This window comes from Camellia sinensis, chromosome 8 (genome assembly GCF_055761805.1).
Source record: "Camellia sinensis isolate YWXY chromosome 8, ASM5576180v1, whole genome shotgun sequence".
Lineage (NCBI taxonomy): Eukaryota > Viridiplantae > Streptophyta > Magnoliopsida > Ericales > Theaceae > Camellia > Camellia sinensis.
The window spans coordinates 83,062,840-83,134,928 of NC_138968.1; the positions used below are offsets into that span (position 1 = coordinate 83,062,840).

General features: G+C 40.2%; 1 non-coding gene and 1 pseudogene across 1 annotated transcript; one reads left to right on the plus strand and one right to left on the minus strand.

Annotated features, from left to right (window-relative positions):
• Nucleotides 1-26,351: 26,351 nt before the first annotated feature.
• On the minus strand, nt 26,352-40,908 carry LOC114290058 (uncharacterized; annotated as a pseudogene).
• A 360-nt stretch (nt 40,909-41,268) lies between these two features.
• LOC114290069 (small nucleolar RNA R71) lies at nt 41,269-41,375 on the plus strand. Its single transcript, XR_003638869.2, has one exon. It is a non-coding gene; the product is annotated as a small nucleolar RNA R71 (small nucleolar RNA).
• Nucleotides 41,376-72,089: the final 30,714 nt, after the last annotated feature.

Genomic DNA, 72,089 nt, shown 5'->3' on the forward strand with positions numbered 1-72,089 from the left:
GCACTACTATTGCCATTTTACAAATATTTCATCCGCGGGAATCGGCAACCATGCATACGCGCATTTTTTGAGACTTTCAACCTGGACAAACAAACCAACTTAATTTGGTGATACACACATCTTTCCACATTCACCCCTTTTCTTAAAAACATATAATTTGCAATGTATTAAATGAGCAACAACGTTCAATGCAAGTGGATAAGAAATCAGTTTCAATTCACCTAATCCTCATGTAATTTCTACAACAAGCATAGGTATCCTCCACCAACAGCCTAAAATAGATATAAGTCTCCAACACAAATAAACTTTTCCAAATTTCAAGGTGAGTGATAATGCATATCCAACTCCACCATCCATATGAATATCCATCCAATTTCACATTTTTAATAGTAATTCCATTTATTTTTACAAAATAAATATTTGAGACATTTAGGGCAAAACCCCTTTTTTCTTCCAAAATCCAACCCAAGGGTCAAAATCAACCTCATTTCCATTTCCACAACCATTTTCCATACAACAATTTTAAAACCTCTCTTTTGATTTTAAACCAAAACCCTAGGTTTGTTCAAAATCCTCCAAAATCACAATATTTTTTATGGAAAAAAAAAAAGCTAATCATAAAAGAGTGTAAAGAATCCCTACCTCAAAGTTAGGAGACCAAGGAGAGAATGGAGAAACCTCAAGGAAGCCAAAATCCAACTTTGCTCGGATGAAAATGAAGCTCCAAGTGAGCTCTACCTTTTCCTTAAAGGGAGTAGGGTGAAAAAATTAATGGATCCAAGTGTTTTAGAAGAGAGAATGCGAGTTTTAGAGAGAGAGGGTCTCAACTTAGGGTTTTTAGATAGATGTTTGAGGGAGAAAAGAATTATAGCGATTCTAGTTTTTACCCGACTCTTGTTGTATCCCAAACTCAGGTTTAATGGTTTCATATTGTTGTTTACATCTTGCTTCCTCTGTATCTCCTTAAATTTGGTTATGGGATTGTTGTGGTTGTGCTTAGGATAGGTTGGTTGCTTAGGTTCCAAACCCTTGTTGCCCAGAATTTTGATCCTCCGCTTGAGCAACACTTCTTGCACTCGAACAGGCTTTGCAAACTCTCTCTACTTTTACAGGTCTACAATACTACTGGGAGAATGTATTCTACGCTTAAGCAGTCCTTTCTGCACTCAAGCGAGTTCAGCTCGAGCGGCCATTCTTACGCTCGAGTGATTGGTCTATTGTCTGCAAAACTACTGGGAGTGTGCATTCTATACTCGAGCGTCACTTCTTGCAGTCGAGCGGAACAACTTATTGTGTCTGACACTCAAGCATCACTTCTTGCTCTCAAGAAGACTGTGCGTATATCAGTTCGTAAGAAGGTCATTTTACATCAATTTTTCAAATCTATTTCTCTCCAACCCCTAAAGTTGAGACCCTCTCTCTCTAAAACCTACCCTCTCTTTATTTTTTCATCTAGATCTAGTGATTTCTTCACCCTTGTGCCTTTGTTAAAAACGTAGAGCACCTTAAGAGCTACGTTTTGATCCGAATTAATCTTGGTTTCAGTGTCTTTGGAGTTTCTCCACTTCTCCCTTGGTCTTCTAAACTTGAGGTAGGGACTTTCTATACTCTTCTATGAGTTTTAATTTAGTTATTTTTTATTGTGTAAGAAATATTGAAGCTTGGAATGATGTTGAGCAAACTTAGGGTTTGGGATATAAAATCAAATGAGGGGTTTTGTAATGTAAATGCAAAAATGATGATTATGGGAATTGAGATAGGGTGTGTTGTGAGAATTTAGTGGTTTTGGTACTTGGGAGCAATTTTGGATGAAAATTGAGTTTTGCCCCAAAGCTTCCTAATAATTATTTTGCATAAATAATGATATTGGTATTGGAAACATGAAATTAGATGAATGTTTATATAAATGGTGGAGTTGGATAGGTATTACCTCTCACCTATGGAAATTTGGATAATTTATCTATTTTAAAGATTGTATATATGTTTAGAAATATCTGTTTTGGGCTATCGATGGAGGATAGCTATGATTGTTGTAGAAATTGCATGAGGATTAGGTGAATTGAAACTAATCTCTTATTGATTGTCATTGAACTTGATTGTGTTTTACTACATTGTATATGTATGATGTTTGGGAGGAGAAAGGGGATGTACTCCATGTTTGGGAGGAGAAAGTAGATGGACTCAAGTAAATTAAGTTGGCTTGAGTGTCTAGGGTGAAAGTCTCGAAAACCATTTGTATACATGGGTGCCGATTCCCACAGACGAAATTTTCATAAACTGGCAAATGATTGAGCTTGTATGATGATTACATTGATTTGAGATCCAATGAGGTGTATCCTCAGTATTGGTTGATTGAAGGATATGAATAATGAAATGAGATATAAAAATTTGGCATAGTTTGATCTTGTAAATTATGATATATTTAACAACAGGCATTATAAATGCACATCATGCTTATATCTTTCTCAAGATTCATACATTGTGTTAGATTGTTTCTACTGGGCTTTAGCTCACCCTACTTGGGAAAAATCATTTTCTGGTGCTAGTGATATGCCTCCGTCAAGAACTTAGCTTGGGAGGACGGTGGGGCTGAAGGCTCATTTTGTTTATTTTGTGTTTAACTGTGGTACAAGCCTAGAGCTTCAATTGTATTGAGCTTCTGACTCATCTTGTTGTAACCAAGCACGGTCTTGGAAAGATGTAAGCCTTTAGGGTATTTGGATATTTGTTTAGCTTTCATTTCTTATTGCCATTTGTAACACATGTTGTAGATTCAGGATGAGTCGTTTATGAATGTATGATGCATGTGTCACATTTTGTATATCAACTCTGATTAATGAAAGTATCTTGTTTCAATTTTATTTCCTCTTATGAGACTAGTTTATTCTATTTATTTTTGAGGTGTTACAACTTGGTATCAGAGCGTATCGGGTTTGAATACTTTGGGTACGTGGGAGGTGGTTAGTACCACAATGGATTTATCTCATTTGACAAAGATGTTTATATGTTTGCAATGCTACGTGATAACATGTTTATGTAATTATATGGGTACGGAATCTAATTTTTAGGATGTTGATTAAGTCTATGGGTTTCTAGGAGTTTAATTAGAAAGGCACTTGATCACTGCTATTTCTAATTGGAGCTCTAGCAACACCCCGGGACGTTCATTATCCAGGAATGAAATTCGTATGTGTTTACGTGACTACGTGCTTATGTAGAGTGAATTACTGTTGTCCACCGCATTAGGACACGAGTGGGTTTGCTTTGGCACATTTGTAAATGTGCTAATCTCTTTTGTTACTTTCATTAAAATGTCAGGACGTGGTCGTGGTGGTAGGCGTGGTAGGCCTAGATGGCAGGAGATGTCGATACCAGATGATATTTCGACATAGGAGGAGGGAGTTGGTCAGGTCAATGTGGCCAAACTAGTGGGTCGACAGGCCATGGGTGCCTTAGCCTATGAAATGGCCGGAGCATAGCGGGAATCCATGGACATTCACAGAGCTGAGAATCAAGTCTAGGCCCAAGAAGTTGAAGTAGGGTCATTGTAGCTCGGCTTTTTCGCACCTCCTTTCAAAAGTTTGAAAGAAGCCCTACAGTTCGGACTCCCGCGGTTCTAAATCTAATCTCACAAGGGCAATGTGAAATTGATAAACACCAACGAGTCCAAATTTGGCAAATCTTTTGAAAAATCGATTTGGAATCAAAAATGGCAAAATTGGACTGGTTTGCCAGATATAGAGTCGCCACCTAAATATTTTATTTTTGAGAAAATTTAAGGAACCCATGACTCGTGCCAAAGGCCACGTGTCCCTCATCACCAAGCTTTTCTCAGTTTGAGAACTTAGGTACGAGAAGGGCAGGTCATGAATTGAGCACTCCCGTTCGCCCGATTAAAGAACGGCCTCTACTAATCATGATATGATTTATATCAACATTATATGCTCTTGTTCCGGTTTATTAGGCTAGCACTTACTATGTGATGCACGCACACAAGGTATAGACTAGTTTGCCCGAACTAGAACAATTCAATTTCATGTTTGTTTTTTGAAAAGGGTTTGAATTTGCCACTTAACAAAGTGGGCTTAAAGTTTGTGAATTTGCCACTTGACAAAATGGGCTTAAATGTACATTCATTGAATTATTCCAATTCAAGCAACAAGCTTTCATCCACAGGCATTCAAATAGTTTAACAAGTAAGCACTTAGCCTCAAGGCAAGCATGCTAGTCATGGCAATCACTCACACTCATGCAAGTGTGCTAAAGCACTAAAAACTCAACTAGTACTCCAAGCTAAGATAAAACCAAAAGAGTTAGAAAAATATGCATGATCCTAACTTTATGCAATATGACTAGTGCAATGCATGCGAAAATGCAACTAAAATAGGCTCAGCTACTTAACATGTTATTTGCAACAATTTCATAGCATGCGTTTTAACACGTATTCAACAAGGTATTGAAACGACAATGCAGTTAGAATGATGAACCGAGCCTTGGTGCATGCAAAACAAATGAATGGATGAAAACATGTGATATGCTAATTGAAACGTAATGCTCCTAATCTAGCCATTAAAAGCGGACAAATAAAAGGGACAAAGACGTGTAGTTTGAAGACAAACACATTATTACAATGTTGATGCCCTCGCATAGGAGAGTCCAAATAAACTAGCTAAGCTAAACTAATTAACTAATTATTACAACACGCGAATAAATAAGCTAGCTATCTAAGCTAATTAACTAAGTAGAATAATTAAATAATTTAACTAGGCTAAGCTAATTAAATATTTACAACACAAACTAATTGAATTAATCAAATCTAAACTAGTTAAATAAGTACAAAACAAACTAATTAACTACAACTACCATTAAATGATTACTTGCTAATTAAACTAATTAACTAGTCCCGAGAAGCGAAGGAGGCCCATTCATGCTCGGTTTCCACCCGAATAACAACCACTGTTTCCCCTGAAAGCCACTGTTGCACGACCCTTGCACAGATTTTCTGCTTCCAGGTCAAATATGCTCTGCTTCACAAACATTCTGCTCAAAATTCCCTAGTGGCCAGCAGGCCACCAGTAGGGGGTTGTCGTCCAACAATGATGGCCTGCCGGCCAGTAACAGTGGCCGACCGGCCGGCCACTGATGATGCACCATTCCTTGCTACAACAGAGAGCAAACAGGGCAAAGAGAGAGTATTCTCATAGATTGTTTGTACTGTGTATCCCTCCTTATCATCAAAACATCTCAAATGAGTGATACACTTTCTCCTCAACCTATCAATTCAAGCAATTTCATTGCATGATGGCTAAGGAACCAAGATGTACAAGTTTAATAAATGCACAAACAAGACCAAAAACCATCACCCTATCATGCATGATCAAGGGCAATGGAGACCTTAGAAAAATTGGCACATTTCATCACTTTGAGTATGAAATGCCTCAATTTTCCTTGTATTCAATTAACGTCCGGTTGAACACATCAAAAATAAACAATTCTTAACTTTGCACAATTTTAGTTTCCATTTTTGTTACTCATTTTAATTTACCCACCATTCTTTAACCAATCAAGTCCATTGGTGAGAGGTCCTCTAAAAGAAAATGAAGTGTCAAACAAGGGGTAGTTTAAGTCAAAAGAAAGGTGTCATGCCGTTGATAATGAACCCTTAAAAGAGGATTACACCATTAAGCATGGACCTCAATCTCAAGTTTAAACTATCCTAAGGTTGAAACAACCCTCAAAGAAAACTAAAAGCCAAGAAATGAGGGAGGTTGCAGAGATTAATGAGTGCTGACATTAAGCGAGAAAAGCACTAAAACATGTAAAAAACTCAAACAAGAGGTGTCTAAGGGCCTAATACACCAAGCTTGTGAGGACGCTTACACTAGAAGCATGCAAAACAAGACTGAAATGCAACAACTAGCCAAAAATAGAGGCAAAACAGTCTAAAATAGAGCCTAAAACATGCTGAAATTAAGCTATAAAATGCTAGAAAATTAAGCTAACACAAAGAGCTATCTGCGCTAGCAAACAATACACAAGGAGGGGAGGCTAAACCCTCCAGATTAGGACTTCAAAAGATGATTTTTACCACTGAAAATCAGTGTTCAAAAGCCCAAAAAAAGATGGTTTGAAAGTGGGAAACAAAGGTGGAAAGGCCTTACAGACGAGGAATAAAGAAGGGTGAGCTACCCCCTAACCTTAAATGGCCTAAAACCGCCAATTTTAGCCCACCAAAATAGAGTTTTTTATATCCCAAAAACAGCCCAAAATCAGTGTGAAAAGATAGAAAAACAAGTATACAAAGCAAGGAAAAAGGGCAAGTGTTATACCTCTTGAAGCAAAGATCAATTCTAGGAAACAATTCAAGCCAAAACCAACTTCAAGAGCTCCAGGAAGGCTTTAAGGAACCTCAGTCCAAAGGTGGTCAACTTTGATTAAGGAGGTGTAGGCAAAAGTGTAGTGTATATAGGCCAATGTGCACAAATTTGCAAGAGAGATAGAGAAATGTAGAGAGAGAGAGAGAGAGAGATAATTTTTGCTCCAAAAATTCTAACCCTCAAAAATGGGGGTGGAGACCCCCTATATATAGAAAAACATGCATTTGGCCGAGATAAATCCCTCCATACACGTGTAGGGAGATGAAGCCAATTGTGCCAACAGCTGGAATAACTATCAACAAAATATTTGAAAAAGGACATTGATGGCCAGCAGGCCACACCATTGGCCGGTAAAGCACAAGGGTGGCCGACAGGGCCCAATTGGTGGTCAGCAGCCCACCAAAGGAGGCCTGCAGGTCCTAGGGTCTTAAGGTTTGAAGCACTATGGTTTTGGTCCAAAACAAAGCATAGAATGGACAGGGTTTTAAGGCTTAAAGACAGGGCATTCCGCTGAGGACTTCGAGCACTAAAAGGAGCATATGCAATCATAATCATCGAGTGCATAAGCGATGACGTCCAAGTCTTGAGGACAGTGAAAAATGGGGTGTCTACAGTTGCCCCTCTTTGGCAGAACTCGGAAGTCATGAAATGACATGAGTGAATGTCAAAGCCCGAAGACGACCCATTTTAACAAGACCGAAAGACTTGGACAAACAAACAAGACAGAAAATAAATGGTTGCGCTCGCAGGCTGCCTACGTATCCCTTTGCAAGGAATCAAACCAGCGTAGTTCTGGGGCGATGCAAAATGATATGCATGCAAAGCAATTTGATGGTTGGACTTACACGCTTCGCGAAGCCGGCTGTTGAAAACTCATCATCATGCGAGATGATGCATTTAGCAATAACAAATGTGATAAGCAAGAATGTATACGATAAACAAGATAATAACATATGAATGAGAAGCTTCATGCTAAAATCAACACAAGTTCTATGCAAGAAGAACTAAAACACACTCCAACCACGCCAAAACAAGAGACAAGGAAAGAAAACACCGCTCAGGGTTGCGTTTCACGCATCCTGAGAAAATGAGAAAACCGCTTAGGGTCGTGTTTCACACATCCCGAGAAACTGAAAGCTGCCTAGGGTCGTGTTTCATGCGTCCTGAGAAACAAGGAATACCGCTCGAGTTCACGTTTCACGCATCCTGAGACATAACACAAAAATCGCTTGGGCTCGTGCTTCGCATGTGTCGAGCTAAAACCCGCCCAGGGCCACATTTTTGACCGACCTTGAGACTCAGACGTCACCAGTTGAGCACTCGGTGATATTGCATATTGTGCTTGCTCAGAAGTTTCAGAGTCTCGGTTGCGAGCCTTGCCTCCGGACTTCCGGGCTCTTTCATGCTTTGCCTCGGTTTGCGAACCAGGCTCTGTTTTCTCTGTTTTCTCTTCCCGAAGGGAGGGAGAGGTCTTGTAGATCATCTCTCAGTGGCCGTAGGCTATGTTTCGTGGTCATAGGCCATTTTGCCCGTTTGGAGCCCGGTTTCCGATTTTTCGGAGCCGTTGGCCGTGTGCCTCGTTTCAGGACCGCCTAACCACCTTCGTTTGCCCCGATTTTTCGCATACATCTTATTTGCTCCCTTTTGAGGGACACTGTGGTTCGAGAAACCAACTTCGTGGTCGAGCACCACTTCCGGTGCCTAACAGTCAGTTTTCGGGGCCCCAGATTGCGCGTTTCGGCCCCCGAACCTTCATTTTGCATCGGTTTTGGTTCATTTTTGGCAGGGACCTCTGTTTCATTGCTAGGAAGGTCGTAGAAGGGTGGGAGGCCAGCAATTTTTCTGTCAGCCAACTTTATCCCTTCATCGCCCTCCGTCGCCCGATTTTTCTCACTTGAAAGCCAATGTTGACCACCCTTGGGCCATTTTCTTGCACCCTAAACCCCATATCTGTGATGTGCATACCTGGGAGGCCAGCAATATCATATGGCCGGCCACTAATGTTGATTGACCCTTTTGAACCCCTCCAAAAAGTGGGCTTTTCTCTCTCTTGGTTTACTTTCTCCAGTTTTTGACCACATGGTTGTGTTGTGCACACATGGGAGGCCACCAATATCATATGGTCGGCCACTAATTCTCATTGACCTTTTTGACCCTTGGCCGGCCGGCCATAAGGGGTGGCCGGCCGGCCACCTGCAACTTAGATAAGCAGCTGGCCATGCTCCTTGCATCAGCTACAGTGCAGATATGCATCTGTTTTCCCTCCATTTTTTCCCCCCATTTTCCCCCTCTTTTTGCCTATATAACTAGCCTCCAGCTCTGGTTTTAAGGGTGGGAAAAATCACGTAAGAGCCTTGCATACATACACCTTCCTCTCTCTCCCTTCCAAGCTCTAAACCCTCATACCCTACACCATTTCTTCACCAACCCATAGCCCTACCCTTCCATCCTCCATTCCAGCAGCTGGAGGTTGTTCTTCAAGGCATAGGAGTGCTACAACTCAAGCCAAGAGTTGCCAAAAGAGTGGTCTTCAAGGGTAAGTTCTATTTCCCTCCTTTTGGTCCATATTTTGCATACTATTCTAGCTCCTTGTGCTTGCTGTTTTGGACTCCGACCCTAACTAGAGTTAGGCTTATTTTGAGCTCCTTTTCACTTTTGTTTAAGGGCCTCTCACTGTTTGATGCCTCCTTGATGCACTTGCTTCATTATCTCCCTTGTATGCCATTATCTAGTGTAGTATTTTTGGCCTATGTATAAATTGTTTTGAGGCATGTCATAAAATGTAAAAGGGATTATTTTGAGCCCTTATTCAACATTGTTGAAGGGTTCATTGCTGTTTGAGGCTTTCATTTATTAGTTGCCTTTATATCTCTCTTTTGGCCATATTTTTGCATGATTTGTTAGCCTCTTATGATTCTGTTTTTGGGGTCTGGTCCAAACTACAAATGACCTTATTTTGACTCACTATTCATGTTTCATTAAGGTTCTTTCACTTTTTGAGGCATCCTTTATATACTTTGTGTTATATCTCTCTTTTTGGCCTTATTTTGTGTGGTATTTTAGGCTTGCATGCATACTGTTTTGGGTCCGGCCATCAACAGTAAAGTGTCATATTTTGGGTCCCTCTTCAACATTGTTGAAGGACCCTCAGCTTTTTGGGGCCAGAAGCTGTGACTTGCTTCATTACCTCTCTTTTAGGGCTATTTTTGCATGCTAGTTTTGCCCTATTTGTGTTTGATGTTTGGCCTTGATTAAAACTGGAAACATGCTTTTTTGGGGGCTTCCTTGAAGCTGTCTTCACATGTCATGATCAAATAATGCATGCTTGATGTAGCTACAAGTCATTTCATGTGCTTAATCTTGCATTTCGGGACCATTTCATGCATCGGGTGCTATATTGTCATGATTCGGGGCTGTTTCGGGTCACACTTCAGTTCTAAAATTTGCATGTTTGCATATCATATTTCATGCCTTGCCATGTCTTGTTAGAGTGGCATTTGGTGCCCTAGGGTCGGTCCTCGGTTTGCGTGCATGCATGCACGCATCTCGAGTGTCTAATTTTCATCTAATGGCCTCTTATGCGAGTGTGGCTGACGTCCACTTGTGTTGGTGTAAGTCCATTTATGCATTGTGTATGCCATTTTATTTCATAGCATTGCGTATGCTAGATTGTATGTTAGCGCATTGTGTATGCCATGTTCCCTCGTGCATCGTGTATGCCATTTCATAGCATTGTGCATGTTAGGTTGTATCTTAGTTGCATTTCATGCATGTCATGCATATTGCATCGTGCTTGGGATAGGAGTTAGCCCGAGCATGGGAAACGAGGTACGTGTCGTACTCCGAGTGACGGAACGTATCTCAATTCCCCAGTCACCGACACTCTGGATTACCCATGATGGAGTTAGGTTTTGTTTTGTTTTCATGCGCATTCATTCTATATTGAGTTCCACAATTCGACTCCTTGGCCATCATGCATCGATATGTGTGATTGGTGGCACGAGGATCGAGGCATGCATACATTTGTGAAAATACATTGCTATGCCCCTTTCCTGCTCTCTGTTGCAGCAAATCAAGAATCAGCAGTCTTCCAGAGCTTGGCGCGCTTTCCAAGAATAATTGCAAAACAGAGGCTAATTGGGGCATCCCAGTGGATTTCCGCGCAAGGCAGCCCAAACATACATCATTCATCAGAGTCGAGGCAGTCCCTGGCTTGCATGCCAGTTTATAGTTTTCTTAGATTAATTTGTAAATTAATTAGGATTTTTGTATTTATTCGGGACTGTATTATTCATTCATTTGGGACTGTATATTATTTATTCGGACCCTCTGTGCGAGGGCACAACTGTAATAAGTGTGCATGTGTGTGATGCATGTCTTCCAACCCTACGTCTTTCTCCCTTTTATTTATCCGCTTATGATGGTTAGATTAGGGCATGTTTCAATTAGCATACAGTATGATAGCATGTTTGCATTCATTCATCTGTCTTGCATGCACCGGGTTCGGCGCATCATACTAACTGCATTGTATTTTCAATTCCAAATTGAATACATGTTAGCTCTAGCATTTCATATGCCATGTTTAGAATAGCCGAGCCTGCTATAGTTGCATTTTTGCATGTGTTGCATTAGGCATTTCTGTATAATTAGGATCATGCATGGATTTCTAATTAGTTTCTGTTTTGGCTTGGAGTACTCGGTGAGTTTTATGCTTTAGCATCCTTGCATGCGTGTGAGTGCAGCCATGAATAGCATGCTTACCATGAGGCCATTTGATCATGTGATATAACTGCCTGAATGCCTGTGGGTGAAGGTGGGGTTATTTGGATTGGAACAATTCATCAAATGTGTGTTTTAAGCCCACTAGATAGTGGCAAAACCATCTTTTCTAAGCCCACCTGAGGGTGGCAAATCCACGTCTTAGCCTACTTGCAAGTAGCACCATCAAACCATTTTCAAATAAACAAACATGAAATGTTTTGTTCCAATTCAGGCGACCCAGTCTATACTTGTATGCTGTGCACATCACATAGTAAATCTAGGCTAATAACCGGAATAAGAACACACAATGTTTTTCAAAAATAGATATCATGGTTAGTAGAGGCCGATCTTTGATCGGGCGAGCGGGGGTGCTCACGAAGTGACCTTCCCCAATCGTACCCAAGTTCCCGAGCCGAGGCAACTTTGGTGATGACGAACACGTGGCCTTAGGAAAACGAGTCAGGGTTTCCTAAATTTCCCCAAAATAAAATATTTAGGTGGCGACTCTGTATCTGGCAAAGCAGTCCATGTTTGGCACTTCTTTCAAAAAATCTGTTTTCTCAAAACGATTTGCCGGATTTGGACTCTTTGGTTCAGATTTAGAACCGTGACAATTTGAGAGTCCTGAGCTGTAGTGACCCCAAATGAACAGAACAGGACTCACCCTCCCGGGGCGTTCGGGGACGTCTACAGAAGGGCCTTGTCGGCCACTTTTCCCCCTTGTCGGCCACTTGAAGTGGTCGGTCGGCTAGGGGAGGTGGCCGACGGCCATTTTTCTTCTTTTTTAGATATTTTCTTTGCCAGTTGTGCCAGCTATTGATCACTGAATGCCAACTCCATACACGTGTATGGAGGGATGAATGCAAGCCTTTGGCTTGGATTTCTATATAATGGGGGGTCTCTCCCCCATTTGAACAGGTTGTATATTTTGTGAGCAAATTCCCTCTCTCTCTCTCTCTCTCCCTATTTTGTGCTTGAAAGTGAGAATTCTCTACACTTTTGCACTAGGACTCTTAACCAAACACCTTCATCTTAGAGCCAAGGTTCTTTGAGGCTTGGTTTGAGCTTCTAAGGTTGGTTTGAGCTGGAATTTGGACATGTTTAGTGTTGTGCTTCAAAGGTATAAGGCTTACCTCATTTAAGCTTTGTTTTAGTTGCTTGCTTGGCTATCTTTTTACACTGTTTTGACCTAGTTTTTCAACCATGAAGAACTCTGTTTTTAAGGTTTCAAAATGGGGGTTTGAGTCTTGTTGAGTTAGGGGGTTGTCTCCTCTTTTTGCTCTTTGGCTTGTGAAGCCTTTTGTGCCATTTCTTACCACCTTTAAATCAAGCTTTTTGGGCCTTTAAACCACTGAAATTCAAAGTTATTTCAGTGCTAAAGTTATGTTTTGAAGTCCAAAAATGGAGGGGTTAGCCTCCCCTCCTTGTGTCTCTCTTGCATACCTAGTTAGCATTACATATTAGCTTGATTTTGTAGCTTGTGTTAGCTTAGTTTAAGCATGTTTTAGGCTTTGTTTCTGCATGTTTCAGCTCTGTTTTGGGTTGGTTGGAGCATTTGTTGCTTGCTTTTTGTACTTGTAGTGCAATTGTGCTTACTAGTCTAGCATGTTTAATGGTTTAGCTTATTTTTGTAGCATGTGTTAGCTTAACTTCAAGTTGTTTTAGCTATTATTTTGGCCTACTTTAACTCTGTTTTGGGCTGGTTAAGTCCTTCGAGGCTTGTGTTGCATGGCTATAGTGTAATGGTCTTCACTAGCTCATTGTTTTGAGGCTTTAAGCATGAAGTGTTTGAGTGGCTTGCATGTTGTAGCATCATTTTGCATGTGATTTTAGTGCATATAGCTTTGTCACACACTCAGTTATTTCACTCTTTCATTGCTTTCGAGAGTTGTGTTTTGAGTCTTGTTTGCAAGCTAACATGTGAACATGTTTTTCAAGTCTTTTATGTTTCAATCTCAACATGTTTTAGCCACTATTTTGGCATGTTTTAGCTCTATTTTGAGCTGGTTTGGTCAGTTGAGCTTGGTATTGCATACCTCTAGTGTAGTGCTCTTCTCCAGTTTAGTGTTTTTAGCTTTTGAACATGTCTTGCATGTGTTGCTTGCATGATTTAGTGTTTTTCGCATGCCATATCAGCACTGAAATGTCTGCAACCTCTCTCTATTCTTCACTTTTTAATTTGTTTTGAAAGTGGCCTTGAGCCCCCTGTTGGCTTGAGTGTGAAATTAAGGCTCTCATGCCTAATGGTTTTAATCCTCCCCTGAGGGTTTCTACTAACCAACAGCATGAGGCCTCTTTCATGCTCAAGGCACTTGCGGGTTAGGATCTCTTTCCAATTAGAGGACTTTCACTTTGGACTTAATCGGTTAAAGGACTAATCGGTAATGTAAAATGTGTAAACAAAACATGACAAGTAAAACTTGAGCAAGTCAAGCATGTTGTGTTGCATTGCATGTGTTTGGATCATACGTTAATCCAAACACAAGAAATGTGGGACGTTTCATACTCAAAGTGCGGAAACGTGTCACGTTTCTTGGTCACCGTCACCCTTGATCATGCATGATAGGGTGGTGGTCCTTCAAGTCTTATTTGTGCATTCATTAAGCTTGTACAAGCTTGATTCTTTGGCCATCGTGCATTGAAAATGCTTTATTGGTGGCTTAAGAGCCAAGTGCTACACTCCTTTGAGCTTGAGAAATGATAAGGAGGGTGGTAATACACACATTTCTTGAAAAATGCATTATTTTGCCTCTGTTGCTCTCTATTGCAGCAAAAACCGAAGTCTGGAAAAAGGGGTGGCCGACCGGCCACCTGAAGTAGCCGTCCGGCCACTTAAACTAGCCGGCCGGCCAGTTCAGGTGGCTGATAACCACTTTTTGTGGCCGACCGGCCACTGGTCAATTTTTGTGCAAATGTGTTCCTGTGTTGGAGCAGAGGCATTTTGGAAGTTGGTACGATGTTCAGAGATCACAGTAAGTGCAAACAGAGGCAACCGATGGCAAGGCGATGGATTTTTTGGAAGAAGCCAACCGAGCATGCATGTCTCCCTCGCCTCCAAGGCCATTTACTTGCTTTATTTAAATTGCTCTAGTTAGTTAGCGTAGCGAATTATTTAATTGTGTTGTAATATTTTAGCTAGCTTAGAATAGTTAGTTAATTTATTTCAATTGTTGTAATTAATTAGCTAGAATAGTTAATTAGTTCGTTTTGTAATAATTAGCTTAGCTTAGTATAGCTTAGCTTATTCATTCGGACCATCCTTCATGAGGGCTTAATGTTATAATAAGTGTGCGTGCGTGTGTGCATGTCTTCCAACCCCCACGTTTTTTTCCCTTTTATTTATCCGCTTTCGATGGTTAGATTAGGGCGCGTTTTAATTAGCATACCGTATGTTTTGCATGTTTGTATCCATTCATTTGTCTTGCATGCACCAAGGCTCGGCGTATCATTCAAACTGCATCGTATCTCAATACTTATTGAATACGTGTTTCAAAGCATGTTAGCAAATTGTTGCATTCATATGCCATCTTCGATAGCCGAGCCTATTAATTGCATATTGCAAGTGTTGCATTAGGCATTCTGTATAGTTTGGATCATGCATTGTTTCTAACTGGCTTTTGTTTTGGCTTGGAGTACACTATAAGTTTTACGCTTTAGCATGCTTGCATGAGTGTGAGTGTTGCCATGCTTCACATGCTTGCCATGAGGCTATGTGCTTACATGCTTAACTGCATGAATGCCTTTGGATGAAGGCTTGATTACTTGAATTGGAACAATTCGATGATTGTAAATTCTAGGCCCACTTTGCGAAGTGGAAAAATCATGTTTCTAAGCCCACTTGAGGGTGGCAAATCTGCGTTTTAGCCCACTTGAGGGTGGCACCTTCAAACCATTTTCAAAAACAAACATAAGTCGAAATGTTCCAATTCTTGCGATTTTAGTCTATACTTGTATGTGTATGTCACATAGTAAAGTTAGTTAAATAATCAGAATAAGAACACATGAGGTTTATAAAAACAACATATCACGATAGTAGAGGCCGATCTTTGATCGAGCGAGCGGGTGTGCTCATTTTAGGACCTTCCCCTCTCGTACCCAAGTTCCCAAGTCAAGGCAACTTTTGTGATGACGGACACGTGGCCTTTGGCACGAGTTAGGGTTTCCTAAATTTCCCAAAAATAAAATATTTAGGTGGAGACTCTGTAATATGGCAAAGTAGTCCAATTTTGGCATTATTTGATTTAAAATTTGATTTTCCAAAATGATTTGCCGCATTTGACTCTTTGGTGTTTATCAGTCTCACATTGCACTTTATAAGATTAGATTCAGAACCGTGACAGGAGTCCGAACTGTAAGACCAATTTGAGCTCTCTAAAAGGGGGCGCGAAGAAAATCGAGTCTTCAAGTGACTGCGGAGGAGGTAACCCAAACTCACAGTTAATTGTTGTTTTATCAACAACTAACGACGACAAACCATCTGTATATTCCCTGTTTGCAGATCGCTTGGCAGCCTTGGGCAACGATGCCGGCTGGAGTTACAGACCAGTACGTCGGAGCCTGGGGGGCCTCCCATTTTCTGCTTTTGCTGGAGGGCCCAGTTTGCCGAGCCTGGTTTCTAGGCAAGCGGTTCGTGCGCTAGACTATTGGTTTGCCTGAGCCGATAGTTCCCATGACGCCCCCAACATCTATGAGGACTACAGAGAGCCTCTCTTTCTAGGAGATGATTCAGTTCACTAAGGGCTTGGACGCCGACTCCTTCCACGGGGAGGGAGATTATTTGACATTCATCCAGACACACCTCATGCCTCCCTTGACGGGTGCTCGTGCAGGCAGAGCAGTGGGTGCCCCTTATGGCAGGTAGGACTCGAGCGAGGAAGGCTAGGACTAGAGGGCCCCCTCCTACTAGACAGGTTACTGGCTGGCCAGAGATCCCGACCATGCTAACACACTGGAGATCGGTCGGGACGTCCTACCAGATTCCGATCGAGCCAGCGGAGGCCAATCATAGATACGTCCGAGCTTGTGACACACCTCTGGTATGTACCATATTTTCTCTAACTTTTCATTTTCTTTGTGACATTTGTTCCTTTCGAATACTGATCATTCTCAATACATTTATAGGCACCCCCGTAGTACACTGAGGGACTGCTCGAGCTACTAGCTTCGTTCGAGAGCATGATACTGAGGAGGGAGGCACTACTCAGTCTCCACAGCATCCAGGTATTTTCCCTTATTTTCTGCCCGTATTTCAGCATTTTCCACATTGTTGTACATAGCATTCTCACTGAAGGAACTGATACTCATATCACGGCATGCATTTTGCCCCTTATCACATCACACCGATATGCTACACTAACACATTGGACTGTACTTGTACTATATCTGGCTCATTACATTCCTTCACTTTCATCATATTGCATCTGCAACTATACATTATATCTAATATGTCAATACTGTATCTTTTCAGGTTCCAGCCGTACCAAGAGCACTAGCAGCGGCGACTACACCTGCACCATCACCACCTCCTCCAGTAGTAGAGAGAAGGGAGAGACAGGCCCTAGCACGCAACCAAGAGGAGCGTCGTGGTTGAGGCCGGAGGAGCCCCTCGAAGCCAGTGTTGGGTGATGATGATGCTGAGACCAGTGGCTCCGGGGAGGCAGTGAGTCCCCAGTCTGAGTCTTCCAAGAAAGAGGTGATGGTGGCTCGAGATCTGGAGGTGATACTGAGTTAAGCTCTGGAACAATGAGCAGCTATGATTTCGGTTCCGGCTCGGCATCTAAGTCAAACAGCGGCACTGATGGAGACAGCTCTGAGTCTCCACCCAGGAAGAGGACAAAAAGGGTCTTTCGAGCCTGAGATGACTGGCACTAGTTTATTTGTATTTTTGCTTAGTTTCTTTTCGTTAGGTAGCATTAGCACATGTATAGCTTTTAGGAAGTTATGTTTTGCTTTAAAACTTGTACTCCGCTTTTGTAAAAAGCCATGATCGAAATAAAACCGGTACAATTTTTATAAATGCGTTGTCATTTTTGCATCATGAGCACCATATATGCATGAAATGGACAAGGAATTGAAATGGCCAAGAGCACTTGATCAAAATAAGACACTTAATCGGGTAGTGAACCGACCAATAACCAAAATACAAAATGCAATATACAACTCAATACAAATAACAATAACCCGATAAACAAAACAACTTAATACAACTCGATACACAAAATAACAAACTTGCTAAAACCAAAAGGACTCAAAACAAGACCACCCAAAACATAAAAAAAATAAGTAAATAAATAAGACAAAACACAAGCTATCCCCACTTTTCAGCACATAGGTGGACTGTAGCCAAAAAGGGAGGCTGCCGGCCAGAGGAGAAAGGCGGTCGGCCACCAACAGTGGCCTGCCAACCATCAGCAGTGGCCTTCCAGCCACTAATGCGCAAAACCTCCAGATTGTTGACAGCTGGCTTCCACTCACTAGCTTATCTTTTACAAAAGCTTCACCTTTGTCATTTATTCTCCAAAACTCATTCTAGCTGTTGTTTCTGCCCCAGATGGAGCCATTTCTTGCCACAAACCTCACAGATTGGATTGTGACTTTGGATGGCTCGGAAAAGGTGAATCTCTAGCGTTTTGGCATAAATGCACTTTTTCTGCTGAGCCGAACTCCACTTTGTTTCCCATTCCTTCATGTTGCGGCTAGATGCTAGAACCCGATTACACATGTCTTTAGCCTCGGGGGGCAAGAAATATGCCCAACAATTGAAGAATTTCAAGCGTTAATGGAATCCCGATGGGATGAGGAAATCATGCCTCAGCCCCGTTTTGGTCATGCCCAAGATTTAGGAAGGATGTGTGGGCTCACTATGCACGAGGCTCGATCTCTGGCCCATAACGGAGAGCTAGACATTTGCAGTTTGATTTGTCAATTTTCCGACGCCGGTAACCGCAGCGACTGTCTTTGGTGGGGTTTTCAACAACATGCTCTCTGCTTATGTATGCTGGCTCATTTCCTTCTTGTCCCGAATTTTTGCGGATCTAGCATTCGCTTGATTGAAATAGCGCTAGGCCTGAGAGAAGGCAAGAGTTGCATTGGCTTGGCCCTGGCTGAGACTTTGATGGGCTTAGACGCCTTCCATCGATGGGAGACTACCAGATTCACCAGAAGTCCACTACTTCTTCAAGTAATGTTTCCCAGCCTTTTTAATATGTGGTTCTACATCGCTTGGCACTCATACTCTGTTTTTCTCTAAAAGCCTTTTTCTCACTTTTCTCTCAAGATACATCTCCCTATTCTTTAATCTCTCTTTTCTTTCATCCCTTCCCAGGTGTGGCTTATGGATAAGCTGAAGGTTGTGGACTCTTGTCCTGAATACTCAGCTCGAGGCTACTTTTTCCATCACCGACTTGTGGATTTCCTGAATGAAGGGTGGTGGTGCGAGTGGATGTGCAACAAGTCTACTGCTAACATAGCATGGCGTTGCCCATGCCTTAATCTGACTGAGACGAGCTACAGTATGGCTCGACAACCTGGCATTCAGCTGATCGGCTTGACTCACTGTGTGTTCTACTTCCTGTTCTGGTTTAGGCATCAATTCAGGCATGATCAGACCTGTCCAGATGAGGGGGTTGAATACCAGATTTCATTCCCCATCCAAGGTTCACACTTGGCTAGATACCTCACTACTTGGAGGACAAGAGAGCTTATGGCCCCTGCCCCTAGTTTCAGCTGCACCCTTTCTGGCGAGTGTTTGGCTAGGCTTGAGGATGGGGCACAAACCGGGCCCACTTTAGCTTTAGAGGCTTCCACAAGCACGAACGAGGGACGCAAGAGCACCTGACTCATCTATGCCCCTAGTTTATTGCTTTGATCTTTCTTTTCAAGTTTTTTAAATGTAATAAAAGCAACTTTGATTTGTATTGAGAGTTGGAGAACTTTGTATTGAAATCAATGAAATTAAAGTTGTGAGCACTGAAAATTTTCCTTATGGTCCAAAAATGGTCCAAGTTGTAAAAGGCAAAATTTGAACAAAATCAACTTTTATGAAAACTTTTCAAAACCATTTTCAAAAAGGATTACGACATGACACAAACGAAATCAATCCACAAGACGTACAACCCCAAATCAAAAGATCACAAATTACTCATTAACTGAATAACACTCCTCAGCATTGTAACTAGCTCTTCTCTCAGAGTAGAGATCGCTGCCAAACCCTTGTGTAAAGAATAGACAAAGATGACCTAATCAAACACATGGACAGGACAGTCGAGTTGGAGGTGTTTACGGCCAGACTTCAGAATGAACTTTCCTACATATCCCCAAGATGGGAATCAGGCCTTACGTAGTTCGGTTCGAGTTCACTCGAGTATTAACACTCTCCTTTTGTGCTCTAACTTTTGCCAAGGCCACCCTTTAGGGTTTTCAACCTTGCGAGCTCAGTTTTTCTTTATTTCTATTTTTTTTTTTTTTGCTCTAACTTTTGCCTAGGTCGCCTTTCCAAGTTTTCGGCCTAAGGAGCCTCTCAGGGATAGTATTTCTTCAACTTGTCTATGTTGATCAGTTGGGAAAATTCTAGGCCATTCAAGTCCATAAGAATAACATCTCCACCCGACCAAATAGTTTTGATGATGTAAGGACCAGTCCAATTGGGTCTGAACTTGCCCCTGAGGTCATGGGTGGGAGCTCGCTTGTCTTTCAACACGAAATCTCTTTCTTTGAGATTCTGGGACTTAACCTTCTTCTTAAAAGCCCTAGCAATGATGCGTTGTTAGCCCTGAACATGGTACAATGCTTTCAGCTTTCTCTCATCAAACAACATCAGTTCTTCAAACCTACTCTGTTGCCAATCCGCCTCTGCTATTTGACACTCAGCTATAACTTGAAGCGATGGGACTTCTATTTCGATTGGCAGAACAACTTTCATCCCATTGACAAGAGAATAAGGAGTTGCCCCTGTAGACGTCCGGATTGAAGTTTTATAGCCCCAGAGTGTAAATGGCAATTTATCTAGCCAATCCTTGTAGGTCTCAACCATTCTCTGCAAAATATGCTTCATGTTCTTGTTGGCGGCCTCAACTCCATTGGTTTGCCTCTGGTATGTAGATGACTTGTGAAAAGCCACATTGTATTTCTCCAACAAGTCGATCACTTCTTTCTTGAAATGGGAGCCATTATCTGAAATGATCTTGTTTGGGACTCCATATCAGCAAATGATATTGTTTCGGATGAACTTAGCCACATGCGCTGCTTTCAACACTATGTAGGACTGAGCTTCCACCCACTTTGTAAAGTAGTCAATTGCCACCAGAATGTATTCATGCCCATTCGACTCTTTTGGTGTGACCGTCCCAATGACGTCAATTCCCCAGATTGAAAAAGGCCATGGTGAAGTCATATTGTACAGCTTCGACAGCAGCATATTCATGCAATTAGCATGAATTTGGCATTTGTGGCATCACCGAACAAAACCAATACAATCATACTCCATGGTAGGCCAGTAGTAACCTTGCCAGAGAATCTTCCTGGCTAATATCACGCCGTTCATGTGCGCTCTGTATTCTCCCCCATGGATGGCCTCCATAAGGCGCTTTAATTCCTTTGCTTCGACACACAACTTGTGCATTCCCAGTTGACTTCTCTTGTACAGTTTACCTCCACAAATGATAAATTGAATGGCCATCTGTTGTATTGCCCTCTTGTCTTTGTCATTTGCCCCTGGTGGATAAACCTCATTTTTCAAGAAGTTCCAGATGTCATAGTACCAAGGGTTTTGATCTTGCGCTTTTTCTATTGCGGCGATAGTTTTGTAGGTCGGCGTGTATCTTTTCTCAATGATGATCAGACACATCCGGACTCCAAGTGGGATGTCTATCATGGAAGATAGAGTTGATAAAGCATCAGTGAACCTATTGTTCTCTCTTAGTAGATGCGTGAAAGTTAGCTTTTCAAACCTAGGAATCAAAACGTCCAAGGTCTAATGATAAATCTTCATCTTTTCTTCTTTGACCTTCCAGTCTCCATTCGCTTGCAGAATGACTAGGTTCGAGTCCTCGATAATGTCCAAACTTTTTGCCCCTAGTTCCAGAGCAGCTGCTAAACCAGCGATACACGCCTCATATTCTGCTTTGTTATTAGATACCTTGAACCGGAGTTTGAAGGCTAAAGGTATATGAGAATTGTCGGGTGCTATCACCAACACACCTATCTAATAACCATATTGATTGGACGCTCCGTCAAAGTACATTGTCCAAGTCTCTTCCTCAACTTGCATAATAGCTTCATCTAGGAATAGGTATTCTATCGCTTCATCCCCTTCTACTGGGTGATCTGCCAAGAATTCTGCTACTACTCTCCCCTTGACCGACTTGCGAGTGACATACTTGAGATCAAATTCGGAGAGAAGAAGCAACCAGCGGACTAGCCTACCCACAAGGGCTAGTTTCTCAAAGAGAATTTTGATGGGATCTAATCTCAAAATCAGAATTACAGAGTGAGCTAACAAGTAGTGCCTCAACTTCCTGGCGGCCCATACCAAGGCCAGGAAAGCTTTCTCTAATGGAGTATAGCGGGTCTCATAATCCAGCATTTTCTTACTCAAATAGTAGATGGCTTTCTCCACCTTATCCTCAGATTCCTGAGCAAGCATGCATCCTATTATGGTGTCTGTGACTGACAGATACAGAATCAAAGGCTTCGCCAGCTCTGGAGGCAACAACACAGGGGGATTCTAAAAGTACTGCTTGATTTGCTCAAAAGCGAATTGACATCGATCATCCCATCAGAATTTCTTTCCTTTCTTCAAGAGACCAAAAAGTGGTTCACAAGTCAAGGTTAATTTAGAAATAAATCATCTTATGAATTGCACTTTACCCAGAAAGCCACATGCCTTCTTTTTAGTCCTTGGTGGTGGCATTTCTAGGATGGCCTTGATCTTGGAAGGATCTACCTCGATGCCTCTCTGTGTGATCAAGAAACCCAGCATTTTCCCTGCTGTCACGCCGAAAGTACACTTCTGCAAATTCATCCTCAGTTTGTATTCTCTGATCCATTGAAAGAATTTCTACAAAGCGGTATAGCGGCCCTCTCTTTCCTTGGAATTGACAATCATGTCATCCACGTACATCTCAACCTCTTTATGGATCATATCATGCAGAATAGGTAGCCCCGGCATTCTTCAGTCCAAGCGGCATCACCCAATAGCAGTAGGTACCCCATCGCATAATGAAGGTGGTTTTCTCTCTGTCCTCGGGTGCCATCAAAATCTGGTTATACCTAGAAAATCCATCCATGAAGGAAAGCAATGCATGCCCGCAGTAAAGTCTACCAACTCATCAATATGTGGCAGGGAAAAATCATCCTTCGGACTTGCCTTATTCAAATCTCTGAAGTCAACACAGACTCTGATTCTGCCATTCTTCTTCGGGACTAGAACAATGTTGGCCAACCATGTTGGATATTCAGACGCAAGCAAGAACCCTACCTCAATCTATTTGGTAACTTTTTCCTTAATCTTCAAAGCCCAATCTAGACGTATTCTCCGCAACTTTTGTTTGACGGGTCGAGCCTCGGGGTCGAGAGGGATCCGATGTTGTACAATCTTAGGATCGATTCCAGGCATGTCTTCGTAGGACCACATGAAAACATCTTTGAAATCTTTTAATAAAGTGACTAAACTCTCGCGCTCCTCTGAAGACAACGTGGACTCGATCTAGACTAGACGCAGATTATTTTCAGTACCCACATTAAAAGCAATGATTTCATCAGCAAGGGGTTTGGCAAACCTCTCATCCTCTCGATTAATCAAATTTTTCAAAACCAGAGGAATTCTTTCCTCTTCATTTTCATTAAAACTTTGAAAATCCTGATCAATTCAATACACAAGCGGCATAGAGAAATACTTAGAATCTGCAGTGGCATTCTCATTCATAAAGTCCAGCTCTTCCAGCTCTTCGGTTACAACCGACTCAAAAGCAAAAGAAAAAGATGACCTGGACAAGACCTTGGCTTCTGGGTTATCACCCCCAGGAATACTGGACTCAGACTCAGAAGAACCAAAATCTGATTCTGAATCCACAGAATTTGTGGAATCAGATTCTGGTTCACTACTCGACTCAGAACTACTAGACAGGTAGCCCTACTCCAACTGCCAAATGCGAGATGGTGCTTCAGATGCATCCAAAATGTTGCTAGAAAGGTTCACACCCAGTTGGTCGCCGATCATGGAGATGGTCAGGTTATCCCCCAAGCTCTCTGAGTCGGCTGGAGAATCTGAAAAGAGACATGACAGTGCTGCTCCTACTCCAAGCTCGTTGCTGTCTAAGTCACTTTCTACGCTCTGTTCAGCTTCGACAATTGGTTCAGCCTTCTCCTTGGCATCACTGTCTTCCAATTGTAAGTTGAAAAAAATTTTGAAGCCGAGAACACACTACTTCTCAGAATTCAACTAGGGCTCGAGAAAGCCCCAAAATGGGAAGTCTTCACCCTCCCGAACAAAATGACCATTTAGCATCCCCTGGATTGGCCTGTGAACAAGCTCATAGCATTTCCCTGCCTAGTTGGCTCTAGCTTTGTCTGCCATCTCTTTTCATTTCTTGACCCAATCCTCTTTGGTGGGCGTATAGCCAAGACCAAAGGCATGTGGATTATACGGCACATCGGCCAATGCTGTGACGCCTTTCTGGCCACTTCTTCCTAACCCCATTCCTAGCACATGTTGGAGCTTGTTCATGAAATAGATTGATTGGGCACTGACATACAAGCCCTTATCAGCTGCCAAGATGTTCTGCACTGCCCGGGCCTCGGCCAGACTAAACCCTGAAAGGAATACATCCTCCTCGCCATGAACAATTTCCAGCACAGGTGTGGTTACCTCTAGTGGAGGATGCATAGACGAATTCCCGAACACAATAGCCACTCCCTTCCCATGAGGGTATTTCAACATTTAGTGGAGGGTAGAAAAGACAGCTTTCACCTGGTGCAACCAAGGTCTCCCTAACAGTAGATTGAAAGTGGCCGGCACATCTAGGACATGAAACTCAATATCCTGTGGAGTTAGGCCACTTGAACTCTGATCTGTACCATACCCATAACCTCTCTTCTCATATTGCCATACGCCCAAATCACCTGGGCCGTAGGCACAAAATTTGCTGGATTTAGGCTGATGACATAAGCTATATAGGAAGGACATACATTGATAGCTGACCCAGTATCAACCAACACCATTGGTACCCACTTTTCTCTGCACTCCACTGATATGTTCAAAGGTTTGTTGTGTGATGAGCCTTTCGGCAGTAATTCTTTGTCTGAGAAAGTTAGAGTTGGCGTGGCGCCTCCTGGGAAGACCAACCCCACAAGCTGTTCGGGAGTCGTATCAATGGACAATTTGGCCCTGTCCATCACTAATAGTACATCCTGTCGATGCACCCAAGAAGCCATGAGCAAACCCCAGATTGAAATATCGGCTTGAATTTTCTTTAGTTGTTTCAGCACCACCTCTTCTTTCAACTGTTTTTCCTTCTGCCTCTCAACCTCTCTATCTTTCCCAGAGGCTTCAGCTTGGTCCAAGTGCGGCAGCTTGAAATACCACCCACTTCTCATCATGTGGTCAATCTCTTCAGTGTACCAGGTATTGTCTGGCAGGTCTTCACCCTAATCTTCATCGGTGTGAGCCAAAAGTAAATTGGCATCCTCCCACCATGCACCTCTGACAGCCGACAAACAGTTGTCCGGCCCCGTTCTGATCATTCCCTGATCACAAGTATCCCCCGCAAGGAGCTAAGTTGTTCCAGCTTTCTAGTTGTTTTCACCCTTTTCTTGTTCAAACTGCTTCAATGCAACTTCTTGCTCTATATCCACGGTACTAACAATGCCCAGTTCCTGAGTTGATTGTTCCACACCAATATTGTTCGGTAGTTTCCCCTTGTCTTCGGCCATTGCAGCAATTCTTGCTTCCTGTTCCTTTGGCTGTGTTTCAGTTTCTTCCTCTTTGTCAGGCTCGTCACTAAACCACCAGGAATTGTCTGTCGACCCATTCAGATCAAACTAGTTATTCTGCATGTCTCCTTGATCTTGTTTGTCATAGAACTGTAGATTGTCTAAGTCCTCTTCCAGCTCTGCTAGATCGTCCAATCCCTAACTTGGGCCATCCTCTCTAACCACATTGACCTTTACTGCAGTTGGAATTACCAATTCTGTCTTAGCTTCATTAACTGGCACAATGTAGCAGCACGGGTCATATACCCCCTCAGATAAGTCCGAAGAGCTCTCAGGTAATGGACTAACATTTTCCTCCAAGGCCAACCTCCCTGCTTCTGCCATTATCACCACCACGGGTTCAGGTTGAAGTGTGGACATATTCATCATGCACAAGTCCATGCTTTCAGGGATGAACAACGTCGGTTTGGGTAGGTGAGAAAGGGTAATATATATGCTGGGGTCATAGGGGATAGCCAGTGTATGTATTAGATTTAGGTTCTAAGGTAAGGGAACTTGATTGTGGGCTGGGAGAGGGTTGGTGGTTACATTTGGCTTTTGGGGTGGTGCTATCAACTTGTTGTCGATGAGATCTTGAATCTCATGACGCAACTTGAAGCATTGGTCGGTATCGTGACCATGCTGCTAAAGAAACGCACGGTACTTGGCTGGGTTGTGTTTCGGTGGGAGAGGATCAGGTAGTGGCCAAGACTCTAACGGCTTAAGATGCCCCTTTTTTATCAAGACCCTCAGGGCTTGTGATAAAGGCATATAGAGTGGGGTAAAGGTCCGCTGGGATCGAGCCTGGTTGTTTGAAGTTTGTGGAGTTGTACTGGCGAAAGGATTGAAGCTCTTGGTTGTGGTGGTGACAACACTAACATCAAATGGTCGCACAGTTGTGCTTCCACTAGTGGTTGCATTGAAACTGCGTACAAAAGGCCTCTTGACCTGCTCCTTCTCATCAGTTATCAACCCTTGTTTCATTACATCTTCAATCTAAACCCCTATCTCATGGACCTCAGTGAATGTAAACAACGGTAAGACTATCATCTTTTACAATAATTTCCCTTGCAGATTGCGGACCACCATCCTAATTTGATCTTTCTCGGATGGCCTAGTAGTCATCATCGAAGCCTTAGCCCTCCACCTCATTACAAATTTTGAGAAGCCCTCATTTGGCTCTTGACAGGTTTATTGTGTGATGAAGGCCTCAGTCATTTCCTTCCAACTCGGCTTTACTGAATCCTACAGCTTTGTATACCAGATAGCTGCTATTCTTGACAAGGTCTGGCCAAAAAGTGACAGCTTTTGAAGTCTGGTAAGGCCCATCGGCCGCAGGATATCAGAGAACAACCACAGATGAACCATGGGATCTCCAGAGCCATCGAACCAATTTATGTGTGGCATTTTAAATTGGTCTGGCAAGGTTACTGCAGAGTCAGTATATCCATCTTCGATGTCAGGAATAGAGTTCACGCCCTGTGCCCACTTGAAAAGCTTCTCCAGTTTGTTGACTTTAAGCACAGTCAGGTCAACCTCAAATTCAAAAGGTGCCTCAGTTTGGTACACTAGTGCCTTGTAGTTTTGTGGTGGGATGGGGTCAATCGGGTTGCCTTGATTCTCAGCCTAGGCATTAATAGTAAGAACTGTGGCTCCGGGTGCTACAATAACCGCAGGAGGTGCATGAGATGCAGAAGCCGCTGCCAGCTGTGGTTGCTATTATTGCAGCCAATTTATCACTTCGGTTCGATGGGCTGTGACTTCAGCCTGGCAAGCAACATCTTGCTGCATGGTTTCAACGGTATGCTGAAGATGACAGATCAAGTCCTCCATGCAGACTGAGGGATATTGTGCCATCGGAATTGGCGAGTGATCTCTTGCTGGCATAGATGTAGAAGATTGAGCCTGACTAGATGCAAGTGATTGTTGAACTGGTGAATTGTGTCTAACTCTCCTCCATCGAGTAACCAGTAGGAGTGAAGCAAACACAGGTTGTCCCCTAACAAGATCCCCAGATCTGTAAAGTCCCCTTACATGGGTCCAGAGTGCTTGGGGGGGTATCCGAACTGTCTGAAGCAATTGTGATAAACTACCTTGGAAAAGGCAATAAAGCAAAAAGGAAAGCAATAATCAGAAACTGCACAGCACCTCAGCTCAGATGTTTAACAACACACAGTTGTAATCGAAAGTTGTAGTATTGCCCTCAACACAAATTTTTATCCCCAAATCCGATACCCAAACTTGCAACTAATACGCATATTCCTGTAGAGTTTCACTCTAAAAGCACATACCATTTAAGTGAGAGCCAAAACACCCCTATGAGGGGGTAGGGTTACCCTGTCCTATTTTCTTTAGGAACTAAGGTTCACTATTCAACCAAAGTGGTTTCACATAATTCTGTATTCGGGTGAGTATCATATCCTAGTTTGGAATAGTCTTTATGGCTTTTGATATGCAACTAGGACGATTGGTCAAAAGGGGTACCTCGGCAAGACTACCTAATATACCTCTCACACCTAACACCGAAAAGTGAAAGGCAGATCAAACGGTACAGCGATAATCCTGATCCAAGCCCGTGACCGGTCAACCTTTTGGCAAGCTTTTCACGCGAGCCTCCAGCAAACCGTCCAAGATAACAGATAGCCAACACAGTGACTTACCGTACCAATGCAAATGCAATGCAAACATATAAGTGTAGATAAAATTTCATATCATGAATTTCAAGTCAAGTTCTCTAAATCCCCAGTAGATTCGCCAGAAACTGTAGCTCGGCTTTTTCATGCCCCCTTTCAGAAATTTGAAAGAAGCCCTACAGTTCGGACTCCCGCGGTTTTGAATCTAATCTCACAAGGGCAACGTGAAATTGATAAACACCAAAGAGTTCAAATTCGGTGAATCTTTTAAAAAATCGATTTTGAATCGAAAATGCCAAAATAGGACTGCTTTGTTAGATACAGAGTTGCCACCTAAACATTTTATTTTTGGGAAAATTTATGAAACCCATGACTCATACCCAAGGCCACGTGTCGGTCATCACCAAGCTTTTCTCGGTTCGAGAACTTAGGTATGAGAAGGGCAGGTCATGAATTGAGCATTCTCGCTCGCCCGATCAAAGATCGGCCTCTACTAATCATGACATGATTTATATCAACATTATATGCTCTCGTTCTGGTTTATTAGGCTAGCACTTATTATGTGATGCGCGCACACAAGGTATAGACTAGTTTGCCCGAATTAGAACAATTCAATTTCATGTTTGTTTTTCGAAAAGGGTTTGAATTTGCCACTTAACAAAGTGGGCTTAACGTTTGTGAATTTTCCACTTGACAAAATGGGCTTAAACGTACATTTATTGAATTATTCCAATTCAAGCAACATGCCTTCATCCACAAGCATTCAAATAGTTTAACAAGTAAGCACTTAGCCTCATGGCAAGCATGCTAGTCATGGCAATCACTCACACTCATGCAAGTGTGCTAAAGCACTAAAAACTCACCAAGTACCCCAAGCTAAGATAAAACCAAAAGAGTTAGAAAAATATGCATGATCCTAACTTTAGGCAATATGATTAACGCAATGCACGCGAAAATGCAACTAAAATTGGCTCGGCTACTTAACATGTTATTTGCAACAATTTCATAGCATGCGTTTTAACACGTATTCAACGAGTTATTGAAATGACAATGCAGTTAGAATAATGAACCGAGTCTCGATGCATGCAAAACAAATGAATGGATGAAAACATGTGATATGCTAATTGAAGTGTGATGCTCCTAATCTAGCCATCAAAAGCAGAAAAATAAAAGGGAGAAAGACGTGGGGTTGGAAGACATGCACATTATTACAACGTTGATGCCCTCGCGCAGGATGGTTCGAATAAACTAGCTAAGCTAAACTAATTAACTAATTATTACAACATTTAAATAAAAAAGCTAGCTATCTAAGCTAATTAATTAAGCACAATAATTAAATAATTTAACTAGGCTAAGCTAATTAAATATTTACAACACAAACTAATTGAATTAATCAAATCTAAACTAATTAAATAAGTACAAAACAAATCTAAACTAATCTAAACTAATTAAATTTGCTCTGCTTCACAAACATTCTGCTCAAAATTCACTGGTGGCCGGCAGGCCAAAAGTGGTGGCCGAGTAGGGGGTTGTCGTCCAACAATGATGGCCAGTCGGCCAGTAACAGTGGCCGGCCGGCCACTGATGATGCACCATTCCTTGCTGCAACAGAGAGCAAACAGGGGAAAGAGAGGGTATTCTCACAAGTTGTTTGTACAATGCATCCCTCCTTATTATCAAAACATCTCAAAGGAGTGATACACTTTCTCCTCAACCCATCAATTCAAGCAATTTCATTGCATGATGGCTAAGGAACCAAAATATACAAGTTTAATAAATGCACAAACAAGACCAAAAACCATCACCCTCTCTTGCATGATCAAGGGCAATGAAGACCTTAGAAAAGTTGGCACATTTCATCACTTTGAGTATGAAATGCCCCAATTTTCCTTGTGTTCAATTAATGTCTGATTGAACACATCAAAAATAGACAATTCTTAACTTTGCACAATTTTAGTTTCCATTTTTGTTACTCATTTTAATTTACCCACCATTCTTTAACCAATTAAGTCCATTGGTGAGAGGTCCTCTAAAAGAGAAGGAAGTGTCAAACAAGGGGTAGTTTAAGGTAAGAGAGAGGTGTAATGAACCCTCAAAAGGATTAAACCATTAAGCATAAACCTCAATCTCAAGCTTATACTATCCTAAGGTTGAAACAACCCTCAAAGAAAACTAAAAGCCAAGAAATGAGAGAGGTTGCAGAGATTAATGACTGTTGAGATTAAGTGAGAAAAGCACTAAAGCATGCAATCAACTCAAACAAGAGGTGTCTAAGGGCCTAATACACCATGCTTGTGAGGACGCTTACACTAAAAGCATGCAAAACAAGACTCAAATGCAACAACTAGCCAAAAATAGAGGCAAAACAGTCTTAAATAGAGCCTAAAACATGCTGAAATTAAGCTATAAAATGCTAGAAAATTAAGCTAACACATAGAGCTATCTAGGCTAGCAAACAAGACACAAGGAAGGAAGGCTAACCCCTCCAAATTTGGACTTTAAAAGATGATTTTTACCACTGAAAATACTCTGAAAATCAGTGTTGAAAAGCCCAAAAAAAAATGGTTTGAAAGTGGGAAACAAAGGTGGTACAAACAAGGAATAAAGAAGGGTGAGCTACCCCCAAACCTTAAATGGCCTAAAACCACCAATTTTAGCCCACCAAAACAGAGTTTTTTATAACCCAAAAACAGCCCAAAATCAATGTGAAAAGATAAAAAAACAAGTATACAAAGCAAGGCAAAAGGGCAAGTGTTATACCTCTTGAAGCAAAGATTAATTCTACGCAACAATTCAAGCCAAAACCAACTTCAAGAGCTCCATGAAGGCTTCAAGGAACCTCAGTCCAAAGGTGGTCAACTTTGATTAAGGAGGTATAGGCAAAAGTGTAGTGTATGTAGGCCAATGTGCACAAATTTGCAAGAGAGAGAGGGAGAGAGAGAAATGTAGAGAGAGAGAGAGAGAGATAATTTTTGCTCCAAAAATTCTAACCCTCAAAAATGGGGGAGGAGACCCCCTATATATAGAAAAACATGCATTTGGCTAAGATAAATCCCTCCATACATGTGTAGGGAGATGAACCCAATTGTGCGAACAGCTAGAACAACTGTCAACAAAATATCTGAAAAAAGACATTTATGGCCAGCAGGCCACCGATGGTGGCCAGCAGGCCACACCATTGGCCGACAACGCACAAGGGTGGCCGGCAAGGCACAATTGGTGGCCGGCAACCCATCAAAGGAGTCCTGCAGGTCCCAGGGTTTTGAGGTTTAAAGCAATAAGGTTTTGGTCCAAAACAAAGCATAAAATGGATAAGGTTTTAAGGCTCAAAGATAGGGCATTCCGCCGAGGACTTCGGGCACTAAAACGAGCACATGCAATCATAATCATCGAGTGCATAAGCGAAGACATCCAAGTCTTGAGGATGGTCAAAAATTGGTTGTCTACAGTCGTCTTTTTTGAAGCAGGAGTTTTTCTGGTCGAATTCTGAAGAGTTTATAGGTGATCCTAAGGATCCGTTGAAGGCAGATGAGTGGCTAGAACAGATGGTGAAAACATTTGAGATGCTTGGCATCGAGGACGACCAGTTAAGAGTGACCTTGGCATCCTTCCAGCTGAAGAGAGATGCTGGTCAGTGGTAGAAATATGCATGGAGGCGCATTGGGATAACTTGGGAGGCTTTTGTCATTGCCTTCCAAGACAAGTTTCTTCCTCCCACAATTCAGGAGAAGTTGAGAGATCAGTTCTCCAAGCTGGTGCAGTTGAACACTTCGGTGGTTGAGTTTGAGGCCACATTTACTAGCCTCTCTAGGTTTGCACTAGAGTTAATAGCGATAAAGGAGCGCCATTGTCTGGAGTTTGAGATGAGGTTGAGAACTAAGCTCATGTTCAAGGTGGTCCGGTCAATGATTAGGGATTTTGTATGCCTTGTGGAGGTAGCGGCTCATCTTGAGACCGTAATGCAAATAGAGGAGGAGAGGATGAGGAGCTCCAGGAGGAGTTAAGATGTTCAGGGGGACTGTACGAGGTAGAGGGGTTATAACCGATAGCCATCCTAGGGAGCTCAATCGAGGTCCACTTTTCCAGTACCAAGTTTGGGTTCTGGAAGAGGTGGTCAGGGAGATGTTACTTATTACAAGTGTGGCCAGTTGGGCCACAAGTCTCCAGCTTGCCTACAGAGAGGAGGAGGGCAACGGTCTACATCGTCTTCAGCTCATTCTTAGAGCCAGAGTTAGGGCAACCGCTCACTTGTTATCAATGTAGGCAGGTGGGGCTCATGAAGAGATTTTTTCCTCAGCTGGGTGGCACACCCAGTGCGTCTGGTTTGAGACAGACATAGAGCCACCAGCCTGCACAGTTAACACAGGCCTCGAGGGCTAATCAAGAAGCCTCTTCGACTCAGTCAGTGCATCAGGCTTATGCTTTGAGGGGTGAGCAGGTTGAGCAGAGACCTACTGGGCGTGTGTATGCTATCACCGCGCCAGATCCAGTACTAGCGCCTTCGGTAGTGAGAGGTACCTTCTTATTTTGCAATTCGGTTGCTAATGTGTTGATTGATACGGGTGCATCCCGTTCATTTAAGTCGTCTGTATTTGCATCGATTTTGGGATTAGAGTTGGCTCAATTAGCATCTCTTATCTGTGTAGAGTCACCTATTAGTGGTTAGGTTATTTTGAAGTAGGGGTGTCGGGGTTATGACATTGAGGTTGCCGGTCACCGACTTCCTTTTGCATTTGTATTGATTGATATGTCTAGTATTGACGTTATATTGGGTATGGACTAGTTGTCATCCTATCAGGCTATTATAGACTGCTACCGTCAGAGGGTTTTGTATGTACCTTAAGCGGTGATTACTTCTAATTCTTGAGGGACCGGGTGGATAGGGTCTTATCACCGGTGTATGATCCGCGTAGACGGAGTGAGCTTAGTTTCCTTCTTGCCAGCTTCTTAAGTAGTGAGTGTGATGAAGTCTGAGTTGAGTTGCCAAGGGTAGTTTGTGAATACCCGGATGTTGTTTTGACGGATATTACCAGTTTACCACATCATCGAGAGATCGAGTTCGCTATTGATCTAGTGCCTGGTACGACACCGATTTCCATGGCACTGTATAGGTTTGCACCAGCTGAGTTGAGTGAGTTGAAGTTCAACTCCAGAAATTGTTAGATAAGGGTTTTATCCACCCTAGTACTTCACCTTAGGGAGCACCAGCTTTTTTTTCCAGAAAGAAAGATGGTGTGTTGCGACTTTGTATAGATTACCGGAAGTTGCACCAGGTAACTGTTAAGAACAAGTACCCAATGCCTTATCTAGATGATTTATTTGATCAGTTGAAGGGGTCTTGTTGCTTCTCCAAGATAAACCTCGGATTGAGTTATCACCAGTTGAGAGTAAGGGAAGAGGATATCCCAAAGATGGCATTTTGTACACGGTATGGCCACTATGAGTTTCTAGTGATGCCCTTTGGGCTAACCAATACACCAGCTATGTTTATGGATTTGATAAACTAGATCTTCCGTGACTTTCTAGACTGTTTTATGGTCGTCTTTGTAGACGACATCTTGATTTACTCACCCTCTAAGGAGGAGCACAAGGAACACTTGCGGATAGTACTTGAGTTACTTAGAGCACACAAATTGTATGCTAAGTTTGGGAAGTGTGAATTCTAGCTGAGAGAAGTTAAGTTCTTAGGCCATATGGTATCCGGGGAAGGGGTGACTGTAGATTCATCAAAGATAGAGGCAGTGCAAGATTGAGAACAGCCTAAGAATGCTTTTGACATTTGTAGTTTCTTGGGGTTGGTCGGGTATTGCTGTTGGTTTGTGAAAGATTTCTCTAGGTTAGCTTCACCGTTAACTAGACTGACGAGGAAGGTAGCTAAGTCTGTATGGAATAAGACTTGTGAGAAGTATTTTCACGAGCTTAAGGTTAAACTTACCATTACTCCAGTATTGATTATTCCAAAGAGGGGTTTGGGCTATTCGGTGCATTGTGATGCCTCACGGCAAGTGCTGCGACTTTTATATTGCAATCCTAAGTGTAGGATGTCACGAAGTAATATAACTCGATGAGTCCGAGGTTGAATCCACACGGGCCAGTTTGTTCAAAATAATTACCGACCACTCAAATACAGTAAAGAAGAATATGGTTTTGAATTTCTGAAATGGTTAAATAATTTGAGAAAAATAATTAATTACAAGATAAAATACGGTGATTATAAAAAGGGTGCTAAGGTATCAAGGATCCTCCACCAATGCTTTATTTAAAATATTTTAGATTCAATTTATATAACTCAATTGAAACATACACAAAAGGTATTTTCAATCGGAATATAAAAACGATTATTCCATATAAAAATTAATTCCAAAAAAAAATTAATTACTTTCACTGATTGATTACACCACAAAATCTAGTTATTTGATTCGGAGGGAATATCAACCTTCTATCGTGCCCCGAGTCTATGATAGAACAAGATATTATACAAAATAAAAAACTTTTCCCAAATAAATAAATCAATCGATTAAAATAATCTAACAAAAAAAAAAACCCCATAATTGAATCATAAAATATTTATAAATAAAACATTGGGATTTCACCCCTAACCTTTACAAAGAAAATTAGAACATCATAAAAACAAAAAGCAAATAATATGTATTATGAAATGAATTTTTCAGAATGTTTTCTGAATAAATCCCTCGTCTTCTACCTATCCCTCTATTTATAGTATAACATCACTGCATAGTGATAAACCAATTGATGCAATACACCCAATGAAAGCAATTCCTTATTCTACTTTCCCACTTCTTTAGCACTTTACACATAGGTGAACCAATTGGAAGCTTTGGAACAGAACAGCTTGCATCATTCTTCCAATAGTCTGATTGGTCGTGTGATGTTGCATCCCTTCCTGGCAATAGTTTGTTTTCAATGTGGCATCCTTTTTCTTTTATTTCCATTTAGCCCCGACATTTATCCTAATTGCAAATTATTCTGTAAAAATTAAAAATAAATCATTAAACTCACACTTAAGAATAAAGTTTGGAATTTAAATTAATAAGAGTGTAGTAATGATTAAAAATAATAAGATAATTATACATTTTTAACCATTCATCACGCCTCCCAACCAGCTAATTGCTTTAAGGTGATTACAAAAATATAGTTCTGAAGAAAAATATGTAAACCATTTTCGCAAGAAAACGCGATTGCATTTAGCATATGCAATAAGCCTTTAAACCCCTAGATTACCCCTAGTGGATGAGTTATAGTCTCATGAGCGTTTCCAGATATGATACCCACAAACATCCAAAAATGTAACCTCAAAGTCTCCCTTATTCACATGCACAAAGTTCAAGAACAAAGTCATGAATTTCATTATACTAACAAAAGAATCAATCAAAATTTAAAACACTAGCAACAGGTAAAGATATCCCAACGTATCCAAAATTTAGAGTGTGTGAATAATCTTAGCCAACATAAACACATTCTTAGCCTCAACGTAAAATGTTACTCAATTGTCTATCTGAAATATGCTTTGTCCCTAATCTCACCGGATTTTACACTCCACAATTGAATCACTCAGAATGTGGTGTAAATATCACTCTCAATATATGTGAGCAGAATAACGTAAACCAAAAGCAAAATTTCTCACATATTAAATTGGTTGAGAAATGCTCATAAGAAAGAGCACATAAATAGTCTCATGGAAGGAATGCCAAATACTGAGAATTAAAATTCACACATTATTAACTATCCATCATGTCCATATCCAAACCATACCATTCCTAAGATCAAATAGGACTTTTATTTGGTTGTAATGTAAGGGTAAAGGTGGAAAAAAAAAAGGTAAAGGTTGAGATCTTGAGAGTAATGAGGATAAATATAACACAATTTAGGAGATTATTGCAGATAGTTCATTTTTCCAGACTCCTTCAAAAATTCATCTTTTGTGCTTTTTAGTAAGCACACTCCATGTGCTTCAATTTTTCTCAGCTACTTTTTTTTTTTTTTAAATTAACCCCTTCTCTGTGCCTCCTTTTACATCTCAAATAACAAATTTCCAGACAAATCAAGACAAGTTGGATTTGGGGTTTAACAAAGAATGGCTAAATATATGCTCAAATGGGTTTCAAGGGATTAATGTAACAAAGAAAAATATAAGGCTCAAAGAAACAAAGATGGCCTAAAATCATATCTTAAAAATTGGTATGGTCCTTTAATTTTCATGATTTCAAGGAAATAATAGTGTGACAACAAATAAATGTACACTCAGCATTTAACCAAAATAAAGAATAATGAGACTAAACCACAAATTAGTGCACTTCCAAAGAAAAATTAAGAGTAAACGTATAATAACCCTCCAACGAAAAGAATGGCTCGAAACTCACTAGGTTAAAAGTCTCTACTATCATTCGTCAAGATTTTTAAGTCACATCCACTTATCAACTAAATCTTGTATTCATGTGGCTAAAGTGCAGTGCAAAAGTTCTAAATATGAATACATGAGATACTTTATCAATGAGGATAGCATAATAAATTTCAACACAATTATCAAGCTAAGACAACAGAAATATCACAACTAAGCTCAATCACTTTAATGCACATATGAGTCACAACTTTGATTTTTTTTTTTTTTTTTTTTTGGTTTACTAACTTATTGCAATCAACACAAACTGATAATTAATCCATCCCCCCAACCTAAACGGTGCATTGTCCTCAATGTTAAAAAAAAAAAAAAAAAAATAGAAACAGGAAGGGGTTTACCTTAAATGATGAATCATGTTTGCTTTTCCTGCAATGGGTTAGCAATACAAAAAAATAAATAAATAAATAAATAAAAATAATATAAAAAAAAAACAAAAACAAAACAAAACAAAACAAAGGAAAGAAATACAAGAAGAAAAAGAAAATTGAATTCTAGTTGTTTCGCAGATCCTAATAAATTGGATCCACGAGTTCCATGGACTCATCCTCAGATGGAAAATTTTCCAAAAACGGTTTTAAACGCTGCCCATTCACTTTAAAAACATTACCATTCTATGGGTTTTCAATTTCGACAACTCCACAAGGAAAAACAATTTTAACAATGACAGGGCCAGTCCATCTAGATCTCAATTTACCGGGATATAAATGTAATCTAGAATTATACAAAAGAACTTTTTGTGAAGGTTCAAAATTTTTTCGAAGAATATGCTTGTCATGAAACACCTTCATTCTTTCTTTGTAAATCCTAGAATTCTCATACGCATCTCTCCGGATTTCTTCTAACTCATTCATCTGCAATTTTCTTAGTGAGCCAACTTTGTCTAAATTAAAATTGAATGTCTTTATAGCCTAGTATGCCTTATGTTCCAGTTCCACTGGCAAGTGACAAGCTTTTCCATGGACAAGTCTATAAGGTGACATGCCAAGCGGGGTTTTATAAGCAGTACGGTATGCCCAAAGTGCATCGGTTAGTCGCAAAGACCAATCTTTGCAATTCGGGTTAACTATTTTTTCCAAAATATTTTTAATCTCCTAGTTAGCAAGTTCAGCTTGACCGCTTGTCTGTGGGTGATAAGCGGTTGCAACTTTATGAGTAATAAAATATTTTTTCATCAAAACTTCAAAAGATCAATTACAAAAATGCAAACCCCCATCAGTTATAATGACTCAAGGAATTCCAAACCTTGACAAAATATTTTCTTTCAAGAATTTTAAAATAGTTCGATGATCATTATGCCTGCAAGGAATTGCCTCAACCCATTTGGAAACATAATCAACGGCAACTAAGATATAAAGATATCCAAAAGATGAAGGAAAAGGTCCCATAAAATCAATGCCCCAATAGTCAAATAGCTCAATCACTAAAATAGGGTTCAAGGGCATCATATTTCTACGGGTTATCCCTCCTAACTTTTGACAACGCTCACAAGATTTGAAAAAATTATGATTGTCCTTAAAAAGGCTTGGCCAATAAAATCCACATTGCAAAATTTTTACAGCAGTTTTCTTTGAAAAAAAATGGCCTCCACAAGCTTCAAAATGGCAAAAGGAGATGACACTATCTATTTTATTGTTAGGGACACATCTTCTTATGATTTGGTTCGGACAATATTTAAACAAATATGGATCATCCCAAAAGAAATTCTTTACTTCAACCAAAAGTTGCCTTCTATCTTATGCACTCCATTGACTCGGGATCATGCATGTAACAAGATAATTAACAACATCAGCATACCAAGGCAAATCAGTTATAGTAAACAATTGCTCATCAGGGAAAGTATCCTTTATAGGCATTGTTTCTATGGAGTCATCAAACACAAGTCGAGACAAATGATCTGCCACAACATTTTCTACTACTTTTTTGTCTTTGATTGTGATGTTGAATTCTTGGAGTAGAAGGATCCACCTAATCATGTGCGGCTTAGCATCCTTCTTGGCGAGAAGGTACTTTAAAGCTACATGGTCAGTAAATACAACAATAGGCGATCTAACTAAATAAGCATGAAATTTGTCAAGAGCAAATACTACCGCTAGCAACTCTTTTTATGTGGTAGAGTAGTTCATTTGGGCATTATTCAAAGTTTTACTAGCATAGTAAATGACCTATGGCTTTTTGTCCATGCATTGTCCCAAAACAGCTCCAACTGTATAATCACTAGCACCACACATAATTTCAAAAGGTAAAGACCAATTAGGTGGTTGCATGATAGGGGCAGAAGTAAGAATGGTTTTCAATTTTTCAAAAGCCTCTTGACATTTATTAGCCCATTCAAAAGGTGCATCTTTTAATAAGAGATTACATAACGGTCTAGATATGGTACTAAAATCCTTAATGAATCTCCTATAAAAACATGCATGTCCTAAGAATGATCTAACATCTTTAACAGTCTTGGGGGTAGATAGATTTGCAATTAACTCAATTTTAGATTTATCTATCTCAATTCCTTTAGAAGAAACAATGTGCCCAAGTACAATCCCAGAAGTAACCATGAATTGGCACTTCTCCCAATTTAAGATAAGGTTTTTTTCTTCACACCTGGACAAAAATTTCTATAAATTTGTTAAACAATCATCAAAAGAAACTCCAAATATAGAAAAACCATCCATAAAAACTTCTAAAAATTGCTCCACCATATCACTAAAAATACTTAGCATGCACCTTTGAAAAGTGGCTGGAGCATTACATAATCCAAATGGCATCATTTGAAAAGCAAAATTACCAAAAGGACATGTAAAAGTGGTTTTTTCTTCGTTCTCTAATGAAATTTCAATTTGGTAATATCCCGAGCACCTACCTAGGAAACAATAAAATGCATGTCCAGCTACCCTTTCTAAAATTTGGTCCAAAAATAGCAAAGGGAAATGGTCTTTCCTAGTCATGGAATTTAATTTTCTATAGTCAATGCACATACGCCAACCCGTAACAACACAAGTTGGAATCATCTTATTGTTCTCATTTTTTGCCACAATTATTCTAGTCTTTTTGGGTACTACTTGTGTGGGACTTACCCATTTACTATCAGCTATGGGATAAATGATCCCCAAATCTAATAGCTTAAGGACCTCTCCTCTCACAACACCTTTCATTGTAGGATTCAACCTACGTTGCATCTCCCTCGAAGGTTTGGCATTTTCTTCCAAATAAATTCCATGAGTGCACACCAAGGGACTAATTCCTTTAATGTCTACAATGGTCCATCCTATTGCCCCTTTATGTTGTCTCAAGACATTAAGTAATTTACCTTCTTGCATAAAGTCAAGTTTAGAAGATATTACCACTGGATATGTGTCCTCGAGTCCTAAAAATGCATACTTCAACTCTGCTGGCAAAGGTTTCAACTCAAGTTTTGGTACTTGTCCACTTGATGGCAAAGGCTTACTCACAGAAGTTGGCAACTACTCAAACTTTGGCTTCCACTTGTAGTTTTTCAATTCCTATACAGATTCCAATAAAGAATAAATGTATGCAATTTCTAAATCTTCATCAAAATCACAAGAATTAACTAAGCAAGATTCCAGTGGATCAGAAAAATAGGAGTTATTGAAATGCTTTTCAACAAATGTATCAATCAAGTTCACTTTCTCAATCTCATCACTATACCTTGGTTGTTTGCAAAAACTAAAAATATTCAACTCCAAAGTCATATTACCAAAAGACAATTTCATCGCACCATTTCTACAATTAATCAAAGCATTGGAAGTTGCAAGGAATGGAGAACCTAAAATGGCAGGAATTCGTGTGTGTGTATGCAAAGCAAGATGTGTGTCCAATACAATAAAATCAACAGGAAAATAGAAGTTATCTATTTGAACCAACACATCTTCCACAATTTCCCTAGGTATTTTCATAGAACGGTCTGCAAGTTGGAGTGTAATGGTAGTCGGTTTAATCTCTCCAAGACCTAACTGTTCATAATCTGTATATGGTAAAAGGATCACACTTGCCCCAAGGTCAAACAAAGCTTGCTCTAACCTATAGTTCCCAATCACATAAGAGATTGTGGGGCATCCTGGATCCTTAAACTTTGGTGGGGAAGTTTGCTGAATTATTGCACTCACTTGTTCTGTCAAAAAGGCTTTCTTTTGTACATTAAGTTTTTGCTTGACTGTACACAAATCTTTCAAAAATTTGGCATATGACGGGATTTGTTTTATTGCATCCAACAGGGGCATTTTGGGGCCTTCATACGAATAGTTTTATCAATAATTTTTCCACTATGAAGTGTAGTAATAGATTTGACATGTTCAAGCTGAGTGTCAAAAGATGAAGAATCACTCACACCATATTGTCCTTTTGGGTTGGGTTGAGCTTGAGCAGGAAATTTACCTTTTTCTTGAATGCTCAATGAAGATGTCAAATTGGTGAGAGTGTTCTTAATGTCATTTATTGCCTGAGATGTTTGATTGTTTATCACTATCTGGCCTTGCATGAATTCTTGTAATGTATCCTCAAGGTTATTCTTTGGCGGGGGAGCATATGGAACAAAATTAGAATGTCCTTGGGGTTATGGGGGTAGTGCAACATTATCGCTCCTCAAACTAAAATTTGGGTGATTCCTTCATCCTGGATTGTAAGTCTCAGAATAGGGGGCTGAAACAGGCTTTTTAAAAGTGTTTATGGCATTTGCTTGATCATGCAGCACCTCCTTAAAGGCTGGAATAGTTGGGCATTCATGTGTTAGGTGTCCCATGGTCTCGCAAATGTCACAAACATTTTCTTTTTTAAGCAGAGCTGTGATTTCATTAACTTTCCTTAATTTCACGCCCTCTACTTTTCTGGTCAAAGTAGCTATTCTTACACTTAAATCATCTTCATCTTTTAGTTGGTACTTACTACCACCAGAAACTGTAGAAGAAGGCTTGGTTTTACTAGAATGTCCTAGAGTATCAGTGGTATCCTAAGATTGGGCATTCTCTGCTAGTAAATCAAAGTACTCAAAAGCTTCACCAAGATCTTTATTCAAAAATTCACAGTTACACATCATCTCTACAATTGGCACATTTGAGGAGTCAAACTTTCATAGGAAAAACCAATAACTCACCAAGATTCGTAGCCATGATGTGGACAAGAGTTTAACAAATCCTTAAAATGTTCCCAACACTAATAAAAAGTTTCATTTTCTTTTAGAGAAAAATTCATGATCTATCTTTTCAAAGAATTTGTTCTATGTATTGGGAAGATTTTTCTTTAAAAATTCAGTTTGCATCTCTTGCCAAGTGCTTATTGATCTAGATCTCAATAAATTTAACCATGTTTTTGCCTTGTCTTTTAGAGAAAAAGGAAATAACTTCAGCCTTACAGTCTCTTCACTACAGGTCTGGTCAAGAAAGGTAGCACAAACTTCTTCAAATTCTTTAATATGCAAGTAAGGATTTTTAGAGTCAAGGCCGTGAAATCTAGGAAGTAACGCAATCATACTCGATTTAAAATTAAAATTATTTGCATTGGGAGGAAAAATAATATAAGATGGAGCACTACTCCTTGTGGGTTGCAAAGAATCATGCAAGGTTCGAACAGGTTGGGCCATTTGAATTGATTTTTATTACCACCATTATTTGCCATCGTGTCAGGTATGTGAGGGTGTACAAATAAATCAAATTCAGACTCAAAGAGATTACCAAACAATGTATCTGAATCAAAATCAATGCTTACCAACTGATCAAGATGATCACGATACCAAATATGCATGCAACATAAACAAACTTTTTTTTAATATAAAAAAATCAAACCCTACTTATTCCCAGAAGTAAAATCAAAAAAAATAAAATAAGTGGAACAAGTTTATCAAAATTACGAGAAATCGCAATGCAAACCTCCTCTGTACTTTTTCAAACAATGATGTAGGTCCCCGGCAACGGCGCCAAAACCTTGCTGCGACTTTTATATTGCAATCCCAAGTGTAGGATGTCGCGAAGTAATATAACTCGATGAGTCCAAGGTCGAATCCACAAGGACCAGTTTGTTCAAAATAATTACCGACCACTCAAATACAGTAAAGAAGAAAATGGTTTTGAAATTTTGAAATGGTTAAATAATTTGAGAAAAATAATTAATTACAAGATAAAATAAGGTGATTATAAAAAGGGTGCTAAGGTATCCAGGATCCTCCACCAATGCTTTATTTAAAATATTTTAGATTCAATTTATATAACTCAATTGAAACATACACGAAAGGTATTTTCAATCGGAATATAAAAACGATTATTCCATATAAAAGTTAATTCCAAAAAAAAAATTAATTACTTTCACTGATTGATTACACCACAAAAATCTAGTTATTTGATTCGGAGGGAATATCAACCTTCTATCGTGCCCCGAGTCTACAATAGAACAAGATATTATACAAAATAAAAAACTTTTCCCAAACAAATAAATCAATCAATTAAAATAATCTAACATTAAAAATAAAATAAAATAAAATAAAATAAAAAACCATAATTGAATCATAAAATTTCTATAAATAAAACATTGGGATTTCACCCCTAACCTTTACAAAGAAAATTAGAACATCATAAAAACAAAAAAGCAAATAATATGTATTATGAAATGAATTTTTCAAGAATGTTTTCTGAATAAATCCCTCGTTTTCTACCTATCCCTCTATTTATAGTATAACATCACTGTCATAGTGATAAACCAATTGATGCAATACACACAATGAAAGCAATTCCTTATTCTACTTTCCCACTTCTTCAACACTTTACATGTAGGTGAACCAATTGAAAGCTTTGGAACAAAACAGCTTGCATCATTCTTCCAATAGTCTAATTGGTCGTGTGATGTTGTGTCCCTTCCTGGCAATAGTTTCTTTTCAATGTGCCATCATTTTTCTTTAATTTCCATTTAGCCCCAACATTTATCCTAATTGCAAATTATTCTATAAAAATTAAAAATAAATCATTAAACTCACACCTAAGAATAAAGCTAGGAAATTAAATTAATAAGAGTGTAGTAATGATTAAAAATAATAAGATAATTATACATTTTTAACCATTCATCAGGATGGCTTGGGTTGCATTTTGATGCAAGAGGGGAGGGTAGTAGCCTATGGCTCGCGGTAGTTGAAAACACGTGAGAGGAACTACCCTACTCATGACTTAGAGTTAGCGGTGGTGATCTTTGCCTTGAAGATTTGGAGACATTTTTTTTAGGGTGAGAAGTTTGAAGTGTTTTCGGATCATAAGAGTCTGAAGTATCTGTTTACACAGAAAGACTTGAATTTGGGGCAAAGGAGGTGAATAGAGTTCATAGAAGACTATGACTTTAAGTTACACTATCATCCCGGGAAGGCCAATGTTGTGGCCGATGCACTAAGTCGAAAATCCATTAGCAGTGTAGCTTGTTTTGCCTTCCGGGAATGGGAGATGTTTGGTGCTATTGGGGAGTTTGACTTGCATCTTGGCGAGTCTGTTGAGTCTGCAGCTTTGTTTTCGGTAGTTGCACAACCTACACTTGTGAACCAAGTGATAGAAGCACAGAAAGGTGACCTTAAGGTAGAGTCCCTCCGGAAGAGGATTTCCAGTGGGAAAGCAGAAAGAGGCTTGAACGTGTATTCCGACTCAAGTGTTAGATACCTTGACCGCCTCTTTGTACCAAAGTCTTGCTGAGAGGAAGTACTCCGAGAGTTTCACCATTCACACCTTGCGGTGCATCCAGGAGGCACAAAGATGTATCACGATCTTAGTCGCCAGTTTTGGTGGAGAGGTGTGAAGAAGGATGTGGCCACGTTTGTATCGAAGTGCCTTACTTGTCAACAAGTAAAGGCTGAACATCAAAGGCCAGCGGGTTTGTTGCAACCCTTGCCTATAGCTGAGTGGAAGTGGGAGCATGTCACGATGGAGTTTGTTGTAGGCCTTCTGAGGACTCAACGGGATAGTGATGCCATTTGGGTGGTAGTGGACCGATTTACTAAGTCAACACACTTTATACCTATGCGCGTAAGTGACTCGGTAGATTATCTTGCCGACCTTTACATTAGGGACATAGTGAGGTTGCATATGGTCCCTATAACGATTATTTCAGATAGAGATTTGTGTTTCATGGCTCGGTTGTGGTAGAGCCTACAGAGTGCCTTAGGCACCAAATTGACTTTTAGCAGAGCATATCATCCTTAGATTGATGGGCAATCAGAGCACACCATTCAGGTCTTAGAGGATATACTCTAGGGTTGTGTCCTTGACTTTAAGGGTTCATGTAAGAGGCACTTGCCCTTAGTAGAATTTTTCTATAACAATAGCTTCCAGTCGAGTATTGACATGGCACCAGTTGAGGCCTTGTATGGTCAACCGTGTAGATCTCCTATGTGTTGGATCGAGGTGGGTGATGCACCTATGTTAGGTCTAGAGTTAGTCCAGGAAACGACGGAGAAAGTGGCACTTATCTGTAAAAGGTTGGTTACGGCGTAGAGTCACCAGAAGGGTTATACCGACCGTAAGAAGGGACCTTTGTCTTTTAAGGTGGGAGACCATGTCTTTTTGAAGCTATCACCTAGGAGGGGTTCGATGAGGTTTGGAAAGAATGGGAAGTTGTCCCCTCGGTTCATTGGGCCTTTTGAGATCCTTGAGCGGATTGGAGAGGTAGCTTATCGTTTAGCCTTGCTGCCACAGCTTTCTGGGGTTCATGATGTATTCCATATTAGTATGCTTCGGAAGTATGAGTCAAATCCATCGCACGTGTTGAATTGGACTAACTTAGAGGTAAATGAGGATGCCTCGTATGAGGAGAGACCAGTGAGAGTCTTGGATACCCAAGACCAAGTCTTGGATACCCAAGACCAAGTCTTGCAAAGCAAGACAATTCCCTTGGTTAAGGTATTGTGGAAACATCACGGGGTTGAGGAAGTAACTTGGGAACGTGAATTGGAAGTTTGTAAAAAGTATCCGGATTTGTTTGTTAATGTTTGATCATGTATCATATTGTTGTTATGATAATGAGATATAAAAACATTGTATATGTTGTTTATGTTTTGGAAATGCGAGTTTATTATGAACATTGTATATGTTTTGGAAATATAAATTGTGTATCCAGTATTGAGAATTCATCTATCACGTTGGTAGGATTGAATGACCGGAGAATGGGTCATGGTGATGGAATTGAATAATTATCATTATGGTTTTGGTTGGTTTTAACTTAGTTTTGAAACTTGATTTAAAATTTCAAGGACAAAATTCTTTAAGGGGAGAGGTTATAGGGATTCTGATTTTGACTGACTCTTGTTGTATCTCGGACTTGGGTTTAATCGTTTCATATTGTTGTTTACATCTTGTTTCCCTTGTATCTCCTTAAATTTGGTTATGGGATTGTTGTGGTTGCGTTTGGGATAGGTTGGTTGCTTAGGTTCCAAACCCTTGTTGCCTAGAATTTTGATTATCTGCTCGAGCAGCACTTCTAGCGCTTGAGCGAGCTTTGCAAACTCTCAGTACTTTTACAGGCCTGTAAAACTAATAGGAGAATGTATTCTATGCTCGAGCGGGTTCAGTTCGAGTGGCCATTTTTGCGCTCGAGCGATTGGTCTATTGTTTGCAAAACTATTGGGAATGTGCATTCTACGCTCGAGCATCACTTCTTGCACTTGAGCAAAACAACTTATTATGTCTAACGCTCAAGCGTCACTTCTTGCTCTCGAGTGGACTGTGCGTATATTAGTTCGTAAGAAGGTCATTTTATATCACCTTTTCAGATCTATTTCTCTCCAAACCCTAAAGTTGAGACCCTTTATCTCTAAAACCTACACTCTCTCTACTTTTTCATCTAGATCTAGTGATTTCTCCATCCTTGTGCCTTTGTTAAAAAGGTAGAGCACCTCAAGAGCTACATTTTGATCCAAATCAATCTTGGTTTCGGCGTCTTTGGAGTTTCTCCACTTCTCCCTTGGTGTTCTAAACTTGAGGTAGGGACTTTCTACACTCTTGTATAAGTTTTAACTTAGTTATTTGTTGTTGTATAAGAAATATTGAGACTTGGAATGATGTTAAGCAAACCTAGGGTTTGGCATGTAAAATCAAATAAGGGATTTTGTAATGTAAATGCAAAAAGGATGATTATGGGAATAGAGATGGGGTGTGATGTGAGAATTTAGTGGTTTTGGTACTTGGAAGGAATTTTGGACGAAAATGGGGTTTTGCCCAAAAACTTTCTAAATAATTATTTTGCATAAATAATGAAATTGGTATTGGAAACATGAAATTAGATGAATGTTTATATAAATAGTGGAGTTGGATAGGTATTACGTCTCACCTATGGAAATTTGGATAATTTATCTATTTTAAAGATTGTATATCTGTTTAGAAATATCTGTTTTGGACTATCAGTGGAGGATAGCTATGATTGTTGTAAAAATTGCATGAGGATTAGGTGAATTGAAACTAATCTCTTATTAATTGTCATTGAACCTGACTGTCTTTTAATACATTGTATATGTATGATATTTGGGAGGAGAAAGCGGATATACAACAAGTTTGAGAGGAGAAAGGAAATGGACTCCAGTAAATTAAGTTGGCCTGTGTGTCCAAGGTGAAAGTCCCGAAAACTATTTGTATACATGGGTGCCGATTCCCGCGGATGAAATTTTTGTAGAATGGAAAATGATTGAGCTTGTATGATGATTACATTGATTTGAGATCCAATGAGGTGCATCCTTAGTATTGGTTGATTGAAGAATATGAATAATGAAATGAGATATAAAAATTTGGCATAGTTTGATCTTGTAAATTTTGATATATTTAACAACATGCATTGTATATGCACATCATGCTTATATCTTTGTTAAGATTCATACACTGTGTTAGATTGTTTCTACTGGGCTTTAGCTCACTCTACTTAGGAAAAATCATTTACAGGTACTGGTGATATGCCTCCGCCAAGGACTTAGCTTAGGAGAACGATGGGGTTTAAGGCTTATTTTGTTTATTTTGTGTTTAACTGTCATACAAGCCTAGAGCTTTAATTGTATTGAGCTTATGACTCATCTTGTTGTAACCAAGCATGGTCTTGAAAAGATATAAGCCTTTAGGGCATTTGGATATCTGTTTAGCTTTCATTTCTTATTGCCATTTGTAACATATCATTTATGAATGTATAATGCATGTGTCACCTTTTGTATATCAACTCTGATTAGTGAAAGTATCTTGGTTCAATTTTATTTCCTCTTATGAGACAGGTTTATCCTATTTATTTTTTGGGTGTTACAAGAATTGATGAGATGAGTATGTACCGTCGATCGTTGCCGCTGTCAAACCAGTCTCACTATGCAGTCGAAGTGTCCAGAGAGAAAGATTAAAACCCTTCCCTTCCCCTTCGAACCCTCTATCTTCTCCCTCTTCTAGTTTTCCTCCTTTGAATCCTTTATGATTAGAACCATTAGAAGTCAAATATTTTGATAACTTTTTCTTTTTGTTTAATATATTTTTTGGTGATTGGTGCCGGACTATTTTATTTTGGTGCCTATTTTTTTTCAGTCATACCATTCATGATAGAAATTGTGTGTCATGAAAAGTGAAATATTTTTAACGGCTAGCATACGTGTGTTGTGTATAGTTGATGTATTAACAGCATGCCATATGCATGTCATATAAAGTTTTGTTATTTACAGCTAACATTGCACACCGTAAACAAAATTATCATTATTACCATTAACAGCCTACACAATAGACATGCCATGGTTAGACTATTATTTACGACATGCAAAAAAAAGAAAGTCGTAACAGTAAAAAATTATGGCTTTCATTTATTGTATGTCATTAATGTGATGCCGTAACAACCCAGTTTTGTTGTAGTGATAGTAATTGGTGATGAAATTTGGTGTTATGAACTATGGGAAGTGTATGATATAAAAAAGGGGTTGTGTAATTTAAATAAAAGAAGTTGTCATTAAATTGTGTGAAAAACAAATCATATTTGTTTATAAGGAAGAAATTTTGCCTTTATTATTAAATGTGATGTTAATGTAATTTTTCTAAATTGAAATAAGGAATTGATGGGTTAAAGTTTTGGAAAGAGGGTGCGATTCCTTCCGGCTTGTGATCGATACAGTGTGGTGCTTGATAGAGGTTTCGTCTTCCTTCTGAAGTAGTGCCTGGTAAAGAGTGTGGATTGTTGAGTTATATGGAGATTCCCTTTTCCTTTCGATTAACCACCAGTAAAGCATGGCACTTGAGATAGGTTCTAGCTTTCCTTCCAGAGTAGCACCAGATAAACTATGTTGGAATGGTTTCGTTGACGAAACCAATTGTTGACATATGAATATTTGTCGTTCATTATGTGATAATTTTGTATGTGTGAGGGTGATGAACAGTATTGGAGAATTAAAATATGTAAGTGGGATAAGATTGAAATGAATTGAATTGTATAACTTCAATGTATGAAATGTGTTGTTATGTGTATGTGTTTGGTGTTTTTCAGGTATTGGTAAGGTGACGAGTTGTGGCGAAATTAATGAGTATGAAATACGAACTAGAAGTAGTAAATGATTAGTTGGCCTAAAATCTTTCTCTATGACAAAAGAGATTTAAAGAAATCATTCAAGTGAGTTCTGATAAGATAAAAAAAAAAAGGTAATAAAAGAGTTTTATAAGACATGTCAAGTGGGATTTTTTTTTTTTGTGGAAATAGTATCTATTTATGTAATCTATTTTTCATATAAAAGGACACATTATTTATATATGTATCACTTGATAGCATTTATGATCATATTTATCTATTGCTTATTATTGTTGAGATCCATTGTAGATCCCTACTAGATCTCATGTTCATCCTATGTTGTTTAACTATTTTACTGGGACGAAGTCGGATGCAATGGTTTGAAGATCATGAAGTTACTATTTCACTAAGAATCCTTATTGTGTAGATTACAGATGAAGGGTTTGGAGTATTGTGATAAGGATGTTATTCTTCTATTATATATGACTATTGTGTAATCTTTATGTAAGCCTTGAGGCATGTATTGTGAATATTTGTATAGAATATTTCTTCATTGTAATTATGCGAGAGAGAATCTTGTTTATTCTATTTAGCTTATTTTGCTTCTGTAACTATAATTTGGAAATGGATTTTTATAAGGAATTTGATAATGTATCCTAGTAATAAAACCTGGGGCGTGACAAAGGTTTACTATTTTGGGCCTTATTAGAGTTCAAAATTTGTATTCTTCATTTTTTTATAATAAAATTAAAGGTTTGAGTTTCATATTTCATAAATAGCTATAATTACTAGCTAATAAAAAGTCATTTTTTTAACACTCGGAGCATAAAGCATAGCATCAATTTTTATAATGCTAAGGCTATATAAAATACTGCTCAATCCACGATTTGAAATTTATGATTCACCTTTGAAACCATCTCATTCTGCTATAGTCAATATATATATATATATATATGTATATATATTTCCTCTAATGAAATATCAAAATAAAAATCAATGTAAGGAAGATTTAAAATATGAAATTTATTGCAAATTAGTATTATATATATGAAAAATATTATGCAAAGTAGTGTTATAAATTATGCAAATACTTAATAATTGTTTAAGATTATTCTTTAATCAACTAACAAATTAAAATCGTCCAAACTGTCCAAATTGCGGTTTGGTTATTTGTCAATCTACCATTCACAGTTTGTTTTATAATTTTACCCTCTAATTGCACCAAATCGCACCACACACCCTAATGCTAACAAGAAAAAACAAATTGTCAAATTTTAAAATAAATAAAAAAGACACAATTGAAATGTACTATCATTTATTTTCTTAAGTAAGTTTTTTCACCACGTATCTATCAACTAATGGGTGCTCGCGGATCAGATTAGGTCAAGTGGCCTTTTATCTACCACCCATCTAAACTTAGGCGGATTAGGAAAAATCAATTTGCATTCATCCATTCGGACCATCAAAATGACCATTCTTTGGCATATTGGTTCAGGCCATTCAGTTTTGACAAGTCAAGGGGATGCTTGCCCAACCCTACTTGAAATTATATTTTTTTTGTTTATTTTTCTAAGACAAATGTGATTCAAACATATAGCTACTAATATTCAGTTATATTAATTTTTTTTGCATGAATATTCTACTCAACAAACCCTAAAAAGTAAATGACTCGAATCACCGAGATCGGTCCCAAAACAAATCCACTAAGTCCAACTACTCTGTCAAATTGGATGACCAACTAAAGAATTGTTCTACATAGAAAATGCTTTGCTTGAGAAATACGACATCCTATGTCAAAAATAATTGGGAAAATAACTAATAAGTTCTATTTTTTTTTTTTTTGTAAGATTTCTAATGAATCATATCAAGTTTCAGTATGGACAACTAAATCCTATTTGTGATAAAAGGTTTCCAAACGATTTATTACTCCATAATGATGTATCATATCCCAATTTACCCTTCTTATTTAATATGAACAACAATTTTATAAAGAATTTTAACTTATTTAAAATTTTAATTGTAAAAATTATTAATCTTATACTTATAATTTTGTTTATGAAAAATCATTTAATTTGAACAATTACAAATAATAATTATAAAAATTCTAATAAATTAAAATTATTTATAAACAAATTTTGTTCATATTTTAATGAAAAAGATAAAATGAAAATAAAATATACTATTATGAACAATTGAATTTTTTTTACATATAACAATTTATTAAAAAAAATTAAAAGACGAAGAAGAAGAAAAAGAAGAAGATTTATTTGTTAATATTGAAATTTGATATAACTCAATAATAATTTTCAAAACAAAATAGAACTTTTTGATAGCTTTTTTCATTGCGATTTATGATTTTTTTATACAATATCATAATTTTTACAATTAAAAAAATATTAGGGTAATTTTTTTTAAGGTCCCTGGTATTAAAATTTTATAGAATAAAGGGCATACAATATTTTTATAGTAGTTGAGGTCCATTAACATTTTTTCAAAGAAATTTCGATCTAGAGAAATTTTGATGCAAAAAAATTTCAAAACACAAAGAAAATCAAAGAAATTTAGCAAACCAGAGAAATTTCAACTCAGAGAATTTCTTTGTGTTTTGACCAATTTTTTTTGATTTGCTCACAACTTTCTTTGTATTTGGACCAAACCACAAAAAATAGAATAGAGATAAAGTCATAGAGAAATCATATTCATATATATATATATATATATGTATGTATATTCATTAATACAATAACAATTGAGCAAAATCTGAATAGTTTTGAATGATTATACTAAAATTTGAAAATACCTAGGAGCTATGTTGAAGAAATTGAGAAAATAATTAAACAAATACTAGGAATACTCAGAATATAAATTTGATTAAATCTAGATAAAATTACCTGATTTAATTCCCCAACTCCCTCTCTCTCTCTCTCTCTCTCTCTCTCTCTCTATACAAAACCAAATCGCGATTATGAACGGGGATGGTGGGTTTGGTCTAGGGTTTGAGGGACGAACGAGAAGGAGAAGGAGGAGAGAAGGAGGTGGCCGATAGTGGGAGAAGGTGGAGGAGAAGAAGCAGGAGGACACATGCGTTGGTAGGAAGAAGAAAATACTGAAAGAGATAAGAGACAGAGAAGGAGAGAGAATGTGAGAGTATATTGGTGTGAGTAAGGGACCTTAGGCTGCAAAAAAAAAATATTGTGAATCTCTTCCATTACTAAAAGTTTGAGAGGTATGTTAGACTAAATTTCCCAAAATATTATTTTACTTCGATTAAAAATATTTTCATATTAAACGAGGGGTAAAATTAAGATAATATCCACCATTATAGTGATAATTTTCGGCCACCTCCTTCTCTCCTCCTTCTCCTTCTCTTCCATCACATTATTAAATTTTTTGAAAATATGTTATGAAAAATAGGACTTGGTTGTTCATATTGAAACTTAATAGGACTTGATAGTAATTTTAAGAATAAAATAGGACTTGTTGATAATTTTCCTAAAATAATTTCCTAATCCTAGTAGAAGTTTTGAATTTGGGGAGTTGCTTATAATTTGGACGTGTGATGTCTCGAGCCTTTTTAAAGTAATTTGAGTTTATCAATTCGAAATTTCTTTTCTTTTGGGGTCCTTGTGGCTTTTGAGCGCTACGAATCACATGTTGTTATCTATTCTTCTCTTTCTGATTATTCATTTTTGTCCTAATGGTGTCAACTTGTGCCTTTGGGTGTTGGAGTGAGTCCAAGAATGATGGAAATGCTTTAAGGTCGATTTTGCCTCACTTGTAAGTTGAGCTTGCTTGAACGGTCATTTCGTCACTCGGGCAGTAAACCTATTCTTCCAGTTCTTTGTTCTGAAATCTGAAATACTGGGAATGTGCTTTCACCACTCGAGCGAAGGCTTCACTGCTCAAGCGATCTGTTTATAGAAGAGAGAGATTCTAGGAGTTTGAATTCACCGCTCGAGCACAAGATTCATCGCTCGAGTGATCTGTCTGGAGTCAGTTTTGAGAAATAGATCCTATCACTTAAAAGTTAAGCCGTCAAACATTTCTTCCTTACTTTTCATTTCTCTATCTCTCTCTACATTTCGCTTTTCTCTCTTTTTTCTCATCTCTTTCTAAAATACACCCACCAACATTTCTTGATTCTAGGAGTTTGAATTCACCGCTCGAGCACAGGATTCATCGCTCGAGCGATCTGTCTGGAGTTAGCTTTGAGAAATAGGTCCTATCACTTAAAAGTTAAGCCATCAAACATTTCTTCCTCACTTTTCATTTCTCTATCTCTCTCTACATTTCACTTTTCTCTCTTTTTTTCTCATCTCTTTCTAAAATACACCCACCAACCCTCATAAAATCCTTGATCTCTTCAAATCCATTGGTGTTTTGACCCTTATGTTTTCATTAAATTTATAGAGCTTGTCAAGGTTGTGCGGTAGAGATCAAATTTTGATACCATTGATTTTGGAGCTTTTCTCACATTTCTTCTCCAAACTTGAGGTAGGGGGTTTCTTTAAGTTATACATATGGCTTTAGCATGTCCTTGCTTATTTTGATATGATTATTGAGTTGAGGGTTTGGGATTTGAGGTGTTGAGTTTTGGAAATGTTGATGAGGTGATTCTCTTTTGATATCATCCAAATTTAATTCCTTTTTTTTTTTTTTTTTTTGAAGTTTTGAGCCTCTTGGGAGTGCATGGAGGAAAAATATATTTGAAAATGGGGGGAACCCTCTCTGTCACCAAACCCTAGATTTTTAGGAAATTAGGGAAAAGTGAATTTTGTGGAAGATTATGCAAATGTTGGAAATTTCTTTAAGAAAATGATGAACTTTCACATGTTGTGTTGATTGAAATATCCATGGGGTAGATGAGTTTTGTTGTCGAGAAATTGATATGGATTACATGATTTATATATGCTTGGACATGAATAGAAAATAGATATTGATTGTGAACATGAAAATGTGTCATATTGCACATGTATGTGGGTAATGATTGTTGTTTTACATTGAGAAAATGTTAAGTATTGTAGAAAATTTGTATAATGAGATTATATTTTCGCATTAGCATTTGATTCACTTGCTTAGCTTTTGAATATCTATTATTATGGATATACTTTGGAAATGATTTATTGTTTCAAGACAAACAATTAATGACTATGGAAATGTTTTGGGGTAAATACGTTTGGTAAGTCCAGATAGGGGGTGTAGTTTGGTATTATTTAAGTTGGCCTAAGTATCTAGGATGAAAGACCAAAAACACAAGTAGGTATCATGTGCCTTCCGGTTGGGAGCCAATAAAGTGGGGATTGGTAGTGCTTGACATGCCAATTTGTAGACACTAGCCTAGGAATTACTTGAGTCGTATTTACCACCCTGTATTTTATGTTTAAAATTCATTGAGATAATTAGTTTTTTGAAAAGAACATTGCATGTGATTCAAAATAATATAACTTGTGATTTTGGAGCACAGCATAACATTGCAATCATATAAAAGACTGCTAAAACATATATACTTTGATAAGATCCCTCTTGTAACACCTTGAAATAATTACAATAAAATCATCCCACGAAAGATATTAAATAATAACCAATGTCTGAATATAATGCTCTCCCATTCATAAGGTTTCATCTTTGTACAAAAAAGTAACACATGCAATAAAACATTTATAAGTCCTAACCATGAATCTATAACATGTGTTATAAACAAAAGATATGAAATAAGAGTTAAATAGATATAATAATGCTCTATTGGCTACATCTTTTCAAGATGATACTTGGTTACAACAAAAGTGAGTTTAAACTCAATACAAATAAAGCCCTAGGCTTATACAAAATAAATACAACAATAACAAAAAAAAAAAAAAAAAAAAAAAAAAAACTGAACAAAATGAAGCTCTTGGCTCCTAATCCTCCCAAGCTATTGCCTTGGTGGAGGCATATCATCAACACCTAAAAAATGGTTTTCCACATAGGGTGAGCCAAAGCCCAGTAAAGATACTCTAACATAGTGTATGAATCTTAACAGAGTTATAAGGTGAATGCATATGCAATGCTCATGCCAAAAACATTTTATATCTCTTTCTAAAAACCATGATATGCCAAGTGATATCACAATTTATGAAATCACTTTCATTACAATAAAAAACAGGGCAGTGGATACAACACTGGGAATCTCTAAGATGTGTCTGCAAGTAGGCTACAAGCACTTCCAACTACAATTTTTATCGGTACTAACTGGAATACTCGACACCTATCCGCGTGGATTTTTGGACTTTCGTCAAGGACACACAGGCCAACATAATTCCACTACACTCCTGCCCATATTCATCAAGGTATTCACCCATTTTTCTTAACACGATAACCATTTTCAATGTGTTAAATACGTTACAATGCTCAATGCAATGGGTGAGAAATTAGCTTCAATTCATCTAATTCTTATGTGATTTCTACAACAATCATAGCTATCCTCCACCGATAGCCCAAAATAAATATCTCTAAATAGATAAGTAATCTTCAACACAGATATACTTTCCAAAATTTCCAAATATGAGTGATAATCCATATCCAACTCCACCACCATCATCATCATTGTTCCAATTCCATAATACCAACATCAATTCCATTTTCTCTTTACAAAACCAAATATTCACAATTTAGGGAAAAACCCCCTTTCTTTAAAAAAAAATCTTTTTCAAGGATAAAATCCACCATTTATCACAACCCAACCATTTTTACAAAGTGACAATCATATACAAGAACCCATTTTGAAAACTCCGCTTTTGAAATTTTAAATAAAAGCCCTAGATTTTTGTTAAATTCCCAAATCACAACATAGCTTAGAAAAATCAAACAACTAAGTTAAAAATCATACAAAGTGTAGAGAAATCCCTACCTCAAAGAAGAAGAGAAGAGAGAGAGAGAGAGTGAAGAAACTTTGACAAAGCCGAAAATCAACTTTGTTCAGATCAAAACAAAGCTCTAGGTGAGCTCTACCTTTCATCAAAGGGACTATGGTGTAGAAATCAACAGATCGAGGTGTATTTGAGGTGTAGAGATGGTTTCTAAAGAAAGAGTAAGCAGATCTTGGTCTAGGAGTGTTTTAGAGAGAGAGAGAGATGAGAAAATAACTCAAAAGTGACCCCCTTCGGACTGATATACGTGCAAATCACTCGAGCGCAGGAATGGTAGCTCGAGCTATTAGACATAATGAAGACACCGATCAAGCACAAAAATAGTCGCTCGAGCACGCAATGCATCCCTCCTAATAGTTCAGACCTACAAAAGTTTGCTTGAGCGCAAGAATGACCGCTCGAGCGAAGAACTCAAACTCCCAGTAGTTTTGTAGACTACAAAAGACAGCTCGAGCGCAAGTATGGTCGCTCAAGTGAATAGGCAAATTTCTGGGCAACAGTACTTTGAAAAACTAACCACCAAACTTGTTTCGAACTCAACCAAAACTCTCAATAGCCAAACCCAACAAACAATAAGATGAAAAGAAGTTGAACAACCAATAAGACAAGGAAATTCCGTATCCAGAATAATAAATGGGTTGGGTCCAAACTAGAGTTATTGTGACATCCTCCCCTTAAGGAATTTCATTCCCAAAATTTTAAATCAAATAACAACACCATGTTTAAATCAATTACAACAATGATAACAACTTGAATCTCACAACCATGACCCATCCACCAGTCATTCATTCTCAAAACAATGATCAACAAGTTTCCAATACTGAATATGCAATTCATTTTTTTCCCAAAACATACACGATGTTCACATATAATCAACATAACAAGATTTTTATTACACATTTCAAACATTAACAAAAGATTCGGATACTTCTCACGGACTTCCACCTCATGTTCCCAAGTTGCCTCCTCCACCTTGTGGTATCACTACAACACCTTTACTAATGGAATTGTCTTGCCCCGCAAGACTTGGTCTCGTGTATCTAAGACTCTAACTGGTCTCTCCTCGTATGAGGCATCCTCATCTACCTCCAACTTGGTCCAATCCAACACATGTGATAGATCTGGCTCATACTTCCGAAGCATACAGATATGGAACACATCATGGACCCCAGAAAGCTGTGGTGGCAAAGCCAAACAATAAGCTATCTCCCACATGCGCTCTAAGATCTCAAAAGGCTCAAAAAATCTAGGAGACAACTTCCTACTCTTTCCAAACCTCTTCAAACCCCGTCTAGGTGATATTTTCAAGAAGACGTGATCTCCTACTCAAACGATAACGACCTCCTCCTACGGCCGGCTGTAGACACCCCATTTTTGACCGTTCTCAAGACTTGGACGTCACCGCTTGAACACTCGGTGATCATCCATGTTTGTGTTCGTCTTGAGTTCCCGGAGGCCTCGGCTACCCGCCTTGCCTCAGGATCTCTCGACTCGACCGTTTTGTGTCTGGTTTTGCACCAAACACTTGTGTTTTTACTTTGGAGGGCAGGTAATGGCTTTTGAGACATCCCCACACTCCACCAGCCATGGCTTGAGGCCACCGGCTGTGTTATGTTGCCATCGGCCAAGTGTGATGGCCGGCCAGCCAATTTGACTGCCGATCGACCACTTTTTATGGCCGGCCGGCCAAGTGTGGTTATCAACAGATATTTCTGTAGACAGCTGGCAGCTGTCATTCTAGGCCATACCCCAGCCCATACCTGGACGTGGGTGTTCTGAGGAGCTGCAGATTGATACATATCTATATCAATCAAGCTCTCTCACATAAGGAACAAGAGGGAGGAAGAGATATAGGTCTTGGAGCAAAAAAATCTCTCTCTCTCTCTCTACATTTTCTGCCTCTCTCTCTAAGGTTTAGGGCTTGTTTGTGCTTAAAAGTGCATTTTCTTTGCACTTTTGCACACAAACACCTAGTTCTCTACTCCCTTTATTGAGCTGAGGTCCTTGGAGGTGATTCTTGGGGTGATTTGAACCCCTTTTTGGTCCAAAAGTTGCTGATTTGCTGCTGTGCTTCAAGGGTAAGACTTTTGTCCCTTTTTACCCCATTTTTGCACAGCTTTTTAGCCTATCTTGCATTTGTTTTTGAGCTTAGCATATAACATATAAAAGTCTTGTTTTTGAGTGCTCTAAATAGTTTGTTAAGGGTGTTTTGAGATTTGGGGTTGTTTGACCCCTCTTAAGGCTTGTTTGGCCTTTGTTTTGTGCCATTTTGGTTGAGCTCCGAGACCATGGTGTTTGGGCCTCCTCACCACTGAAATCTTGAGGGATTTCAGGGGTGAGGATGGTGCCTTGAGGTCCTAGGAAGGAGAGGGCCACCCCCTCTCCTTGTTGTCCTTGAAAAGGGCCATTTTTGCCTCTTTAGTGAGCATCATGTTTAGGTTCATGTTGGCCATGCCTTGACTGATATTTATGCTTATTATGTCATGGTATAGCTCTGTTTTTAGTTGGTTTTGGTACACCATGCTTGCTTAGCATACATGCCTTGTAATGTCATGTTTAGGTCTTAACATGCTTTAGGTTTTGGTCCTTGTTCTAGTATGATTTTGGCCAAGCTTTATGAAGATTTTGTGTTTGTTTTAGCATGCTTAAGCTCTATTTTTGGTTGTTTTGGTCGACCATCACATGCTTAGTACATCCACCTTGCATTTTGGCTTGTTAGCCTTGGTTGTGTGAGTGTGTAGCATGCATTACTTGCAGCATTTCAGTGGTTTGGAACCACTTTCCATGTTATTTCAGTCCTTATAATAGGCTTGTGTGCTTGCCTTTGATGCCTCTTTGATGCCTTATGAGGTTGTGCCTTGTGCTCCATGTTTGGTCATTGTGCCTGCCCTTGAATTTAAGTCATTTAGATGCCATCTAAGTGGTCTTTAGGCTTTGTTTTAATATGTTAAATCTTTGTTTTGATCATTTAATTCATGCCATGTTTGGTTTTGCTAAGGGTAGTTCAATACCTCCTTAGCTTGCCTTAAGTACTTGGACCATTATTGCATGCTTTGCTTGTTTTGATTAATTGGTTTGGCACCTCTCTTTCATGCAATTTCAGAGCTTATGATACATGCCATATGCCCATGTTTGTCTTCCTATTAAGTGTGTTTAAAGGTTTCTTATGTGATGTTCAAGTGTTAGCCCATTTGCATGCATGTGTGTGGGTATTGGTTATCATTTCCATAGCATTGACCACTGCTTTAGGCTTGTTTAAGGGCTGCCTAATTTAGTTTAAGTCCACCCTTTGGCATGTTGTTGCATGCTTAGCTTATGACATGTTGTTGCATGTTGAAATGATGTTGCATTTGGCACGTTTTCTCCTCCTTGTTTTGGTTGCTTAACATACCATATGTTTTGCATGCTTGTGTGTTGACATTGTGCCTTGTATGCTCATTTAACTTGCATGCTTGTTATATGCCTTGCATGCTTCCCATATGCTCATGTTGCATGCCTAGTTAACATACTTAGGTTGCATTGCATTTGCATGCATGCTTCACCTCTTGATCAAGCCATGATAGAGGTTGAAAGGCCCTTGGTTTGTTTATGTGCATTGCATTTCATTTGAAATCAAAATGCACCCTTGATTCTTTGGGCCATCATGCATGGAAATGCGCGATTAATGGTCCGAGAATCGAGAATCATATCCCTTTGAGTCATGAATATGATAAGGGGTGTGATTGGTGCATACATTGCTTGAAATACATTGCCATGCCAAGTTCTGTCCTCTGCTACTGTCAAAACAGATTCAGCAGGAAGATTTGGCCGGCCGGCAGTGTTTAGTGCCGACCGGCAAATAATGTTTGGCCGAGAGCTCAATGGATGGTCGATGACCACTTCAAAATGGCCGGTGATGATCCCACTCAGCCGGTGGTGTTCCACAACACTCAAAGAAGCAACCTTGGGAGTTGTGCAATTTTCAGAGAAGCAGAACAGTCAAAGCAGAGGCAAACTTGTGCATGGCGTTGGATTTCTAAGCAAACTCGAGCACGCGCGCATTGGATCCTCTTCCCGAGGCCTTTACTGCTTTCTTAGCTTAGTTAATTTGCTTAATTAATTAGGTGGTCTGTAATAATTAATTAGCTTGTAGGTTAATTAATTTGTATTATTCTTTTGGTCCCTCCGTGCGAGGGTGAATTTGTAATAAGTGTAGGTGCGTGTGTGCTTGTCTTCCAACCCCTACTTCTTTCTCCCTTTTACTTACCTGCTTTGATGGTTAGTACTAGGACATGTTTACTTTAGCATACCTTATGCTATGCATGCATGCATCATTCATTAGTCTTGCATGCACCGGGCTCGGCGCATCATGCTAACTGCATTTGTATCTCAATTCCAAGTTGAATACATGTTAGTTGTAGCATTTCACATGCCATCTTTAGAATAGCCGAGCCTATCTTAGTTGCACTTTGCATAGATTTCTAACATAGCTTTTGTTTTGGCTTGGAGTACTCGGTAAGTGTTTATGCTTTAGCGTCCTTGCATGTGTGTGAGTGACTGCCATGATAGCATGCTTACCATGAGGCTATATGCTTATGTGATATAACTGCCTGAATGCCTGTGGGTGAAGGTTGGATTATTTGAATTGGAACAAATTCATTGACTGCGAGTTTTTTAGCCCACTAGATAGTGACAAAATCATGTTTTTCTAAGCCCACCCGAGGGTGGCAAATCCACGTCTTAGCCTACTTGCGGGTAGCACCATCAAACCACTTTCAAAAATAAACATGAAATGTTTTGTTCCAATTCAGACGATCCAGTCTATACTTGTATGCTGTGCGCATCACATAGTAAATTTAGGCTAATAACCGGAATAAGAATGCATAAAGTTTTCAAAACTAGATATCACGGTTAGTAGAGGCCGATCTACGGATCGGGCGAGAGGGGGTGCTCATAGCTGACCTTCCCCAATTGTACCCAAGCTCCCGAGCCGAGGCAACTTTGGTGATGACGGTCACGTGGCCTTTGGCACCGAGTCAGGGTTTCCTAAATTCCCCCATAAAAAATATTTAGGTGACGACTCTGTATCTGGCAAAGCAGTCCATGTTTGGCACTTCTTTTCTAAAAATCTATTTTTCTCAAAACAATTTGCCGGATTTGGACTCTTTGGTTCAAATTTAGAACCGTGACAATTTGAGAGTCCGAACTGTAGTGAACCCAAAACGAACAGAACGGGACTCGTCCTCCCGGGGAGTTCGGGGACGTCTACAGTGTCTGGCGACTCTGCTGGGGATTTAGAGAGCTTGACTCGAACTCGTGATATCCTGTTTTGATTTCATTTATGTGTCTCTTTGCATTGCATGTGCATTGGTGCGCCTAGGACACCGTGTTTGCCATCTGCCATTCTTGAACGGTTTGTCGGAGGCTTGACTTTGTCAAAGCATGCCATAAGGCTAACCGGTTGTGGGCTCTGACAGTATGGGAACACAAACCCCGGTTTTACCGGGGCACCCTTTTCGACCATTCGACCTAGTGCATATCGAAATCCATAGTGACTATTCCAAACTAGGATAGGTTGCTTACCCGATGTTAGGTTGTTTGAAAACTGCTGCGTGCATAGTGAAACCCTAGCTCCTGACAAAAATAGGCCTGGGAAACCCTACCCCTCCATAGGGGTGTTTTGGCCCTCTTTACTTGCTATGTGCTTTTAGAATGCATCTCTACAGGGAACATGCATATTAGTTTGCAAGTTTGAGTATCAGACCTGAGGGCACCAGTATCAATTTATGAGAATCAGTTATATCTGTGGGTATCCGATTCAGTATTTTGGGGGCAGTGATTTCGGGCAAAAGTGATCAGTAGTAGAGTACAGTTATTCAGCTATACTAGCGTCCGTTCTGATTGGTCTGAAATGCTGCGTGTTTTCTCTTTCAGTTCAGAGAGTTGATACAAAATAGCTAGTGTTCCTCCTTGATGAGACAAGACAGATATCTGATCCGTCAGTCACCGTTCAGTACAGCGAACTTATCATAACACAGAATTCAGAGGAGATTGTGGTTATGACAGCCGCATCAGATCAAGGAATCACTCTGCAAAGCGAGACCAATGTCGATGTACCACATCCACCCAGGTCGCCTGTCGCGCACCCGGTCTGGACCCCCCAGTTGCATCAGGCTCGTGAGCCCACCACATTTGAATTGATGGGAATGATAGGTGACCTCCAGAGATCCGTGGCCAATCTGGCCTATGGAATGTCCGCTTCGCCACCAGCTGCACCGTATGCCAGGAATTTCATACCACAGGAGCCCCCGCTACTGGGGTGGATTGTGATCGAGCTCAGCCAACCAAAGGTTGCCTCCAGCTACAGCAACGACGTGTCAACAACAACCGGGCTTCGCTCTGATGTAGTAACCCAAACCCCCGATCAGGCTGAGGCCAGAGGCAAGAATAAAATGAAGGCAGATGTCGATCCCATTGAACAACTGCTGTGGGCAGCCGAGGCTTTGAAAGCTAGGGGGATAAATAAGCAACAAGTATTTACAGTCATGACTAAAGCTGTGGATGATGCTTTCCCCACTCCAACCGAAGGCGATTCAAGCCGGGCGGAAAATCGGGATGGGCCCCGTCATGCCAAGACAGTCCCTGTCATCCCTAACCCTGTACCAGGAAAAGATCAGAAAGCCAAGGCAGTACCTGCCGACCCTTTCGCTAGTGCGTCTAGCAAGAACCCTCAAACTTCAAAGTACCTGCCTCGAGGGCGCAGAGCCTTTCATGCCCTCTACATGCCTCTGTCTTGGGCATTTCAAATATTGGCTGAAAAGGGGCATCTTAAACCCCTTGAGCCTCGGCCTCTCCCGAAGAATCTCCCTCTCTCGCATGATGCTACCTTGTACTACGCGTACCACCAACAGTCCGGTCACAGTACCGATGGTTGTTTCCGCCTTCGTCATGAGGTGCAAGATTTGATCGACAATGAGGTCATCCTCCCGCCTACCTCAGCAAAGCCTGTTACCACTGAGCTGTTGGACTTTGAGGATACTGTAAATTTGTGATCAGGGGTTGGACCACCTACGGGCGGCGCTCGGTGTATTTTAGATGTGGCGCCTGGCACGCATTTTTAGAGCATCTGCGAATGTTAGTTTTGTAAATCCTGGCTTGCGTGTCGAGTTAGTCTTTTGTTTTGTTTTGAGTCTATCTCATTATCTTGAGTCAGTCCTTTAGCTCATGGGTCTGTCTTGTTGTAGCGAGTCAGTCCCCTTTGTATAGAATGTCGGGTGATTCCGAAACTGTTGCCTCGAACACCGTTTTGTTTTGTAATTATCCTTTTGCTTTTCTTTTGAGTCTGTCTCTATCGTGGAGCCAATTGCAAGCAGGGAATCTGAATGAAACAGCTACGGCTATCATGTTTCCATGCTTACTACTATTCTGAATTAGTTGTGCCAGGGGACTTGAATGGAACAGTAGTACATTCCACCTGTCCTCTTGTGCCCTGAAAATCATTGCATTGGCCTAAGTTTTTCAAAACTTTTTGAACATTGCGGTGAAAACAAAGAGGAAGGAATTCCTCGGGTTTTGCAAACTTTGATCAAATTGAGAGAAAGAGAGGCGTGCTAAGCCCTTAATGATTGAAATCATGCTTGTCAGCATGAGTACTGAGAAGGACCCTGGCTTGATCCAGACTGGTTCCACACTATCTTCAGCACGAGCGATTTGTCGCTTCTTTAAAAACTTCCAAAAACAAAATGTTTTGCGTGGTCCTGCGAAGACCTGTGTGGAATCACTCTTGAGATTGTGCAGCTTAGGATCGCTCTCAGCCTCAAGACTCGAGCCCTTGTTTTAAAGCCTTGAACCACAATTCGGAGTGTTCAACGATCGACCATCAAAAGAGGCCTGTGTGGCCAGATTGGAAGCAGCCCTCGAACAAGAGGCACCAAAGTCAGATCAAGAAGATTAGGTCTTATCAGAAGAAGCCTGTAAAGCTAGAACAGAAGCACCCCTCCAAACTAAGGGCAAAAATGTCCAATTTGCTCGAAGAGCCGAAGATGGGTCCTTCAGTAAGTCAATGCAACAGCCACTCTCCTGGATACAGATGGCTTCAAAACCCTAAAACCATTTGGCATGGACTTGTTACACTTTTACCCTTTGAGCGGCTCGCTGGGCCGAAAACCCAGAAGGGCGACCCAGGCAAAAGTTAGAGCAAAAGAAAATATATACAAAAAAAAAAAGAGAAAAAAATATACAAAAGAGAGAAAAATACAAAAAAGAAAAAATAATAATATACAAAAGAGAGAAAAAAGAAAGGGAAGAAAGAAAAAGGAAAGAAAAGCTCGCAAGGTCGAAAACCCACATCGGGCGCCTTGGCAAAAGTTAGAGCGCAAAAGGTGAAGGTTAAAATACCTAAGTGTACCTTAACCGGAACTACGTAAGGCTTGATTCCCATGTTTGGGATACGTAGGCAACTTCATCTTGAAGTCCAGCCCCCAACGCTTTCATAGCGACTAAGTCCATGTAATGGTTTTAATCATCCTTGATTCCCATGTTTGGGATACATAGGCAGCTTCGTCCTGAAGTCCTATACCACGCACTTTCAAAGTGACTGTGTCCATATATTGGTTTTGACCATCTTCATCTTCTCCGTGTCCGAGAGTTCGGTCGTGATTATCACTAATGAGGACTGTTTACAAAATGTTGCGGCGTTATCCAGACAAGGGACAACTTTCCGTTGCCATGAGTCGCCGTTCAAACCAGGGGCAACTTTCTGTTGCCATGCAGCGTCCTTCAAGCAAGGGGCAATTTTCCATTGCCTCCGACCCGAGGTTGTGCATCTCGAGAGTAAGTTCTGTGCTCTTTGAGCATTGACTGTTTACAAAAATAGTTTTTGAAAAGTTTTACTGAGGTTGACTATTTTCTCGAAAACTATTTCATTTTTCCAAAACTGGACCATTTCTTGGACCCAAAAAGGGAAAATTTTCAGTGCTCACAGCCTAACTTGCATGATTTTAAATTAGAAAATTGAACAAATATCTTAATCTGACTCTCATTTTGGTCAAAATTGTTTTAGTAGAAAACCGAAACAAAAAATGGTCAAAATGATGAACTAAGGGCACAGTTGAGTCAGGTGTTCTGTCTTTCCCTGGACATCAACATACTTGCCAGAAGAGCACAACTGGAACTGTCTATAAAGGGCTAAAAGCTCCCAACATCCTCCGAGCAACGAGGTATCAAACCAAGTGCGAAGCACGAATTTGGGTGGATTAAGATGCCCTACTCCTTCATCCGGAACATCGACTAAATGTCACCAGAAGAAATAGCCGTGAGCTAACAGCGTTGGGCGTGAACCCACTACCTCTTGTTTATCCACCGACCATATCTGGGGAGGGATAAAAAAAACGAGAGAGTGAAGAATAGAAAGGTGCAAGTCGAGAGAAAAGTGAGCGAAAGGGTTTTGAGACAAAAAAACCGAGCCTGAGGGCCGAGTGATGTGAGAATCACACAAATGAGAAAGGATGGGAAATATTACCCAGAGAAACTGGCTCCTCGTGATCTGAGGTCTCCCGTCTCCGTTAAACGCGTCTGTGTGTCGTGTATTTTGTTTTTCTTGTCTCAACTCTTGTTATAAGTCGGTTCTGAGCGTGTCTCGATGTGTTTAGGCTATGTGCCTTTTGTTTTCTTTATTGAGTCTTTTTCACTGTGTTCAGTCGTAAGCTCAATACCCGGTTGAAAACCCTTTTCCCAAATCATTTTGTGCTCAGAGTGCTGTGCCATTCTCCACATTTGTACAAAAACGTGATTTGGTTCTTTCATGCAACTACAGGGTCCACCCTCAATAAGTGTGAACAGAAAAACTGGGGCCTCTCTGAAGCTTTTGGGTTTCAGGTTGAATCTGAGTGTGCTTCAACTTCAACTGATCCCACCTTCGTATTCCGTCTTTTCAGGTTGGACTATTTGTTCAGGATTTGCTGTATGCAGATTAATCCCCGACAAAGTGTGAGCCGAGTGTTCCGACTGAGCAGTGGTTGTTTGAGTTGTTTTGCTATTGGCCAACCCATTACCTGGTTATTGCAATACAAGTGTTTGATTTTTAGACAAAGGATCAATCTCATTCACATTTAGGTGTAATATGATGCAATGCGATGTAGAGTATGAAATGTACAGATGTAACAATTTTTCAGACAAAAAGCTTTGTTTCATTTCATCATCTTTTTCAAGTACAAAGTTTTGGAGAAAACAAAAGAAAACTTGCCCGCGGCAGTACGAGGTACTCTAGCTACTAGCAAAAAAAAAGTACAAAAGAAAAAGAAAAAGAAAAGCAGCAAAATTTGGATCAATGTCAAGCGGCCTTAGGCCTAGGGGTCTGTCCTCGTCCTCTTCCTGAACGAAGGTCCAGGAGCATCATCATCAGCGCCGTCATCTGAACTCGAGTCAGTGCCATCTCCGGTCTCCTCCTCAGATGACTCCGCCTCCGTCTCCGCCTCGGACTCATCGTCATCGGGGACTGGTTCCCGTGAGCTATTCCCAACATGAGTGCGCCCCACCTTGGTGCGGGGATATACTCTGCCCTCTCCATCTCCCCCTCGAACAGGAACGGATGGTCCAGCTGGAGCACCTCCTACAGTAGGAATCTGGAAGGGATACTGAAAAGTACAAATGGAAAACGTATCAGTATGCTACATAATGCAGTATATGAATACAGTGTGAAATACTGTGAGCAGGGTACGAGTGCAGAATGCAGTATATGAGTATAGTGTGTGAAATACTGTGAGCAGGGTACGAGTGCAGAATGCAATGTATGAGTACAGTGTGTGAATACTATAGGCAGTATGTCAGTGCTGAATGCAGTGTATGAGTATAGTGTGCGAATGCCGTGAGCGGTTTATCAGTGCAGAATGCAGTGTATGAGTACAGTGCGCGAATGTCGTGAGTAGTTTATCAGTGCAGAATGTAGTGTATGAGTACATTGGATGAATGCCGTGAGCAGCTTATCAAGTGTTGTGTTGTGCACCAGATTATGTGAAGCAGCTTATGTGTATGGTTTGAAACCGTGATTAGAAGAACATACCGGAATGCTGTAGAGGGCCAGGAGGTCAAAAGTCTGGTGCAACATCCTTATCATGGAGGCATTCAGCTCCAAGGACTGCAGAGTATACTCGGAAGAAGCCTGCAAAAGTATCAAATGCATCAGTATTCTGCGGAATATCAAAATAAACTGAAATGAAATGCCAATACAAGATGCATAAAATGTAGTAATACATACCAGAGGTAAGTCATGGAAACCGACCAACTTGTGGTCAGCCGGAGGATGAGCAAAGGGGATCTGGTAGGTCGCCCCACCCTGCCCTCAGTATGTCATCATCGTGGGTAGCGCTGGCCAGCTAACCCCCTGACCCCTCCGAGCTCCGCTCCTGCCACGGACACTAGTTGTCCTCGACGTCCCTACCCCTGCTCCTGCTCTGGCTACTAGCGCTGCAGGACCCCCTCTCTCAGCTCGAGGGCCACGGCTCAGAGGCCGCATAATGTAGGTCTGGACGTACTCTCTGTAGTTGCCCTCGCCCCTAAAGCCCTCCGCATCCCAGCCGATCGTGTAATCGGCCATCTCCTCGGCGGTGAACCTCTCGGTGTCCCTCATGTGGGTAAGAGGCGGACCCAGAACTATCTGCTCTGGCAAGCCCAGGGTCTGGCGTAGGAAACGCTCACCCAAGTACCAAGCCCGACAGACCGGGCCCTCCAGCAAAATCTGCAAACGTGTGGTCTCCTCTGCGCCGGCAAACCGATCCGGAGTCACGGCTGGCAGTGGAGCCCAAGGCTGCCAGGTGATCTGAAAATGAAATACAGATTGTTATCTACTATTATTGACAATACAGTGTAAAGCGAAGCTTAAATGAACCGCAAGTAAAACAAACCTCTGCGGGGGTAATAGTGTCAAAGTAGCGGCGGAAAAAGATGAATGTGTCCGGGGGCCTCCGCACGCACCTCACGTCAAAGCGACGCGAAAATGGGATGACGAGAGGGGTCTCTACGTCTGGCACTGGGGTGAGTCTCGGGAAGTAGGCGTGGACCCACAACTGCAGAGCCAATACCATAAGGGTTATCAGATAAAGCAGAACACAAAATAAAGCAGAAATTGCAGGACCGTGTATTGTGCAGTGTATTGAGCAGAGTGTACAGTGTGTGCAGTGTACAGTCAGTGTAAAGTAGAGTATATGTGTGTCGTGTGTGCAGTATACAATCAGTGTGAAGCAGACCACAGTGTGTGCAGTGTACAGAGTACAGAAAATGTAAAGCAGAAATAAAAAGTAGAGGAGAAAACGTACCTCCCAAGCTCGCCAATAGCCCCGAGCAGCTGTCCGCTACAACGGGAGGCTAAACTCATATACCCGTACAGAGTGGCCAACGCAGTGCCACCCCAGTCATAGCGCAAGATCCGGGTGACATCCACGAGAGCGCTGAGCAGGCAAAGGGGCACAGTCTTCGCCTGGTCGGCGAAAATGGTCGTCCCCAGCAGGAACATGAGAAAGCCGCGCGTGTATCGCTCCACCGCCTCCTGCGTCATCGGAGCCTCCTCGACTAAGGCCGGCTGGACTCTAAACTGGACCTCGAACCATGAATATCGAATGAGGCCGGGACGTGCGAGGGGCGGCACCTCACCAAGCAGGTAGATCTGAGCAACCTCCCACTCGTCCATGTCGGTGTCGAAGGGGATCGGATCACCCCCTACCCCGATGCCAGTGAGCATCGAGAAATCATAGGGAGTCATCGTCATGTCTCCCACGACGGAGAAGTGGAAAGAGTCGGTGGTGTCCCACCACCTCTCCACCAAAGCAGCAAGGAGAGGCCTGCTCGCAGTAAGGCGCGAAAGTCCCCTGCAGAATGCGCCAAATCCGGCCTGGTCAGCAATGCGACGAACTGCGTCTGGTAACTCCATGTACCAGTCCCTGGCGGCAACATTCCCATACCCGCGAACAGTATGGGAATCTCCCTGTTCAAAAGCAAATAGTTGCAAAGAATATAAAATGTACAGTTTTGAAGAGTATTCAGAATTGGTGGCAATATAGCGTGTGTGCACGTTTTCAGGTTCAAACAAATATCGGGTGCCGGTGTGCTAGCAGGGAACTACAACATGTGATGTGTCAGTGTGTTTAAGTGGTTCAGTACAGCTATAGCGTGTGTACACGTTTTCAGATTAAAATAGGTGCCGAATGCCGGTGTGCTCGCCATGGAACATAGTGTGTACTGTGTCGGTGTGTCTGAGTGATTCAGGGCCAGTGTAGTGTGTGTGCACGTGTCAATTTCAAACAGATATCAGTTGCAAGTGTGTTCACAGTTAACTACAGTGTATCTGAGATAAGCAGTTAAAGAATATGGCAGTTAAGTGTTCTACATTGAGGAAAATGAAACGGGGGAGAATATACCTCGGAAGCGCCATGTGATAAATGTGACTCCGGCTCACGCAGAAGCAGCTCTGGTGGCACACCTCTCGCAAAATCCCGGAACTGACAAAGTCCGTCGGGAGGAAGCATGTGAATCACAGGCCGGTAGGTCGCCGGGTCAAACGGGCGAACGCTCAAGGGGAGGAGCTCGGTCTCTGGATCTATCTCATACTCTGGGGGAGTCCCGCCCCGTGGAATATCGTCTTCCATCTCAAAGTAGTGTGAAAATGGCCGGAAGAGAGAAAATCGGCCTAGAATGCGAAGAGTCAATAAAAAGTCAACCCCGAGAGGACGGAAAATGGCCGGAAAAGCCGGGAAATGGAAGAGGCACGAAAATCGAGAGTAACTCGGGGGAAACAAACCCCAAGAGGTGGAAATAGCAACGGAGACACCGAAACGAAGAAATGTTCGGTTCAAAGTGTTTGAAACGCGATGAACTTCACGAATCAAACGTCGAAAAGGGCACGAAAATCAAGGAAAACGAGGAAATGAAGAGAAGAAAATACTCTAGAGAGAGGGAGGAGAGAATTTCGGCCAAGAGGAAGTAAGGAAAATAGGGTTTGGAACCCTATTTTAAAAGACCCGAGCCAAAAAGACAAAACTACCCCGATTCAGGCATTTTTGGCCGGTCAGCTAAATTTTTGGCCGGTTGGCCAAATATTTGGCCAGTGAGATGTTTAGATAGCCGATGGACAGCCGGTGACTTCCCCTTTTGGCCGGTGAGCCTCCTACAACCTTGTTTGGGTCAAATTAGTGGTTTTGGACCTTCATTGCTCAAGTCAGTGCAAGAACAGTGCATTTCCGAAGCTCAACCAGCCTCTGTTTCAATCTCGGACCGTGTCTTCTATGCGTGGCACTCGAATTTGTGCAAGGTGTATCCTTTTGGTATCCTTTTTTATCTCTTACAAGGTTCGAGAGTTGCCCCACGTGGGTTACATTACAACGCTCTATCGTGAACACACGCTGATTTTACGTCATTTCTGTCACGTTGTTGCGCACACATCCCGCATTGACATGCGCATGTCATAATCATGCATAATCATGCATTCAAAATAACAAAATTCATGTATTTGCCCGGTCTGGCGAGACCTTAAACCCGCTCGGTTGCATTGTCATGCATTTCAAACGACGCGCGTGGTTGCGCATTCGGGTTCACACACATTGTCATGCATATCAAAAGACGTGCATGGTCGCACACTTACATCAACATGCATTGTCATGCATCTCAAAAGCCGCGCGTTGTTGCGCATTTCAAAATAATGCATTATCATGCATTTTCAAAAGAAAAACAAAAAAGAGAGCAACATGCATCGCTACGGTCTGGCGAGACCTTAAGTACGCTCGGTCTACGAGACCTTAAATCCTCTGAAGGTGTAAGTCCTTCGGTGTTTGTCGTGGCCTAATGACTTTTGATAAGTTGCATTATACATGTATTTCAAGTGACTCACGTCGTCGCATATTCAAGTTAACGTGCATTCCAAAAGCCGCACGTTGTCGCCCATTTCAAGATCATCTGCATTGTCATGCGTCCCAAAAGCCGCACGTTGTCGTGTATTTCAAAATCATGCATCATCATGCATTTGCATTTCAAAAACAAAACAAAACAAGACAAAAAATGCATATGTCATGCATCATTGTAAATGGTGCATATGTCATGCATCATTGTAAATAATGCATATGTCATGAATCATTGTAAATAGTGCATATGTCATGCATTCATTGCAAAAAATGCATATGTCATGCATCATTGTAAATAATGCATATGTCATTCATCATTGCAAAAAAATGCATATGTCATGCATTCATTGCAAAAAAATGCATATGTCATGCATCATTGTAAATAGTGCATATGTCATGCATCATTGTTAAATAGTGCATATGTCATGCATTCATTGAAAATAGTGCATATGTCATGCATACCACTATAAATAATGCATATGTCATGCATCTTACTGTAAATATTGCATTTATGCCCATCCATTGCATATTTGTAAATAGTGCATTGTAGCTTGCATGCATTGACTCCCTCACCCCCATCTATGGCTTGCGCCTTTCCATGTTGAGCTTGGTCTGGTATGTGCCCACACTTTTCACATCGAAGCACAATTCTGCATGTGTACGCGCCTATTCCACGCTGGTATGTTGGTTTGAGGGTTGCGGCACCGTTTCTGTGTTAGATGCGGTTTGTTTGTGTACATGCCTTTCCTAGGCAAGATTTGGTTTCGCCCGCATGCCTTATCCATTATAAATATTCCATTCCATTGCATATTTGTATATGTTGCATTGTAGTTTGCATGCATTCACTGCATCACTTCCATCTAGGGCTTGCGCCTTTCCATGTTGAGCTTGGTCTGGTATGTGCCCATACTTTTCACGTCTATACACTCATAGTTATGTATGACTGTTCTATGTTAGACGTGGTTTGTGTGTGTCCATGCCTTTCCTAGGCAAGATTTGGTTTGGCCGCTTGCCATATCCATTGTATGTATATTACATTATAGTGTAATTTTCGCATCTAGCATTAGGATCATTGGTCTTTCGTTAGCGGGTCATTTCCCCACTTATGTCATTTCACCCAATTACTTGTTCTTGTGTCCATCTACATCACTCATAGTTCTGCATGTGTACGCGCCTATTCCACGTTGGTATGTTGGTTTGAGGGTTGCGGCACCTTTTCTATGGTAGACGGACTTTGCATCTCCATCAATTTATTTGACATTTATGTGGTTTTGAACCGCTCATGATTTGATTATGATTCAATTGCATTGCATTTTCATCTGCATTATTATACATAGTTTTGTATATATCGCATATCATTTTGCATTCATTTTTGCATATTGCTAACAATATATGTACCTGTTAAGTTTTCTTTCTTTCAGGCACGATATTGTATTTACGGTTCATTTGAAGCTGGTGCAACCAGACGAACCGCGTAGGTATTGTATTCTCCGAGTGAGACGTATCGAGAATTACATAATTCTCTTACATCATTTCTGCATTGTAGTGTAGTTTGGTGTATGCTAGCTTAAAACTGTCACATGTTATGCTTCGTTACAGCTTTCTTTGCATGATCTTAAGTTATGTTCGGCTTTGTGCATTGTCATGCATTTTGCCCCTGCCTTCGGGCGCATATCTTGTTTGTC